The sequence below is a fragment of the Prionailurus viverrinus genome, chromosome B2, assembly GCF_022837055.1.
Source record: "Prionailurus viverrinus isolate Anna chromosome B2, UM_Priviv_1.0, whole genome shotgun sequence".
NCBI classification, from domain to species: Eukaryota; Metazoa; Chordata; class Mammalia; order Carnivora; family Felidae; genus Prionailurus; species Prionailurus viverrinus.
In genome coordinates, this window is record NC_062565.1 from 24,472,271 (window position 1) to 24,544,359 (window position 72,089).

A 72,089-nucleotide genomic window follows, 5' to 3' on the forward strand; every position below is an offset into this window, starting at 1 on the left:
GAAGATGAATACAACCTGGTGGTCACTGGAATGTCTCCATCAGGCATCTGCTGTGGTACACTCTCCTTATATGGTCTCACTGGAACCCCATATGTTATGGTAGCTTCTCTGCTGGTGGCTGGGTTCAGGAGAAGGGCTAAAGTTGAGAGGGAAGCACTGTATTGAAGACAGGTGCAGATGACCTTGCTTTATTTTGATTAAATAGATATAAAACTGAGGGGTCCAGAGGAAGAGCCCCAGGGAAACCAGAGCTTATGTTCTAGAAAACACCTTCACCTCTCAAGTGAGACAAAGATGGGATTTTCAATAAATCTACTTTAATAAGTAAATTACATTAACTCTTCCAAGTGTGGATCCCCAAGGATAGATCTTTTCTCCTTGCATGGCCAGGCATGTAGGTTTAATTTTGTGTATATGTAAGAGGATGCCAAGGACAAGGGAGAGAGCTGATCTGTGAGTGCTTCAAGCTGGGAAGCATTGAAATGGAAGGTGGAAAACAGTAGCAAGAGGATATGGGCAATGCCTATGACTCTGGGCAAGTCCCTTGGTTTCTAGTTTCTGCACGTATAACATGAGAGGGTTGAACTAGAACATGCAGTGCATTGAGGTAGCCCTGGTCCTCTCATCAGAGACTGCACTGGTGCCTTTCGTCACAGGGACTTGTCACACATCCAGACCTGGAGGTGCTCATAGCTGCTTATGACTAATCAAGCAGGAGCCAGGAGGGGCATGCTGGACAGAGAGTCCTGTGAAGTCAAGTCCCCAGTGTCACCCAACAGTGTCTCATACAGAACAGAAACTGCATGAGTGAGTGAGCGAGTGAATGCACACTATTGATTTCATCAGGCAACCTAGTTTCCAGAGCTGGAAGTCAGTCTGGAGTGGGGGTAGCTGGGCTACTGCTTACTGAACACATGGTGTGCTACCCTCCTGCCTGATGTCTGCTTCCATTCCTGTTCTCCCACAGTGCATCCTGTACCCAGCAGCCCACAGGATGCTTGGACAAGTAAACCAAGTTCACATCACACCCTACTTAAAATCCTCCAGTGTCTTCCCATCTCACCTAACATGACCCTCAATCTCCTTACCTGGTCTGTGTTGCAACCACACTGGCCTCTCTTCAGTTCCTGAACACTGAGCCTGCCCATTCCGGAGGCATTGACCTTGCTACTTCCATGTTCTGGAGCCCTCTTTTACCATTTCTTGTCATCCAGGCTCACCTCCTCAGGGAGGCCTTCGCAGATCAACTGATCTAAAGTGGTCTCCCTATTCCCCAGGATTCTTTGTCGTGTATAGCTGAGGGGGCTTTACCAATAAGGAAAGGGGGAAGGCTGGAAAGAACCTAGAAATTAGAAATATAAATTAGAGTATACAATCATGAAAGTGTGTGCATGTATAGACACAAATTTAGATATAGAAATTTTTATAGATGTATGCATGTGTGAGTGTGTGTGTGTGTGTGTATACATGCATATTTATGTGCATACATATATTTCCAACCTCTGTCAGTTAAAAGGGTCTAGAAGCAATGACACCCTGGTAAGAACAGGCACAACTAACACTCAGAGCTTGGAGAAATGGAGCTGACTCTAGGGTAGGAAAAGTACGAGATGAACCTGGAATATCTTTTTGTGCCAGAAAGTAAGGAAACACCCAAGAATGACAGTAACATGTCAGAAAGACACAAGAACCAGCTTGAAGGGGCTCCCACTGGCCAATTTTAAAGTAATTTAAGGATCAAAATAAGTAATTGGATTACAACCCATTGTATGAGAGAGGAATCAATGAATCCATATTGAAAAAATAAGGAAATGAATAAATAAACAAATGGGAATAAGGGAAACCTCTTCCTTATAGTAGAACGCTAATTAATAAATGTAGGAGGAGTAATGAAAATAAGTAATGACCATTAGACAACAATAATAGTAGTAGTTGATACATGTGTATGTCACTGGTGAGTGGAGGGTTAATGAGAAATGGGGTATTGGGAAAACATTGGACTATCTCCCCACAAAATATCAAATTCAAGAGGGAAAGTGGCAGACAGCTTGACTAGGTGATCAAGGTAACACCACCACTGGTGGACAGGTGGGCATCATGAGCCTTCTGATGTGACATGCATGGCATCATGCTGGTGGTATCCCTGCTTGTAGAGGATCAGCTCATTGAATGAAAGGCCTGTGCTCTTGAAGACAGTCAAGGACACTAGAGGCAGGCAGAGACAGAGGCTGTTCCAGATGGAAGGAGACTAATGGGATGGACAGTTCAATACAACTCATGCTCTGTGGGGGAGTGTCCGTGGCAAAGGAAAAGAGACACTGTTGAGACAGTTGGTGAAACTTGAACAAGGCCTGCAGATTGGATGGCTAGGCTGTGTCAGTGTGGATTTCCTGACTTGGAGAGTTGGTGGTATAGGAGAGTGTTCTTGTTTTCAGGATGTACATAGAATATTTACGGGTGATGGGGCATGATTTCAGAAAGACTATCTATATATCCAGTCTGATACATAACTAAACATATACAGATATGTAATTAAGTATATTGATCTGCATGATAGACTATGATCACTTTCTTATCATATGAGTTTAATTAACTGCCATTTAAAGAGCAGAAAAAACCTGAGAAATAAGCATGCATTTTCTATTATAAATACATACTCCAAGGGACATTTAAAAGGACCTAAGATGACATAGGGCATTGCCCTGCACAAAACTAGGACTTGGGTTTTGTGCTATCACAGGAACCGCCACTGCCTGTCTCTGAATAGTGCTCTACAAAGACTATTTTCCATCAGATAGAATCTCTCTTCATAGAACAGCCTGGGTGAATTTTCAAGGTTGGTGCAAAGTCACAGCAGGACCAGTGAAGGAAGGAAGAAAAATGAAGAAACATTCGTTCATATAAGAGCCAAATCAATGTGAAGAATTTTCCAGTTTGTTGCTCCAAGTGCTAAAACATTCCAGGGAGATGGAATTTGACCCATTGCTTAACTGGGAACAGTGTGGGCAGGGATGAGGATCTGGTTTTTATAAAAGGACAACTTCAGTCCCTTAAGACCTAAGATGTAGCCTGAACACTTAACAGAGTGTGTCTGAAACAAGGCATAAATAGCATTATGTAGCTTTTTAAGTTTCTCCATACAGAAATATTCATTTTTTTCTATTTCATTCAAGTTGCCTTCATAAACTTCCACCATCCCATAAGTGAAAATTCACCCCTGGGATTCCTCTTTTTTTTCCCCCCATCACTTTCCATCCATGCCTTTCACTCCAAAAATTGTTGCTTTAATCTAGGAATATGGATTTATAATAATCTTAGGGAGAAACTGAGAAAGGATTTATCATTACAAGGGATATTAGATCTGGAGAACACGCTCAAACACACATATTTCAAGAATAGATAGAACCATGGATTCAGGTAAAGAAACTCCTGGAATATGAAAATTCTAACACATTGATGATTAATGGGACTAAAATATCTTTATTTGTGTATTTGGTTCCATTTTGTTTTTATGCTTATGTGGCCCTTTGTATCTCAACTACACCTAATTTTTGTCATCCTGTTGGACTTCATATATCCCTCTAGTTTGCCTTAAATCCTATTCGTGCATGTAATGCCCACATCAGCAACCAATATGTGAGCAATCCTTAGTCACATTTTATTGACTTCAGTCATCAATAGATATACTGTAGTATCAAAATCACTTACACAAGCCATCTGTGGGCCATACTCTAAATCTTCTCAGAAGTCCTATCTTGTTAAAAGTCTGATTCATACAAACCAGATGGCCAACAATAAGGAAATGGCCTAGTAAATTATGGTACATCAACATCATGGAATATTATGCCGCCACTAACACTGTAATTTATGTAGTCTATTTTGAAACACAGAACAGTGTAATATCTTGTGGAAAAAATAATACATAAGAGGTACGTATACTCTGATTGTAGCTATGCTAAATATTTATGTACTGGAGGTAAATATAATATGAAAAATGGTGGGGATATGCATTAAGTATTCTTAAAATTATTTAATTTTGATAATAAATTATCTTTAAATTAAAAAAAGAAACTCAATTTGTGAAGTTTCCCCAGGAAAGTGTAACCCATAAGGTTGATCCTGAGATTTACTGCTTAAGCATGGAATGGCATTTACTCAGAATGCTGCACAAGAAAGCTAGGGAGTTTTCTTTCTCCCTGTTTGTAATATTTGAAGTCTGCAAATAGACTTAAGTATGTCTTATCTACCCAGAACCGTGTGATGTCACTGGATAAAGTAGTGCGAGAAACAGTAGGCAAAATGTTTTCATGAAATTCATTCACTCAAGGAATAGGAATGTTTATCAGGATACTCATCATGTCCCAGACTGTGTGCAATACCATGAGAGGTACAGTCCCACCCCTCATGGAGTATATATCCTAACCAGGAAGACACACTAATCCCAGGTAGGTTTGTCATGTTCATATAGCAGGTTTGTTTGTTTCATAAAAAAAAGACATTTCGTTTTCAAGAGTTTGTTAGTCATTTGACATGCTTTACTGTCCAGCATCCGTGACTCCAAAGCTCCCCTACTTGATGAGGTCTTGGTGGAGGGTAAATTCAGAGGCCTCCCGGTATAGAAGCTATCCTTCATGCTGGGATGCATCTGTAAGTGTGAACATGAGCCCTCAGTTTGGCCAATCAGACATGTTTATCTGGGACTTTGACTCTTGAGGGAAGACTGGGAGAAAGGGTTGGGTCATTCTCAAGAAGGCCTGGCTACCTGCCTTTATAGGGAGACTATTGCTTGTCTTAGGATTTCAGAGATGCCTTGTTTCTACTGGCTCCCAAGTTTGGTCCTTCACTCTCTTATTGATTCTATGAGCCACATTCATATTCTTCTCCCCTTCCCACCAACCCCCTTTTCCAACCACTAAGTTCCTCTTTGCTTATCAGAGCTGTTTTCCACTGTGTGCAGTCAAGAACTCTGACACAAAGATAAATGTCATCTGCTTGGTTTAGCATAGTGGTTAGGAATAAGGCAAATTCTGCTTCAATCACTTGAAACTCAGGACAAGTTGTTAAAGCTCTGAATGACTCCATTTCCTCATCTGGTATTAGGGAGGGCGGTACCTGCTTTCTTAATGAAGGCTAAATGACAAAATGCAGAGCCTGGCAGAGTATCTGGCTCATTTCAAGGTCTAAAAAGGTTTTCTTATTCTTTTCTTCCTGTCTGTCATTTTTCCTCAAATAAATACTTGATGATCTGCTGGTAGACTTTTAAAACCAAACCAAGGAAATAAGAATCTGTAGTTCTTTGCTCCCTAATTTCCAGTTTTCTCTCCTGTAATAAATTTTCAGGATAGTCACTGGCATGACATTTATATTTCTAGAACTGGATAACTGGATTCAGTAACTTAAAATCAACAGACAGTTTGCTAATGGAATAATATATGTATTTGCTGACCAGAGTAAAAAGTGGAGTAATACATTTTTGTTAAGAATATTAAAAACCAAAACTGAGTAACCCTTTCAAGTTCATGGCAGCTAAAAAAGGGGAGATACAGGGAATGTAATCCATTGTTAGAAATGAGAATAATATGGGAAGTATACAACAAAAACAAAAACCAGCCAAAATCTCAAGGCAAACACACTGGCCTCAGATCCTAGTACCAGAGCAATAGGACCAGCAAGAGCAGGGGCCTGAGATTCATTGTTCCCAGGACTTACAGATTTGATTTCCCACCTCAGTAAGTGCCTCACTGAGGGAGCAGTGCATGCAGCTTGTTTAGGAAAGACATTTAGATTTGGTTTTTTAAGTAGCAAATGATACTCACTTTGTCTTTAAGCCTGTGGAGGCAGGTCAGAGCCATATATAATCAGTCTGAATCAGCATAATTCACCAGGGTGCAATTACTCCTTAGTTCATTTCACGACATAGGACTGAGCAAGGAACTGAGACCCTCTAAGATGCATTATTAATTCTTCTACAGACCTGGTCAGGCAAAGGTGGGGGGAGGGGTTCCTAAAAATTATAATGTTATTGCTTTGGAGACAGGAGCTTAGTTCACAAAAATTGGGACATGATGGCTAAGACTTATGTTGGAGCCAACATCTCATTCCACCCCACACCTTACAGCTAGTGTTTGTAACATATTTTCTACCCACTAACTGAAACGTTATGAATAATTCAAGCTCACAAGATAATTTTATGTAGTAAGTAAACAATCGTGCTGATTTCCATTTTTCACTTTTTTACCTAGACCCAGTGAAATGTTCTCAAGATAGAAAAAGAACATTAGAGCAGTGCATATCTACTCTAAATGTAGTCGGTATTCAAACATCAAGGATAATTGCTAAACAAAGAAATCAACGAAGCAAGTCAGCCCAAAACGTACTGCTCTTTAAAACAATCATTATTATCTCTCCTGGTTTCCATGGGTTAAGAATTTGGGAATGGTCCATCTGGGACGTTTTGGCTCTCATGAAGTTTGCCATCGGGTTTTCCAGGTCCACAGTCAACTTGATCCACTCTCCGGGTGGCTTGTGTACAGTGATGGCCACTTGGTACTGGCTATTAGCTGGGGGGGTCTTTGTTCCTCTCCACAGTGTGGTGATCACACACGTTGTGTCACAATGCTTGGTGGCTGGTTTTCCCCAGAGCCAGCAGGTCAAGAGTCTAGGTTGATGGCCCTCAAGTGGGGGCAGTATTGCCCCCTCACCCTGGGGACATTCAGCAGCGTCTAGAGACATTTTATTTTATTTTTATTTTTTGGATGAGCACAAGGTGCTACTGGCATCTAATGGGTAGATACCAGAGATGCCACTAAACATCTTACAATGCACAGAAAGCCCACCCACGATAAAGAATTCTCTGGCCCCAAATGTTAATAGTGCTACTATTGAAAAACTCTGGTTACAGGTGGAAGCTGATATGTCCTTTATGACCTAGCCTCAGAAGTTACACTTTTGTCATATTCTGTTGGCACTCAGGGCCAGTCCTGATTCTGTGTGGGAGGGGACAATGTAAGGGTGTGAATACTGGTAGGCAAGGATTATTGGGGGCATGTTGGAATTTAGTTAATACAGCACTCAAGTCTTAAAAGTGGTGATCTTTGTGTATGAGTGACTCCCTCCCCCCTTTTAGTTGTTTCTATTTTCTGGACTAAGAATGTACATTTTATAATAATATATACATATAACTTTTATATAATTCAAAATAAACATCAAGAACAATGTATTAGATCCCTTTAACACTGCCTACTGCTTTGTGAGATATTGTCCACTGAAAATCACTGGGTAGCTGGCCTCAAATAAGTTACAATATATCATTGAAAGATTTTTTGTTGTTGTTTTTTGTTTTGTTTTATTTACTTTTGAGAGAGAGAGAGAGACAGAGATAGAGACAGAGTGTGAGTAGGGGAGGGGCAGAGAAAGAGGGAGACACAGAATCCAAAGCAGGCTCCAGGTTCCAAGCTGTCAGCACAGAGCCTCACGCAGGGCTCAAATCCACAAATTGCGAGATCATGACCTGAGCCAAAGTAGCACGCTTAACCAACTTAACCAACTGAGCCACCCAGGCACCTGGCAGGATGTTTTTAATAAGAGGATCAGACAGCAGCCATGAGAAGTTAGGATTCCAGTTGTCCCCTTTTTGGTGAGAAGATAGAGTCATTTCTTCTGAACATCTAGAGACTACTGCCTTTTAGAAGTGGGGTTCGACAACCAGAGCTTTCTTTGGTATATGCATTTTTTTTCTAAGTCCTATTTCCCTATTTCAACCCTTCAAGTAAGTTCAAACCACCAAGAAACACTGTTATATAAAAACTTTAGGTGTCTGTCCATTTTTATCTCAGAAGGTTATTATTCAGATTGCCTTCTGACTTGGAGGATAAATTCCCTTCCTCCAGTGCAAAGCTGGCTGGTCATACACTGGTGATGCACTGGTTCTTAAGTCTTCTTACCTCTTCTGGGGACTAGAATCCAGTCATCTTCCACTTTCCTGCTATCTTCAACTTCTCTCTCAGTATTTGTTCTTTCATTTCGACACTTAAATCTTTCCATTCTTTGAAATAAAAAAAGGTGTATGATATCCTCCTTCTTCACGTCTTCTACCACTAGCTCTGTTCAGAGTCTTCCTTTCCCTTTCTTTAAAACTCATTTGCTTCACTTATGGCCTTCACTTCTTCACTGCCAACCTTCTGGTCCTCCCCAAGACCCACAGGCTGCTAAAGCCAGAGGTGTTGTGCTCGAATTTGCACAGTGTTTCTCAAAGACTGGGGACCACTCATTTGCTTTAGAATCCCCCTGGAGGTATACTCAGCTGAATCTCTCGGGGTGGGGATCTTGCAGGACCTTATAGTTTTGTTTTATTTTTTAAGTTTATTCATTTATTTTGAGAGAGAGGGAGAGAGATGGGAGGAGAGAAAGACAGAATCCCAAGCAGGCTCCACACCATCAGTGCAGAGCCCAACATAGGGCTCGATCCCATAAATTATGAGATCATGACCTGAATGAAATCAAGAGTCGGACACTCAACTGACTGAGCCACCAAGGAGGCCCAGGACTTTATAGTTTTAAGGAACCCTTGTTAATCATGTTCACCAAAGTTCAGGAGTCACAGCTCATCCTTTAACACTGGCCTTATAGATGAGATACCCTTCCTTCCCATAACTGTATTTTGGTGCCTCTTTCAAAGGCAGAGCTGGCTCTGACTTGTAACAAATTCTTATGATGTGAAATCATATACAATGAGACAGGAAAAATAGAGAATACAAACAAACATTTTTTTTTTGTCTTAGAGAAAAATGTTAAAGTTTGATCTCATTTCCTTTTTTTTTTTTTTTTTTTTTTTTGCTAGCTACTTACAATGGAGATTGAGATTTGTTTTGGCTTCTTTAGACTTCCAGTATGAAGGAGGAGGTGGATATTGAATCTCTACCAAATGACACAGATCAGAATGACCCACCTAATATTTGGCACAAGGGAGGGTAGCACAGGAAGGAAATAATGGTGCAAAGATGGAAGGAATGGAAGATCAAAGGATCACTTCATACCCTACAGCATCAGATTTTTTTTTATCAGTGACATTAAGTGGCTGACATGGTTAGAAATGTGCTGTCTTGAAAATTACAACTTCCTTGAAGAGACAAAACTAAACTATTGTGTCAAGCAAAACCAATGCCCTTGTCTTCTGGTTAAATATTTGCCTTTCTTAAATCTGTAGGTTGTAGATTGGTGGCTGGTAGAACCCAGGGATGCACTTGTGGTGGAGACTCAGAGGAGGTAGCAAAGGCTGATTGAGCATGAGGTCAGCATCAGGAGAAAAACACAGATTCCTGGGGCCACTATTCTCCAGGAAGGAATGTTTGGAACTCTGGCAGGACTGGCTGCCATGTCTTCATCTGAGTCCCCTGTGACTTTGAGTGGGTAGGGTCCTGCATGCAGAACACTGGTGGTTCTGTGCTGCTTCTCCTCCCTGAAAATAGCCTTTTCCAGCTTGTCTCCTTGTCAGTCAGGCCCCAGCACTCTCCCCATAGCCTGGACCTCTGGTGACTGGAGAGTGAGGAAAAATTCCCATCTTGCAGCCCCAATCAGATAAGAACATCCTGTTTGGAGGAGGGTGTTGCTTTGCACTGGCTTTCAGAAGCAGTCCTGGGCTCTTGGTTCCTAGGCATCCATAGAAACATGGAAGGAATTTATCTCGTGTCACCTTATCTGGCCCAGGTGAAAACTCGAAGCTGCCCACATACCGCCTCGTTGAACACATTTATTCAACGCCACATAAAGGCCTTGTTTGAATGCCCTGTCAGCCTTCTGATGGGTGCTATAAAATGGCCCAGAGGACTTCATGTCCTTATTTCCTTTTGTTTGAAGTCTGCTTCATGTTGGAGAGACAGGAGTAAATCTGCCTTTACACTTATAGGTGCCTGGAAAAGGCGACTGGATTGATATAGAGAGCGTAGAGATGTTATAAATGAGGAATGTGCAGTTGATTATGCCATTAGCAGGAAGGAATGGAGTGATGCCATTACTGAGCAGGGAGGTGCTCTGGCCTCTGCAGGTGGATGGGATCAAGTCTTGGCCCCACACTTGGCTTCTAATGGGCTCTTGGGAAAAGCAAAGGAGGTGTGGCTTGGGGGGAGTGGGCTTAAATCCTCTAAAAAAAATTAGAACAATATAAGTGCACAAAGGGAGCTTGGTGGGGACAAGGAAACAGTTTTATAATTTTTAAAAAGTTTCCTCCCCTCTCCTGCTTTCTATGCCCCAATTGAAATTAAATATTTTCTTCCAATAAAATCCATTGAATTCAGAAGAATGCCCATTTCACAGTAATTATGGAGGGTTCTAGAGCCCTCTGCAAGTTTGAAAAGGCTGTGCCCCAAGATTAGGGCACTACAAATGGTGTTTTAAGGTCCTAGAGAGAAGCTTAACCCCATAATTACTTGATTTGAAGACAGACTTTGTTACTTTCTCTCTTCTAAAAAATTCAGTGTTTAGATTAGTATATCTCCAACTTTTTAAAAAGTAGGATTTTAGTCCTTCTAAAAAGAGTTCTAGGTCTCTTTCCCAGGATATACAAATGCACATCTATATTACCACAAATGAATGAATTGGAGGTATGGCCACCATACAGAGAAAGCCTAATTCAAAGCAATTGCAAAAAAATAAAAGAGGCCTCTATTTTCTTTACTTTGGCCTGTCATTACTGAGGATGATAATTTTTAAAATCTAGAACACTGAAATATTGCACATTCTAAATCCGCATATCTTTGAAGATACCTATGGAGTACACATATATTTTTTATAAGAATGAAAGAGAAATTGAGATAAAATATTTTGTAGGATGCTTTTGAGGACAACATGGGGAAAATGCTTCAATATAATGGTAAATTTAAAAAACATATTACAAAATTGCATATACAGCTTCATTATTAAAATGTATCTCAAGTTTACACATGGCTGAGATAAAATGAAATAAAGAAAAAATGTAAAAACAATAACAGTGGTCTTCTCTGAGTAGTACAACTATGACTGATTTGTTTTCTTTTTTATATTTAAAAAATTCTGTGTAATATGCATGTGTTACATTTATAATATAACAAATAAAACCCAATAAATGTCATTTAAATATCACAAACAAGTTTTAGAGAAGGCAAATGAATCTAAGTTAAACAATACTCCAGGACAGTGAGGTTAGGATTTTTTTTGTCCTTAATACCTATTGCTTCATTAATTTCCCTTGCTCTGTGAATTGACCTAATTCACACTCCAGCAGTGCCCCCTGCTTCTCTCTGTCCTGTGTGGGGCAGCAGGTCCCTGGCAGACTTTAGGTTATTCAAGCTTCATAAACCCACAAATGAGCATGCCCCATTTGTAACTGCACAGATGTTAGACACGGCCCATTAGAAGTGAGACAATGCCATAGCAATTTAACCCAGGGAAGACTAAAGAAAGCGTAAAAAACCATATGCTTCTCTAGAATAACAAAGAACATCTGTCTTTAAACTCACAGAGCTGGGTATGACATCTCTAAAAACAAAGCCCTTTGCCACCCTTTTTGGGACATACTTGTTTCTTCTAGCCAGGATCCTTTTTCCAGTGCTGGGCTAGAGCCCCCTTTCTGACTATATCCACAGCTCTGGAAAATATCTCTATATGGTCAATCTACCATCTGTTGGTGTCAGGTAGTGAGGTCACCCAGACTCTGTGAAGTCAGCCTTCTCAGAACTAGTAGGAAGGTTCAGGGCAGAGGTGTAACTAGCAGTGGGGGACACAAGGACTTAAATACAAACTTGAGGGCAGGTATGGGGCTAAGGGTATCCTGGGAGACCACTTTGGGTTTCTGAAACAAGTGACTGAAAAACATGTATTTAGTAGCTGCATGGGAGAGAGCTGTCTGTAAGAGATTAAGTCTTTCCTCTGCCATCACCTGTTCTCATTCTTCTTTATAGCTAGACAGTTGACATTCACTGAGCTCTGTTTTCTTACTCAGCATGCTAGTATGTTTACCTGCTGATCCAGGAGGTCACTCTCCTTTGCAAAGGGTGACTTCATTTCTGTCTTCTCTGTAAAGTCTCAGAGAAGAGATTTAGTAAGTATTGAAAGCACAGTGTATTTCAAACTATGGCTTGAGTCACATTAGTGGGTCAAGAAATTCATCTCATGGGTTGGAGCCAGCATTTGAAAGCAAAAAGGAGAAACAGAATAGAACAGGAATGAATTGAACTGAATTGAAAATATCAGAGTATATTGCATATAGTGAGGGTGAATATGATTTCCTAGAAATTGTATAAAAATTTTGGGTGTTTATGCACATACATATATATGTGTGTGCTGTTTGCATACTTGGTTAGGATGTAAGATGTATTTAAGGGTCATAGCCAGACAAGTTTGGAAGTCAGTGGTTTAGGTAGATGTTGCTTATATAGGGTTGTGGTATAAGAAAAAATATATATTTGGTCTTTGTTCCTGGAACACACAGTTCCTAAGACCCTTGGAATTTCCTGAGTGATAAAAGTGTATGCTATTTATAATGAGCCCCTTAGACTATGCCTGAGTTTATATAATGAGGTAGTCTCCTACACAACTTTAGGACGGAGGCTGGCAGCCAGAGGAATCAACCATGTGATTAGAGGGTTGAAACTTTCTTCTCTACTCTCTGCCCTTTGGGGAGAGAAGAAGGGCTGAAGATTTTCAATTACCAATGGCCAGGGAATTAATCAATCATGCCTATGCAATGAAACATCTATAAAACCCCCTAAGCAATGGGGTTTGGGGGAACTTCCAGGTTGGTGAACACATTGAGTCAAATTTCGTGCCTTAAAACAACAATATTTAACAGCTGTTTTATTACTTCTTATGATTCTGCAGATCTACTGGCCTTACGTGGGTGGATTTTCTGTATATGCTATCTGTAAGGGCTGAAGTCATTTGGGGCCTCATCTAGGCTAGAATATCTAAGATGGGTCACTCATATGGCTGGCAGTTGGTGATGACTATAGGCTGGATATTCAGTTTGGAGTACCAACTTAAGTGCCTCCACCTGGCCTCTGCATGTGGATTGGCTTCTCACAGTATGGTAGCTATTCTTAGGAGAGTATGTCTTGGGAGCAAGTATTTTGAGAGGCGGAAGAGAAAGTGTCAGACCATCCATCCACAGGAACAACATTGCTTCCCCTATATTGCACTAGTCAAAGCAGACAAAGGGCTCACCTAAGGAGGTAGGGAAATAAACTTCACTTTTTGATGGAGAAGGTACAAGGTCACATTGCAGAAGAGTGTATAAGATGAGAGATATTGTGACTCTCTTTGAAATGGAAACAGACCATTTATATCTAACTAAAGAGACCTTCCCAACAGTCAGGTTAAGGCTAACAGCTAAGGGCAGCTCCCATCTCCTCCAGCTTCCTGAGGTAGAAGAGCTATTTCAGGAAGATTTGGCAGCTGGTGAATATTGGGCAAATTCCATCTTCCACCCCAGCCCCAAACCTCACCTCTGGGCTGTGGAAAATCTTACTGGATAGTGGTGGCAGTTAGCCAATGGCACCAGTTCCTACCTTCCCCATATACAGCTCCTGCTTGGTAAGGAGGATCCAGATGGTGCAGTAGATGAAGAGTTCCCCATCTCCTCACCTCCCTAACTCCTCATCCAAAGCACAGAGATCCTGCCCAGGAAAAAGTTGGAGCAAGCCTTAAGACTGGTAATACCTTGACCCTATTAAGGGGCTATACTTTCACTGGATCAGACTGTGGAGCAATTTGTGTTCCAAGTCATCAGTGAAAACAATGAAGCAATTAACCAGCAATTAGTAAAGGCTAATAATTTTGTATGATGCACAGAGACAGACTAGCCAGAAGCTTAATGAGACGATCAAGGAAAGAGACAGTCAGGTCTGTCAGACAGTCAGCTAAATCTGCCTTCATCCCTGGTGATCAGGAATTCTGTGTGTATGCCCAAGGCTGAGTCCTCCAAAGAGTAAATGGAGACAGAAATTCTGAGCTACTGGACACTGGCTGAAAGTGGGGCAACCTATAAGCTCCCTGAACAGTGAGCAGTCTCCAAACCACATCCAGATCCAATGGTAACAAGTGAAAATCATTGGTTTAGGGGCTTAACTACAACCTCTGACCAAGGGGTGACTGGGAGGAAACTAGGCTTAAAGATAAAATTGAGAGGGAAAAGTTTGAGTAGTGATGTGAGATGTTTCACAGTGCAGGGAAAATAGATTTCACTGAACTAGCCCATCAAACTCACTAAACAAACAACAGCAACTATCCTCAGAAGGGAGAAAATCAGTATCTTTAGCTGCTATAATGTATTATCTAAAATGTCCAGTTTTCAACAGAAAATAGGATATGCAAAGAAACAGGAAAGTGAGACCCATGCACAGGAGAAAAGTAGGCAAAAAAAGTTGCTTTTAAGGGGTCTAGTTGTTGGACATAGGAGACAGAAACTTCAAAGCAGCTATTATAAATATGTTCAAAAAATTAAAGGAGTCCATGTTTAAAGAACTAAAGGAAGGTGTGATAATGGTGTCTCAACAATTAGAAAATATAAAAAAAAGATAAATTACAAAATAGAACCAAATGGAAATTCTAGAGTTGAAAATATAATGACTGAAATGAAAATTTCACTGGAGGGACTTAACCACAGATTTGAGCTGGCAGAAGAAAGAATAAGCAAACTGGAAGATAGATGGAGATTATACAGTAGGAAGAAAAAGAGAAAAAAATGAAAAAAAAAATAAATTGAGCCTCAGAGAAATGTGGGACATCTTCAAGTACATCAACATATGCATACTGGGTATACCAGAAGGAGAGGATAGTGAGAAAGGAACTGAGAAAAGTATTAAAAGACATAATGGCTAGTAATGTCCCAAATTTGCTGAAAAAAATTCTTCTATACATCCAAGGAGCTCAATTAATTCTCAGTAGGATTAAAGAACAAAGCCACACCCAGACACATCATACTTAAAATGTTGAAAGACAGCAATAAACAGACAATCTTAAAAGCCACAAGAGAAAAATGACTCAACATATGCAAGGGAAACTTAATAACATTGACTGAACCCTCAATAAACTGACTTATCAAAATAACAGTGGCCAAAGGCCATATTCAATATAATGGAAAAACCAACCAACCAACCAACCTGTGAATCAAGAAGCTTATGTTCAGCAAAACTATCTTTTAAAAAATAAAGTTGAAATTAAGGTATTACCAGATAAACTAAAAACTGAAAAATTTCATTGCTTTGAAAAGAAGAAAAAATTGGAGGACACATACTTCTCTATTTCAAAACTATCTAAAAGCAACAGTAGTCAAGACAGTGTAGTATTGGCATAATGATAGACACATAGATGAATGGGATGGAACTGAGAGTCTAGATATAAGGGGAAAGAATAGCCTTTCCTTTCCTTTCCTTTCCTTTCCTTTCCTTTCCTTTCCTTTCCCTTTCTTTTTTCTTTTCTTTTCTTCTCTTTTCTTTTCTTTTCTTTTCTATAATTTATCGTCAAATTGGTTTCCATACAACACCCAGTACTCATCCCAACAGGTGCCCTTCTCAATACCCATCACTCACCCTCCTCTCCTTCCCACCCCCCATCAACCCTCAGTTTGTTCTCAGTTTTTAAGAGTCTCTTGTGTTTTAGCTCCCTCCCTCTCTAACCTTTTTTTTTCTTTCCTTCCCCTCCCCCATGGTCTTCTGTTACATTTCTCAGGCTCCACATAAGAGTGAAAACATATGGTATCTTTCTCTGTATGACTTATTTCACTTAGCATAACACTTTCCAGTTCCATCCACGTTGCTACAAAAGGCCATATTTCATTCTTTCTCCTTGCCATGTAGTATTCCATTGTGTATATAAACCACAATTTCTTTATCCATTCATCAGTTTATGGACATTTAGGCCCTTTCCATAATTTGGCTATTGTTGAAAGTGCTGCTATAAACATTGGGGTACAAGTGCCCCTATGCATCAGCACTCCTGTATCCCTTGGGTAAATTCCTAGCAGTGCTATTCCTGGGTCATAGGGTAGATCTATTTTTAATTTTTTGAGGAACCTCCACACTGTTTTCCAGAGCAGCTGCACCAGTTTGCATTCCCACCAACAGTGCAAGAGGATTCCCGTTTCTCCACATCCTCCCCAGCATCTATAGTCTCCTGATTTGTTCGTTTTAGCCACTCTGACTGACATGAGGTGGTATCTGAGTGTGGTTTTGATTTGTATTTCCCTGATGAGGAGCGACGTTGAGCATCTTTTCATGTGCCTGTTGGCCACCTGGTTGTCTTCTTTAAAGAAGTGTCTATTCATGTCTTCTGTAAACCTAACCAAAGATGTAAAAGATCTGTATGCTAAAAACTATAGGAAGCTTATGAAGGAAATTGAAAAAGATACAAAGAAATGGAAAAACATTCCATGCTCATGAATTGGAAGAATAAATGTTGTTAAAATGTCATACTGCCCAAAGCAATCTACACATTCAATGCAGTCCCAATCAAAATTGCACCAGCATTCTTCTGGAAGCTAGAACGAGCAATCCTAAAATTTGTATGGAATCACAAAAGACATCAAATAGCCAAAGTAATTTTGAAGAAGAAAACCAAAACAGGAGGCATCACAATCCCAGACTTTAGCCTCTACTACAAAGCTGTGATAATCAAGATAGTATGGTATTGGCAAAAAAAAAACAAAAACAAAAACAAAAAAACAGACACATAGACATTGTGGAATAGAATAGGGACTCCAGAACTGGATCCACAAATGTATGGCCAACTAATCTTTGACAAAGCAAGAAAGAAAATCCAATGGAAAAAAGTCTCTTTAACAAATGGTGCTGGGAGAACTGGACAGCAACATGCAGAAGAATGAAATTAGACCCCTTTCTTACACTATTCACAAAAATAAACTCAAAATGGATGAAGGACCTGAATGTGAGACAAGAAACCACCAAAACCCTAGAGGAGAAAGCAGGAAAAAACCTCTCTGACCTCAGCTTCAGCAATTTCTTACTTGACACATCTCCAAAGGCAAGGGAATTAAAAGCAAAAATGAACTATTGGGACCTCATGAAGATAAAAAGCTTCTGCACTGCAAAGGAAACAATCAACAAAACTAAAAGGCAACAGACAGAATGGGAAAAGATATTTGCAAATGACATATTGGATAAAGGGCTAGTATCCAAAATCTATAAAGAACTCACCAAACTCCACACCTGAAAAACAAATAATCCAGTGAAGAATAGCCTGTTCAACAAATGGTTCTGGGACTGGATAGCCACATGCAAAATAATAAATTTGTGCCCTTACCTCACATCATATATAAAAATTAACTTAAAATGGGTCAAAAAACATAAATGTAAGAGGTAAAACTATAAAACTCTTAAAGGAAAACAGGAGTAAATTTTTATAAGCCTGGGTTAGGCAATAGTTTTTTAGATATGATGCCAAAGGAACCAGCAAAAAAAATTTTTAAAAATAGATAAATTGAACTACGGTAAAGTTAAAACTTTTGTGCTCAAATAATATTATCAAGAGTATACAATGACAACTCACATAATGGAAAATATATTTACAAATCTTATACCTGACACAGCACTTGTATTATTGCTGTGTAAAGAAGTCTTAAGACTCAATAATAAAAAGACAAGTAAGCCTATTAAAAACGGGCCAAGGATCTGAATAGAAAATTTCCCAAGGAAAATATACAAGTGGTTAATAAGCATAAGAAAAGATGTTCACATCAAAAGCCATCAGGCAAATGCAAATCATACCCACAACCAGACATCATTTCACAACTAAGACACCATTTCACAACTAAAAGGACGGCTTTAATAAAAAAGATGGATAATAATAAGTGTTGGTGAGGATATGGAGAATTAAAAACCCTCATACATTACTGATGGGAACATAAAATGGTGCAGGTATTTTGGAAAACAGACTGGAAGTTCTTCAGCAGTTTACACATATAGTCACCAAGAGATCCAGTAATTCTGCTCCTAGGTATATATCCAAGAAAAATGAAAACAAATGCCCACACAAAATCATGTACACAAATGTTCACAGTAACATTATTCATAAAATCCAAAAAATGAAAACAACACAAATGCCCATCAACTAAAAAATGGATAAAGGAAATGTTATATATCCATATGTTGAAATGTTATTTGACCGTAAAAGGGAATGAAGTACTGATACATGCTACCACATGGGTAAATCTTGAAAATATTATGCTAAGTGACAGAAGTCAGACACAAAAGGCCACATAGTATATAATTCCATTGATATGATATGTCCAGAATAGGCAAATCTATAGAAACAGAAGATAATTAGTACATGCTTAGGGCTGGGGAAGAGGGAGATTATTAGTACAGGGTTTGCTTTTGGAGTGATGAAAATGTTCCAAAATTATATTATGGTAACATTTGCACAGCTGTGTGAATATACTAAAAATCACTGAATTGTGTACTTTAAATGAATATATTTTATGGTGTGTAAAAATATGTCTCCATTAATATACACCTATTAGTTATGTATGGCTCAGGATCTCTCATGTGATCAGTCACATTGTTGGCCTGGGCTTCAGTCATCTGAAAGTTTGACTGGGTCTGGAAGATCTGACTCTAAGTTGGATGCTTTGTTTTTGTTGGCTGTTGGCAGAAAGCCTTGGTTCCTTATTTTGTGCCAGGTGCACCTGTCTCTATGGCTGCCTAAGTGTCACAAAGTGACAGTTGGTTTCCCCCAGAGTGAGTTATTCAAAAAAGCAAGGTAGAAATGTATAATGTCTTTTATACCTAGTCTTAAGTGTCATTTTAAATATTTTAAAACACGCTGTCATTTTAACAAAATCCTACTGGTTACACAAGAGCATGAAACCAAAAGGAAAACAAACACTGGGGACTCTGTTGGAGACTGGCTCCCACAAGTGAGGATTAAAAACCCTTTGCCTCCTTAGTTACCTCAGCTTCTCTAGCTCATTAGCCATAACTACTACTCAACACTGCTCTAATGAAATACTCAGTATCTTGTGATCTCTGAGGCCTGTGAAGGAGCATTTCAGGTTTCTGCTGGAAATTCAAATAAATACACATGCACACACTACATACACACGCGCACACGCACACCATACACATGCATATACATACATACATACACATAAATATAAATATATGCTATTTCTCAAAAAATTTATAAATTTCCAGCATTGAATTGTTTTTTCTTCATCTGATTTTTCTTTTTCATTTTAATATCATTTATTATTATATTTAGTTGGCAAAAATATATGAATCCATAAGAAAATGCTTTTCCTTGCTGCAATCCTTCAGTTAGGAATGCAGAAATACCTTTCCTTTATTCTGAGAAATAATGAAAAACACAAATGAGACCCTGACCCTGATACCCCTGTGATGGCTTTCAAATTAATATACCTGCTTGGCACTTTCTTGTGTTGAGCTAGTTTAAGTTCTGTCCTGTTCATCTATTAATACTTTCCTAAGTAACTCAATTAATTAGGGTGTTTGAGGAAAATGGGAGATCTTGTGATGATCCCCAAGAGATCATCTGTACACAGGCTTTCTCCCATGTGATTTTATAGGGATATATTCAAGGTTGAGTGTTCTTCACACTGATCAGTATTAAAGCATTTTTGCTCTCATTACATGAGGATTGTCTTGTCTATCCCCAAAAGCATGTGAAAATAAATCAAGTGCTTTCTAGTTAGCAAAGGGAAGAAACACAGCAGTGCCAAACTCTGCTATCACTGTTGTTTAACTTTGAGAAAATTACTTAAACCCTCTCTGTTCCTCATCTGTAAAGTGGGAATAACAGCACCTGTGTCATAAGATCCTTATAAAAATTAAATTAGTTAATATAGCTGAAGTGCTTAGAACAAGTTCTAGTATAATAGCATATACTAAATGCTAGCTCGTAGTATGGATAGTCTTCTACAAGGTTTTTCAAGCTGAAGAATAGCCTGTTGGCTAATAATGTATACACCAATAATAATAGATGCTGAAATGCAGCACTTTGGTCAAAATACAGATTTCATCTTAGAGGTGCTACAATGACAAGTGTGTCCCCATGGTGTTAGCTTGGGGTCAGCAGCAGAGCAGAAGGGAGATGGGTTGTGTCTTGTGTTCTGTGGAGCCATTAGTACCACTCAAGGAGGTAACAACTTCCCCTTGAATTCATTTGGAGGGGAACCTCAAAAATAATGCAACCTGTCTACTTCAGTCTCGAAGTCCATCCAGAAAGAATTGGGCCAAATTATGTCTTTGCATGTACATTTGTCATTATGGTTAGACTATCCTGAAATAAATTTCATTTCCATCCAAGTAAAGTAAACAGTTTTTGTGGTCTAGCCACTCTGGGGAGACAGGAATCATAAAGACTTGACCCCTCGGCTTAAGGAGTTTACAAAGGAATACATGGAAATGAGGGAGGAAAGCATAGCACAATATACAACATTTGACAAGTACAAAGTAATATAGACAATAAGGTGAGGGGGACTTACATCTGGGTGAAAACTTTCCAGTGAGGGGACTAGGAAATCAGATGACCTGACAAAAGGAGAGGTTTCTTCCTTTGAGAAGAAGTTCTCTTTTGCCAGGCAAAGCAGAGCATCTTGAACATACAGAGTAAGTGTCAGACAAGAAGATGTAGAAAGCCTCATCTCAGTCACTCCTCCATGGAGGGTCTCAGATGGCTTTCCTGGATTTTGCGTGACCACCCCTACATTTGAGCTTCTGCTAAATGTATTAAATGGAATATTCAAGAAATCAAACTTGGGGACTATGGAACAATGACTTTAACCTTTTGATAGAAAGTGAGCTCTAGCTGCCAAAGTTTCAATCATGTAGTAGGGTAAAATGCAGAAAATTTTAAATATTCAAGCTCTAAAACCAAATACTCCTCAAACATCTTTCATCATCAAACAATGGGAGGATGTACTTCATCAAAAAGAGGAAGTAAATCAAGAACAAAAACAAGAAGGCCCAAGATATAGGAAACATGGAATTTAACATATAAGGCAAGTGGAGGGTATTTCCATGATAATGGTGCAGGGAGGTTCCAGAATGTCAGCCATGAACCACAAGAGAAACCAATCTAGACTGGAACACATCAGAAGACACCAGTAGATCTCTTTTCAAGAAGCTTAAATTATTAAAATTCTCAATGCTTCCTAATATTGAAGGGTAAGAGTACTTCTGGTTTCTGGTTTATGCATATAAAGAACTTAGAAGTCTCCATTCCATCTCAACAAACAAATGAAAAGTCAAATAAACTGAACAATCAACAACTGTCATCAGAACCATCAGAGAAAGAGAAGTAGGGTCACAGAACAGACTGCTGCCCTGGAACCAGAGAGACAGACAAATAAAAATTACAGCTTACCACAGCAGAAACCCATGAGCAGAAACCTCTGTAGGAACCAGTACCAGGATGCAGTAACCTTGTTGGAATACAGAAGCCTGAACTATAATTGACAATTGCTTCAGGCTCACTGTAGTCAACTCTTGCGATGTAAGAACTCCAGGGGACTCCATGCTTTTGTTTTACCTTTAGGAGGTCAATCAGATTCCCACAGTAAATATCAGAGAAAAATTTATTCCTGCTTCTGCAAGGGGAGGGGCAGGAAGCCATTCTGAATGTCCTAGAGAACTCTGTCCTTTTTAACAAGGTCTGACCTCAGAAGTAACTAGTTAACTAGAGCCTAATCTGCTGGGGTATTATCATAGCCTAAGTGACTTGAAAGAAAGTACCCAATTCCAGCTAACTTTTGCCATCCTGTTTCACTTAAGGGTGGAGGGGGAAAAATTGGGAAACACTTCTGATGTTCACAGTCCAGTAACACAGGCTCACTAAAAGACTTTTACCTGTTATATCATGTCTAGATATCAAGAAAAATTACAAGACATACCAAAAGGCAGAAAAAATACAATTTGAAAATACAGAGGAAGCATCAGAACCAGATATGGCAGGCTGTTAGAATGATCAGAACTGGGAATTTAAATATGCTAAAGACTCGGGGCACCTGGGTGGCTCAGTCAGTTGAGAGTCCGACTTCAGCTCAGGTCATGATCTCACAGCTCGTGAGTTTGAGCCCCACATTGGACTCTGTGCTGACAGCTCAGAGCCTGGAGCCTGCTTCGGATTCTGTGTCTCCCTCTCTCTCTGTCCCTAACCCACTCGCATTCTGTCTCTGTCTCTCTCAAAAATAAATAAACATTATAAATAAATAAATATGCTAAAGACTCTGATAAAGTAAGCAGCATGGGAGAACAAATGACCAATGTAAGCAGAGAGATGGAAATCTTAAGACCCAAAAAGAAATGCTAAATATCAAGAGCACTGTAACAACAATGAAGAATGCCTTTGATGGGCTTGCAAACAGACTGGACACGGCTGAGGAAAGGATCTCTGATCTTGAAGACATCTCAATAGAAACCTCCCAAACTTAAAAGCAAAGGGAACAAAGACAGAAAAAAAAAAAGAATAAAATAGCCAAGGGCTGTGGGACAACTACAAAAGGTGTAACATGTGCACAATGGAAATACCATAAGGAGAAGAAAGAGTAAAAGGAACAGAAGAAATATTTGAAACAATAATTACTGAGAATTTCTCCAAATTGATGTCAGACATGAAGCCACAGATCTAGCAAGCTCAGAGAATACCAAGAAGGATAAACATCTATATATACACATATATGTCCCCAGCCTTCAAAATACAGAAAATCAAAGACAAAGAAAATTCAAAATACAGACAATCAAAGATAAAGAAATTTCAAAATACAGAAAATCAAAGACAAAGAAAATCAAAATACAGAAAATCAAAGACAAAGAAAAAAAATCCCAAAACAAGCCAAAGGGAAAAAAAAACACTATCTATAGAGGAAAAAAGACAAGAATTGCATCTGACTTCTCATAAACCATGAAGTTGAGAAAAGAGTAGAGTGAAATATTTAAAGTATTGAGAGAAAAAACCCACACTAACCTACAATTTTTTAATCTGCAAAATTCTCTTTCAAAAATGAAGGAGAAATAGATTTTATCAGACAAACAAAAATCGAGGGATCTTTTTTTTTGCCAGTAGACCTGCCTTGTTAAAAGAAATGTTAAAAGAAGTTCTTTAGAGAGAAGTAAAATGCTATAGGACAGAAAATCAGATCTACATAAAAAAAAGGAAGAGTTTTGAAGAAAGAATAGATGAAGGTAAAATTAAGTATTTTATTTTTCTTATTCTTAATTGACCTAACAGAAAATATTTTTTTTCAAAATAATAACCATGCATTTGAAAATGTTTGCTTATGTGTGTATATATATTATATATATATATATATATATATATATATATATATATGCTTACATGTGCTTATATAGAAGTTAATACAGGGGACTGGAGAGGGGAATTGGGATTACTTTGTTATTATAAGGTACCTACACTAGCTGTGAAGTGATATAATGTTATCTGAAAATGGGCTTGTATTGGCTGTAAATGTATATTGCAATCTCTGGGCAACCACTAAGAAAAGTCTTTTTTTTTTTTTAAGTATAACTGATAAGCCAAGAAAGGAGAGAAAATGGAATAATATTACATGTTCAGTTAAAACCATAAAAATCAAGAAAACAGTGGAAGGCAAAAATAGGGGCAAAAAATAGAAAATAATAAAAAATATGTAGACATTCAACCAACTATATAAAAAATCAGGTTGAACATCAGTGGTCCAAATGCAACAATTAAAAGACAGATTGTCAGAGTGGATAAAAAAAAAATATGACCCACCTATAGATTGTCTACAAGATACCCATTTTAAATATAGATACAAATAGATTTAAGGTCAATGGTTGGAGAAAAAAACATACCATTCTAATCAAAAGAAAGCAGGAGTAGATACATCAATTTCAGACAGAGCAGATTCCAAAGCAAGAAACATTATCAGGGATAAAGAATGGCATTAAATAATGATAAAATGTCAGTTCTTCAAGAAGACACAACAATCCTTAACATGTATGTTTCTAACAAAAGAGCATCAAATTAGATGAGGCAAAAACTGAGAGAACTTCAGAGATAGATTACTCCATTATCACAGTTGGAATTCTGCTTCTATAGTATAGTCATCACGCTTACCTCACTATCATGGTTGGAGACTTCTACAACCCTCTATCAGAAATGGACAGATCCAGAAGGCAGAAATTCAGTAAGGACATAGCTGAACTCAAGACTACATCTCCCATTCAACACAACACCAGAAAAACAAATAATCCAATTTAAAAATGGGCAGAAGACATGAACAGACATTTTTTCAAAAAAGACATAGAGATGGCCAACAGACCCATGAAAAGATGCACAACATAGCTCATTATCAGGGAAATGCAAATCAAAACCACAAAAAGATACCACCTCATACCTGTCAGAATGGCTAACATCAACAACATGAGAAACAACATGTATTAGTGAGGATGTGGAGAAAGGGGAACCCTAGTGCACTGTTGGTGGAAATGCAAACAGGTGCAGTCAGTGTGGAAAACAATATGGAGGTTCCTCAAAAAAAATTAGAATTAACATATGATCTAATAATTCCACTACTGGGTATTTATCTAAAGAATATGAAAATACTAGTTCATGGGGCACCTGGGTGACTCAGTGGGTTAAGAGTCCGACTTTGGCTTACGTCATGATCTCATGGTTCATGGATTCAAGCCCTGTGTCAGGCTCTGTGTTGACAGCTCAGATCCTAGAGCCTGCTTCAGGTTCTGTGTCTCCCTCTCTCTCTGTCCCTCCCCCACTGGTCCTCTCTATCTCTCTCTCTCTCTCTCAAAAATAAATAAACATTAAAAAAATTTTTTTTAGGGAGGCGGAATTAGTAACTATAGCTTCAGGGTCTGCTGGGAACAAGGTGGCCACAGACAGTTCCATTGGAAAAATAAAGAGGAGAAAACAGGGAAGATGGTGGCATAGGAGGACACTGGACCCATCTCGCCCTGCTGATCACTTAGATTCCACCCATATCTGTCTAATAACCCAGAAAACTGCCAGAAGACTAGCAGAACAGACTCTCTGGAGCCTAGTGCAGACAAGAGGCCCATGGAAGAGGGTAGGAAGGGCGGAGAGGTGGTGAGCGCTACACGGACTGGTGGGAGGGAACCGGGGTGGTGGAGGGGCATCCCCCCTTCCCCAACAAGGTGGAATCCCTGAGTCTGGCTTGCAAAAGCGGAGGGGCCAGACTGTGTAAGTTCTGACAGCCAGTGGGACTTAACATCTGGAATGTTAGAAGTCAACAGCTCTGCTCAGAGAGAGGGAGGGTGAGAGGACACTGGGAGGGAGAGGTGTTGAGCCCTGGAAGACAGAGCTCAGCTCAGAGGAACAAAGGCACTGGCCAGCACCATCTCCCTCTCCCATCCCCCAGCCGGAATCCCAAAGGAAACCAGTTCCTGTCACCAAACTTGCTTGCACTGCACAAAAACCCAACGCTGTGCTTCTGTGGATCCATCCCTCTGACCGGTCTGCCTGCCTCCCTCCCGGTGCTGCAGGGCCCCTCCTGAAGTGGACCACCAATGGCAAAGTGAGCTAAGCCTGTCCCTCCTGCCCCTGTGCACCTTGTGGATCCACCCTGGCTAATATGCCAGATCCCATCAAAGCAGCACCACAAGCCTGGCAGTGTGCAAGTAGCCCAGACAGGGCCCACACCACTCCACAGTGAGTCCTGCCCCTGGGAGAGGGGAAGATAAGGTACACACCAGTCTGACTGTGGCCCCAGCGTGGGCTGGGACAGACATCAGGTCTGACTGCAGCCCCGCCCACAAACACAAGTTACTCCAGACAGCACAGGGGAAGTGCCCTGCAGTTCTGAGCCACCCCAGGGACTATCCAAAATGATGAAACGGAAGAATTCTCTTCAAAAGAAACTCCAGGCAGTAGCAACAGCTAACAAATTGATCAAAAATGATTTAAGCAATATAACAGAACAAGAATTAAGAATAATAGTCATAAAATTAATCACTGGGCTTGAAAAAAAGTATACAGGACAGCAGAGAATCTATTGCTACAGAGATCAAGGAATGAAGAAAGAGTGATGAGGAGCTAAAAAATGATATAAATGATGTGCAAAATAAAATGGAGGCGACCACAGCTCGGATTGAAGAGGCAGAGGAGAGAAGGTGAATTAGAAGATAAAATTATGGAAAAAGAGCATTGTTCTCGAAACTAGAACAAGCAATCCTAAAATTCGTATGGAATCACAAAAGGCCCCAAATAGCCAAAGTAATTTTGAAGAAGAAGACCAAAGCAGGAGGCATCACAATCCCAGACTTTAGCCTCTACTACAAAGCTGTAATCATCAAGACAGCATGGTATTGGCACAAAAACAGACACATAGACCAATGGAATAGAATAGAAACCCCAGAATTAGACCCACAAACGTATGGCCAACTAATCTTTGACAAAGCAGGAAAGAACATCCAATGGAAAAAAGACAGTCTCTTTAACAAATGGTGCTGGGAGAACTGGACAGAAACATTCAGAAGATTGAAACTAGACCACTTTCTCACATCATTCACAAAAATAAACTCAAAATTGGTAAAGGACCTGAATGTGAGACAGGAAACCATCAAAACCCTAGAGGAGAAAGCAGGAAAAGACCTCTCTGACCTCAGCCGTAGCAATTTCTTACTTGACACATCCCAAAGGCAAGGGAATTAAAAGCAAAAATGAACTACTGGGACCTTATGAAGATAAAAAGCTTCTGCACAGCAAAGGAAACAACCAACAAAACTAAAAGGCAACCAATGGAATGGGAAAAGATATTTGCAAATGACATATCGGACAAAGGGCTAGTATCTAAAATCTATAAAGAGCTCACCAAACTCCACACCTGAAAAACAAATAACCCAGTGAAGAAATGGGCAGAAAACATGAACAGACACTTCTCTAAAGAAGACATCCGGATGGCCAACAGGCACATAAAAAGATGCTCAACGTCGCTCCTCATCAGGGAAATACAAATCAAAACCACACTCAGATACCACCTCACGCCAGTCAGAGTGGCTAAAACGAACAAATCAGGAGACTACAGATGCTGGGGAGGATGTGGAGAAATGGGAACCCTCTTGCACTGTTGGTGGGAATGCAAACCGGTGCAGCCGCTCTGGAAAACAGTATGGAGGTTCCTCAAAAAATTAAAAATAGATCTACCCTATGGCCTAGGAATAGCACTGCTAGGAATTTATCCAAGGGATACAGGAGTGCTGATGCATAGGGGCACTTGCACCCCAATGTTTATAGCAGCACTCTCAACAATAGCCAACTTATGGAAAGAGCCTAAATGTCCATCAACTGATGAATGGATAAAGAAGTTGTGGTTTATATACGTAATGGAATACTACTTGGCAAGGAGAAAGAATGAAATCTGACCATTTGTAGCAACATGGATAGAACTGGAGAGTGTTATGCTAAGTGAAATAAGTCATACGGAGAAAGATACCATATGTTTTCACTCTTATGTGGATCCCGAGAAACGTAACAGAAGTCCATGGGGGAGGAAAAGGAAAGAAAAAAAAAAGGATAGAGAAGGAGGGAGCCAAAACACAAGAGACTCTTAAAAACTGAGAACAAACTGAGGGTTGATGGGGGGTGGGATGGAGGGGAGGCTGAGTGATGGGTATTGAGGAGAGCACCTGTTGGGATGAGCACTGGGTGTTGTATGGAAACCAATTTGACAATAAATTTCATATTTAAAAAAATAGTAAAAAAACAAAAAAAAATTTTAGAAAGAATATGAAAAAACTAGTTCAAAAAGATATATGCAGCCCTATGTTTATTGCATCATTATTTACAATAGTCAAATTATGGAAACAACCTAAGTGTCCATCAATAGATGAATGGATAAAGAAGATATGGTAATATGTATGTAGATAGATAGATAGATAGATATAGATAGATATAGATATTAGTCACGAAAAAGAATGAAATCTTGCCATTTGACAACATGGATGGAGCTAGAGAGTGTAATGCTAAGTAAAATAAGTCAGAGAAAGAAAAATACCATAATGAGTTCATTCGTATGTGGAATCTTAGAAACAAATGAGCAATTAAAATAGACAAACCAAAAAACATAATCTTAACTACAGAGCACAAACTGATGGTTACCAGAGGGCAGGTGGGTAGGTGGATGGATGAAATAGTTAAAGGGGATTAAAGAGTACACTTATCATGATGAGCATTGAGTAATGTTAGAATTGTTAAACCATTATATTGTACACCTGAAACTAATATAACACTGTATCTTAACTATACTGAAATTAAAAAATAAATAATCTTTTCTTCAAAATAAAAAAAAAAAGACTACATCTCCCAGCTTTCCTTGCAGCAAATTGTGCCAAAGAACCAAGCTCTGGCAAAAGGGATCTAAATCAAAGTATTATTTGTCAGTTTACATGTATCCTTAAGAGACAGTCATTTTATGCCTTTGGGCTTTCCTTCTCCCCTTACCTTCTTTCTGTTTCCTGGTATGTGTATGTGGTTGTTGGAGTTGGAGCTTCCATCTTGGATTATGAGGTATCTGCGGGTATGGAGACCACTTTGGTAAAAGAACAGATGGAAGTAGCATGGGTCCTTGATTGATGCTATGCAAATTTATCTCTAGATTTGTACAGGAAAAGAAATAAGCTTGCTTAAGCCACTGTGAACTTTGTGGGTTTTGTCATGCATGGAAGGATTAAGTAACTAAGTGAGTCTAAGTAACACCAAACCATTACAGATGCAAGGGTTGGACTGTGGCCAGGATATCAATGTTCAAATTAAAGCTGGATTAGAAAATGTAGCTTGGACCTGCAAGCGAAGATGTGGGGTCCTACTATTAGCACCCTCTAAGTCTAGGTCTTGAGTTAAGATGTTAGAAGTGCAGACTGTAGAGGGGCGCCTGAGTGACATGATCGATTAAGTGACCAACTTTGGCTCAGGTCATGATCTCGCCATCCATGGGTTTGAGCCCCAAGCCAGGCTCTGTGCTCACAGCTCAGAGCCTGGAGCCTGCTTTGGATTCTGTCTTCCTCTCTCTATGTCCCTCGCCACTCATTCTCTCTCTTTCTCAAAGATAAATCACTATTAAAAAAAAAGTGCAGACTATAGAACAGACATCTAGCCGGCTACAGGTTTTTAAAATCTTACTGTGCATATGAATCACCTGGTGATCCTGTTGGAACACACATTCTGATTCAGTAGGTGTGGGGTAGGACCTGAGATTCTGCTTTCTGATAAGCTGCCAAGGGCTAGCACTGCCACTCCAAGGACCACACTTAGGGTAGTACCATTTCACACACACACACACACACACACACACACACACACACACACCACCACCACCAAGTAAATCAGAGTCCAGAGATAAGGCCCTCAGCCTGTCCTGAGCTCTGACCCAGGTGTACGTATGGTCTGGAATCTCAGGGAAGGAGTTAGTAAGAGGTAGAGAGAAGGCAACCCTAACACATTCCTTCTCAAAACTGACTGAACGTTGAATCCTGGGGAGCTTCAAAACATGCTAATGTCTACGTCCCACTGAGATCCTGACTCTGGATGTGACCTGGGAATTGGAAGGTTTAAAAGCTTCCCCAATGATCCTAATAGTCCCAATGATGGGACCCACAGCCCAGAGGGCCAACATTCTGGCAGAAGTTCTTGTTTGTGGGTTGAGTCAACAACTCTGAGAAAAGAAGGGTCCCTCCTACCCTCCAAGCTGGGACTGGGGTAAAGTGAGTGAGGCATCTCCCTTGGGCATTAAGGCAAATGTTGGAGGTGGGGAGTGGAAACACCCAAAAACTCTGTAATGAAGATAAATATTTTAATGCAATATTTAAAGATTTTTTTTAATATTTATTTTTGAGAGAGAGGGAGAGAGACAGAGTGTGAGCTGGAGAGGTGCAGAGAGAGAGGGAGACAGAATCTGAAGCAGGCTCTGGGCTCTGAGCTGTCAGCACAGAGTCCGATGTGGGGCTAGAACCCACTAACTGGGAGATCATGACCTGAGCTGAAGTCTGACCCTCAACCAACTGAGCCACCCAGGCGCCCCTAATGCAATATTTTAAATAATCAACATTAACACAAGGAAATCCACACTGAATCAAGTATCAAAACTTAAAGGCAAATAAAGACAGAATCTTTAACAGCACTGTGCAGAGCCATATTGGAGCTTGAGGCAAAAGGCAAACAGAAATCCTGATCTCTAGGCTATACTAACCAACTCCCAACCCCTGGGGCTAAACAATCTAGCTAAGGATCACTCAGAAGGGGTCTGCTCTCCCAGTTTGTGAGCCACTGCCCCCTCCCAACTCCCCTGATCTTGGTTAAAGTTGTGGGCAGGTCAACCTTTTGTCCTCACATGGTTCTGAAATGGGTCATAGTGGTTCTTTAAATAAATTAACCAAGACCAAAGAATAACAGACATTTACTGAGTTCTAAGTGCTTTACAAATACTTACTTATTTAATCTCCAAAGAGATCTTATGACATAAGAGCTATTGTTACCCTACTTACAGTAGAGGAAACTGAGGCACAGAGGTTCAATTAATTTGTCCCAAATTATACAGCAGGTAAAGAAGTTAAATTGGGAATCAAACACAGGCAGTTTGGCTCCAAAGTCCATGCCCATGAGTACTTCCTTAAATACCGTGACCCAGGTCAAAAATGCGCCCCTTACTCTCACTTGTGTCCCACGGTATGCCCAGTCATGGTTCCAATATAGCTCAACGCGGCCATATCATGAATTCACACAGTAACATTAAAAATCGCCCCCAACCCCCTGAAAAACAACCAAACCAAAAGTAACCATCAGCAACAGAATGACAACACTTGAATCACCAGAACTTTTGGCTCTTTATTAAATTTCGGGAAAGAAATGAAGGTCACCAAATTAAGTTGGAATTTCCAGGGTACAGAAAACCGTTTCCTCTGCTGGCTGTCGCTGCCTTGGTGTGGGCAGGAGGTCACCAGGGGGCGGCCAAGGCTCCATATGCAGGACAAGGTGGGGGTGGGACATGACAGGGAGCCTCAGAGGAGCGGGAAGGTGGTCATCGGATTGTGTACTTGTCCCACTTCTTTTCAGGGTCGTAGGGTTCCCAGCGGCTCGCGGGGAAGATGTGCTTGTTCTTCTCGTACCAGCTCCGCAGCACCACCTTGCCCGCGTGTGACTCATCCTTTTCCATGGTGGCGTCGCTCAGCAGCCGCACGTCATCGTGCACGTCGAAGTTGAAGAGCGGCCCACTCTTGCCCCGGGCCTTGGTGACGATGAAGTCGTAGAAGGTGTGGTAGTGGGGCAGGATCAGGTCCTCCTTGATGTACATGAGCTGCTCCACGCCCGCCGACCGCAGCTCACGGAAGTCCTTTCGCAGCCCCTGCAGGGCCTTCTTCAGGAATTGCTGCACGGTGCCACCCTTGTGGATGCGCACGGTGCGCCGGTGCCCGGAGCCGTCCCAGTAGCTGAACGTGACCTCCATCTCCTCGCGCTTCACCTTGTCGCGCCTGGCCTCCCACTCCTGCCGCAGCTGCTCCCGCAGCCGGTTCTCCTCCTCCTCGCGGTCGCGGTCAGGCAGGAAGCTCGTGTCCACATCTGGATTCTTCCCCAGGTTCTTCTTCTTGCTCAGCCCCGCCGACGTGGGCTGCTCCCTAGCCGCCACCTCCTCATCCACGTTGCCCTCGTCGCCCTCGTCGAGCGTGAAGGACAGGCTGCAGATCTTTCGCTTCTGCTCCTGCTTACGCTCCTTCTCCCGCAGTGCCTCCAGCTGCAGCCGCCGCGCCTCCAGCTGCTCCCTCTTGGCCAGCTGCATCTCCCGCTCCTTAAGCAGGGCCTCCTGCTTGGCCTTCATGTCGTTCAGGGTCACCAGGCCCACCGTGCTCGACTTCAGCTCGGCCTCCACGGCGTCGTAATGAGCCGAGAATTTCTTGTCCACCTTCGACTTGATGAGGGTCTCCTCGGCGATCCGCTGCTTCAGCACCTCCATCTGCTCCTTCTGCTTTTCCCGCTTCTTGATCAGGTGCATGGCCCGGCCGGCCTCCCGCATCGTGCCCTTGTACTGCGCCATGCTGGCAGCTGGGCACGCCCACTCCCGCTTCCAGTTCCTGTCTGATGCCTGGGAATTTCCGGGCTAGCTCATGGATTCTGCTGCAATGAAAAACACTTGAGTTAGAAAGGGGCCAATAACAATGGTTTGATTAATGTTTCAGAGCGGTGCATTCTACTAGAATTTTCTGGAATGACGGAAGTGTTCTGTAGCTGTGCTGACCGATGTGTAACCATGTGAGGCTATTGTGCCCTCGAAATGTGGCTAGTGCCATCAAGACAATGACTTTTATTTTAATTAATTTAAATTTAAATAGCCATATGTGACTAATAGCTCCCATGTTGGACATTGCAAAGCTGGGTTTTGAGAGCTGTACATGGAGAGGGTTGGTTTACAGAGCAAATTTTCACCCGTCCAGGTACCCTTATCTGTCTGGGTACCCCCGTCGAGCAAGAGTTGGGGAACCAAGAAAGCAGGCCTGTAATGGGCCTGGGACTGGATTTGGGTGTAGTGACCACAGGAAAGCAGAGTCTGAGAGGAAAATGTCCAGGTTGGCCCTGGAGGAGAAGGCACCTGTCCTCGCAATCAGATACACCACTCTTCTTGAGGTAAGTGAGTGAGGGGAGAAGGGTCAGACAAAAGCATCTTTTAGTACTTTCCTAGAGGGTGGTAATGTTAGCTAAGATCCTATTAATATGTTAGAAGTGAGGCAGGACCGTATTAGTTGTTGTCCCTTGAGAATAATTTCTGCAGTGAGTATTTGTTGAGTCCACCTTATGCCCAGTACTAAAGTGTGCAGAAGCAGTGTAGGTATGGCCCTGCTTGCTGTGGAAAACAAGGCATCTAGGGATGCTTCTTGGTGTTTCAGCCAATGTGGAATGAAGCCTCCCCCTAATTTTATTGGACTCAACTTGAATCAACTTGAATCAACCATCTTCCCTCAAGACCAGTCCATCCTGCCTCATGCACTACAGCTCCGTCATCCTCTGGAGCCTCACCCCCACAAACTCAAGACAAGGTCTCATCCAACCATCCCCACCCTCCCAACCTCTTCCACTCTGCCCTCTGGAAAGACGCTCCTCATCAACAAACTCTCCTAAATCCTCAGCCACCTCTGGGACCTTCCCTTTACCTTCTTGTCTCATGCTGGAAGCCTACTGTTCCCTGAGGAGACCATTTCTCCTAAAGTAGAGGACATCCACATCACATCCACATCCATGTCCTCTGACATCCACATCATCTCAAACTCTAAAAGTGGGATGTCTTTGCAGTTTCGAAAACATTTCTTCTACATTTTTAGAACTCTTAGCTTCCTTGAAGCTCATGCAACCCAGTGATACTACCCCAGCTGTTGCTGTCATCTCTGGAATTCCCTTTCCTCCAGAATCCTTGAGGTTTAGCACCTGGCTCAACTGCCGTCCTCCTCCATCCTCCATTCATCATAACCCTGGATGTCATCCACAGAACCTACCAGACACCTAGACCTTCTCACTTCTGATGGCCTCTTCCTTTGCCATGCCCTAGCTCTTATCACTATGAGCAAGTGCCCCATTTCCCAAATCTGAACTCTAGAACCTCCTTTCCTTTCAGTTTGCTTACTCTTGGAATAAATAACCTAACTCCAACTGTCCTCTGATAGTTCGAGACCTCTGATCCAAAGCACTTCTCCATCATACCCCCCTCTGCTTGCTCCTTCCTTACCCATCAGACATTGCATGGATTCGCATCTCTCATGCTTCTTTCCTTACTGTTATTCTTGCCTGGAAAAGCTCTAATCCTGGTTAAACATAGCCCCTGTCTTCATAACTCCTAAACGGCAGGGCTGAGGAAAACAGCACTGCTATTGTTGGCTAGCCTCACTTGAAGTTCATGACCTCAACCCTCCAATGGGGATTCAAAACTGCCTGGTAATTCTATCATGCTGCTTCAGGGAGTCTGCTGTCTTGCTCTCCAAGACAACTATTTTGTGCTTCCCTCTGTATCTCTCACACCTCCACTCTCTCCTACATCCCCCACCTTCCCTAGTTTGGCCAGTAAACATTTAGCAGCACACCACTGGATACAGTTCTGTCTTCTGATTCAAACACAGTTATTTGTGGATAATTGAATCCTACCCAAATTTCATAACACAAACACTGCATTTGGTCTACTTAAATCCCCCCAAATATGTGTTCTGTGAAAAAGGAGTTCTAAACTCAAATAAATATGGGAAAGTCAGAGTCAAAGAAAGTTTAAGAGTCTCTTTACTGTGAGTCTCTGATATGTTTCCACTGTGACTTTCCAAGGGGGCGTGTAATATTTCATGTTTCCCAAAAGTTTTTTGGATTATTCAACATTTCTTCCTCTACAGAGTATCTGTTTACTTTTCTCAAAACCAATGCCTCAAGGAACCACGTTTAGAAAAACTGGCTGTGAAATATATGCCAGACTTTCATCGCGTCCTTCTAAAAGCAGTGATGCCTGTGAGCACAACCTCAAGAAGAAACCTTTTCTTATATGATAATAAAATATGGCACCTATGTGCCAAGGAGAAAATATTGTGGTGTTACCACTCACCAAATTGGCCAAACAAGAATTCTAAGCATTTTCCTGGACTACTGTCCTTCACACATAACCAATTAAAAGAAAATATTTCATATGTTTTCTTTTCTCTCCTTTCCTACCACTAGCCTTAAGATAACAATTGTGCTTTTTTTTCCACCTGAAGCCTCCTCATCAGTGCCCTATCATCAGTATATTCTTTTCTTTTCTTTTCTTTTCTTTTCTTTTTCTTTGACTTTTTCGATGTTTATTTATTTTTGAGAGAGAGAGAGAGACAGAGGATGAGCAGGGGAGGTTCAGAGAGAGAGAGAAACACAGAATCTGAAGCAGGCTACATGCTCTGAGCTGTCAGCCCAGAGACCAACGCTGGGCTGGAACCCATGAACTGTGAGATCATGACCTGAGCCAAAGTCGGAGGCTTACCTGACTGAGCCACCCAGGTGCCCCAGTGTATTCTCATTCTTGTCTATCTTCTATAAATAATCCAGTGGTCCTCATAAAAAATACATCTGATAATGTCACTCCCTTTCTTGAAAATCTCCTCCAACTCTCTATTTTGAGATAAAACTGGAATGTTAAATTTTTTCCTACCAGGTCCCTAATCACCAAACCCATCCACCCATTTCTCAACACTCCACACCATACAGTGGCCACCTGGAACATTTTAGTGTTCTTAAGTACAAGATGCCCTTTCATAACTGTTTCCTTTGGACATACCCTTCTTAGAAGCCTGCTGTCCACTGTGCCAGCCTTCAAGATCATCTTCAGGGTCATCCCCTATAGAAAACCTCTAGCAGCCTCCAGTGACCCCACCCCTGCCACCCCCAGATATACAAAGTTACTGATACCCTCTTCTCTCCAGGATCCCTGTGTGATTACCTTTATTAGATATAACATAAATCAGATTGCTTGGCCACCTCCTTTTTCAATTAGATAATCCAACTAGCCACACTTTAATCCAATCAAATATAATATGACCACATCAACTGTAATTGCCCTTTTCCAATCTAATCAGAATCTAAATGTCAATATAGTCCCCAAACCTCATCTTTCCTCTTCCTGTTATCTAGCATCCATTGTCTTAACTCAATCACAGTCTTCAAATACCATAGCCAATCAGCCTCAGAATTAAGACAGTTAGTCTTAAATTCTTCGAAAAGGTTGACAAGAAAAACAGAAGGAAGCAGTTTTATCCTTAGAGTCTGAAGTCCTGATTTTAAGAACTCCCCCCACCCCACGGGTCCCAAGATGATAGTTGCTTGTGACCTCAATCCTCAATGAAAAGTACCCCAGCAAGCTAAAGTCTACTGTTTTCAACTCTTCCACTGTATCAACAATGACAATAACACAAATAGATGGAAGGGAGCAACAGTCTGCTCCAAGGAATCTGAAATGCTGATTAAATATGCAAATTTTAATTTAAAGAAAATGTCACCTCCTTCCCACTTAGTGACAAGGTAAAGCAAATATGCAAACCAATGGCGGCAATTTTTAAAAATCCCACAAAACTCAAAAGCTACTGCTTTAATTGTTTTAACAGAAAAAAAAGATAATCAGTTTCCATCACAAACAAAAAGAACAAATCAACAAAGGAATACCTTTTGTCATGATTGGTTTTCAGTTTACCTCTCGTCAGTCTTAATTCTGATTTAAAATGATCATCCAACAAGTGGCGTGTATAAGCTCATCTCCAGAGTCAGCCTTACCATGAAACTGGTTGGTGGACCAGCGTCTGTAAAGGGCAGCACTTCCCAATCAGCCCAAATTGGGTCTAGGAAGTACTTCCTTACAGCATCATCACTCAAGGATCCCTCCAGCATCCATCAGTGTATACTGTATTTGTTGTCCAACCAAAGCCACAGCACCTATCATTCAACCAGATGCCAAAAAAAAAAAAACAAACCTCCAAACAACCAGTGCCTGACCTCTACAGAATTCTGTCACCAGACCAGAAGTCCTTTGTAGGATATTTTAAATGAATATAAAAATGATTTTATTGCATGCTTTCTAATAGGGGGAGGGGGTTAAAAATGCCTTCCAATGTTTGCTTGGAAGAAATCCAATATTTGGGGATGTTGCAAGGTGGAGGGAAGAAGTTTCACGTGTTCAGAGAGAGGGAAATGCAAAATGTACTGGCTGGAAAGAGCTTGGAGAAACAAGCCACAACTTTAATATATGTTCACTAGAGAAAAGGAAGAAGGTGTCACAGATCTCAAAATAGATTCTGCACCATAAATGTCTCTGAGTTTTGTGAAACTAAATCTGCTCCTTAGTTTTTATCAAAGTAATACATATTCATGGTTTTAAAAGAAAAGTAATATTAAAAGGATTATTACTTTTTTTTAATGTTCATTCATTTTTGAGAGAGAGAGAGAGCAAGCAGTGGAGGGGCAGAGGGAGAGGGGGACAGAGGATCTGAAGCAGGCTCTGTGCTGACAGCAGAGGGCCCAATGTGGGGCTCAAACTCACGAACCACAGGATCATGACCTGAGCCAAAGTAAAAAGCTTAACCAGCTGATCCACCCAAGCACCCCTAAAAGGCTTATTTTTTTTTATTAAAATTTTTTTAATGTTTATTTTTGAGAGAGAGAGAGACAGACAGAGACAGAGACCGAGCACAAGTGGGGAAGGGGCAGAGAGAAAAGGAGACAGAATCTGAAGCAAGCTGTCAGGACAGAGCCTGACACAGGACTTGAACCCAGGAACTGTGAGATCATGACCTGAGCCAAAGTCGGATGCTTAACCAACTGAGGTGCCCAGGCACCCCTAGAATGATTATTTTAACAAACAAAATAAAATAAAACAAAAGCAAATCAAGCAGTGCCCAGTTTTATCGCTCTTTTCTCTAGAAGCAACTCCTTCCAATCCCATCAGATGTTTCTTCTCATATTTACTTTCTTATTCTTCAGTAATTCTTACATTGCTATTTTGTGGCTAATCAATTTTACTTTATCTATTGACTTCTTCATATGGTGGATTAAGATTTAATTTTTCCCTATAATAAATTGAAGTATCTGACCAACTCATGGAGGAAGACGGCATTATTATGGAAGTTGTTAATATTTAAACCAGATTTTAAAAATGCAAGGAATTAAATTATATGGTAATCTTAAATCTCAAACAAAATATTAACAAATTGAATCCAGCAGTTTATGAACACATGCATATGAAAGTAGGCCCTATTCAAAGATAGTTTGATACTAAAATATCTACCTATGTAATAACCATGGTAATAACATCTCCAATACCTGCAGATAAAACTAAATGAAAATTAGCAAATTAGACGTGGAAGGGAATTTCCTGAACTTGATAAAAGGCATTTTTGAGAAACCTATGGCAAATATCATATGTAATAATATACTTTTATGTTTTTTACAGTTTTTTTTGAAGATTTACTTTGAAGCAATCTCCACACACTCACGACCCCAAGATCAAGAGTCCCACGCTCCACCAACTGAGGCATCCAGGCACCCCTATGTTCCTTACAGTTTAATCAGCAATGGAATTGTGGTGAGTTTTGGCCTGTACCTCCATGGCTGCAGGCTGGGTGGAGGCAAACTGGGGTGAAGGGCAAATAGGAGATGAAGCTCTGATTCTCTTTTTTTTCAAAAGGTACACATCTTTTGTTTAAGATTGCAAAGTGTCACTTGAAACACAGCTTTTAGAAGTATCGCCAGAGAAGTGAAGGGACATGACAGATAACAGGGGTAAGGGAGGGGTGGCAAGGAGCTCATACCTACAGAAAAAATTCAGTGAAAAATAAAAAGTCAGTTGTCTACTCAGAAGGGAAAATAAACTAATCAGGATTGTGTCTTCTCCCACTGAACACTTAGAGGAAAAGTAGTAAAGGGAAGTGTTATTTTGTGTAGAAACATGTAGAAGGCATTACAATACTACACTGTCACTCACAGTTTTTCCAAGGATGTTTTTTTATTTTGAAAGTGCAGTGAGGGGAGCCTGGGTGGTGCAGTCGGTTAAGCGTCCGACTTCAGCCAGGTCACGATCTCGCGGTCCGTGAGTTCGAGCCCCGCGTCAGGCTCTGGGCTGATGGCTCGGAGCCTGGAGCCTGTTTCCGATTCTGTGTCTCCCCCTCTCTCTGCCCCTCCCCCGTTCATGCTCTGTCTCTCTCTGTCCCAAAAGTAAATAAACGTTGAAAAAAAAAATTAAAAAAAAAAAAGAAAGTGCAGTGAATGTGGCTTTTTACATTGACCTCAGAAGACAGCTCCAAATCAGAGGTAGGCCTAGTTCCATCACCAGCCATGTGGGTGTTAGAGCCAACTCTGGTCCTTGGTCAGTGTCCCCTCTTTCTTTTTATAATGTTGTCAATGAAGATTATTGGTATCTAAACACCACCCCACTCTTCTTGCTTTGCTGAAAATGGGTGGTTCAGATTATAGTGAAGAGACAATAGTGAGATTGGTTAATTCTCTCAAAACCTTTATTTTGGGGGTGCCTGCATGGCTCAGTTAGTTAAGTGTCCAACTTCAGCTCAGGTCATGATCTCACAGTTTATGAATTTGAACCCGCATCAGGCTCTCTGCTGTCTATGGCACAGAGCCTGCTTGGGATCCTCTGTTCCCTTCTCTCTCTCTGCCCCTCCCTGACTTGTCCTTTCTCTCTCTCTCAAAAATAAATATTTAAAAAATTAAAAAAAATGAAAAACCTTTTATTTTCTCCCAACTGGGAGTGATCATGGGATGAAGAATTCATCATTCAGAGCAGCACCTGTCACTTTGCGGGACCTTTGGCTGGAGCTCAAAGACAGCCATAATTGACACTGTTCCAAGCCAACACTGAACACCCACTAGTGCCATGGGGTCCAGCATGTTGGGGGACACTGGGTTTACAACAGGTTTAAACCTGTTCCTGGGGTTGCTTCTAAGATAGTTTAGAGGATTCATAGATAATGAAGCTAGTTGAGGGGAGATTACCCTGAGATACCCACTTCTTGGCACTGGAGGTGAATGGGGAATGATTGCTCAATAAATTCAGAAAATGAAACTTTGAGGTAAGAAAATATCTGAACCTAGTGTTGACTTTGGGTGAACAGGGAAAGACCACACCCTTAAGGAACGCTGAAGTAAATGCAAACCAGAAACCAAGAAATCTCACTTATGGTGTTAATATATTCATTAGATTATTTATGGTGTCCTTGACAACATCATTACAGCCGACAGAATGTACTGTTTAACTATGTGAACTTGTTTTCTTAATCAGTCATTTTCTGGAGAACTCCTTCATACCAGCCAAAGCTCCTGGATATCCACTCTGCTTCCCAGGGAACCACCACCCTGGAGCACCTTGGAGCTTTCTGTAAAATGCACTTACACTCCAAACGTGCTAACCACTTGGTGGGTTTAGATCTCATGGAAAGCCAGACTGGTTAATAATTTTCCTAAGGCCATTGTGATCTTCCAGGGTTCCAGCAGCCCCAGAGGAGTTTTGGTATCACCTGTGATCACCATTATGTAGTTCACTTGATCTATCACTATTAGGATTTAGTCCTTAAACAGCTTATAAACATGGAAGATACTACCCCATTAAAAGATGGTTGTGAAATACATAAACAGAACAATTCCTAACAATTCCTAATTCCTGTTAGGTTCCTAACAGGTCAGACTCTCCCCACCCTCCATTTTTGACCTCTCTGCTGACTTGTATTTTCTGTTTCCAGTAATAAACTAAACCACAAAAGAACCAACCTCATGGTATACATTCTTACCACCTATCACTTTAATTTGAGCTCTAATAAACAAAAAGACGTGAAATAGTTGCTTAAAATGTGTCTTAAGTTACAGTTTGAGATAGGCTTTTCCCAAAGGTTAACATTTTTTTTTTTTTAAATTTACACAAAATACAACTTGCTCTTTTTGGTGTGCCGTTATATGAGTTTTGACAAATACCTAATGCCTACAAATTTTCACAAATTTTAAATAACATTTTTCTTTTCCAGAGACACTAGTCAGGGCACATGTGATAGAAAATCTGTGTTATTAATTATAGTTGGCACGAGCTTCAGAAGTCCCCACTGGACTGATTTCCTGATGATAAAATGTGAGACACACAGCGTGCTAAGGTCCATAGAACATGGTTTTTGACTCTGTCCCTTGGGGTAGGGGAGGTGCACACATGAGCTGATTAGATCTTGGACTTTTTGGTCTTCACATATTGTGATACCATAGCCCTGGCCATAATGCCACATTTTGTTATTGAGTTAGCACTTAGAAGAAACTCTTGGCCCAAGACTTATTATTTAGAAGAAACTATTGACCCAAGCATTGTCCCAATGTCTTCGTTGATAGTTTAACCTTCTGTGGGGGCAGGGGTGGGGAGGGAAGGAGGATATTTTGTTGATAACTGTTGTTGCTTAACTACGGGAATATATGTGAGACACTGCTGAAGCCCTGCTATAAGGTACTCTTTCCAAAGTCGTTTTTAATTTTTTTTAACTTAAAAACTGTAAATTTGACTCCGTTTTTTGCTTATACAGTTCTCTGAGTTGTTTTATTTTTTTATTTAAAATTTTTTTAAAATTTATTTATTTACTTATTTATTTTGGAGAGAAAGAGAGCATGAGAGGGGAAGAGGGGCAGGAGAGAGAGAGAGAGAGAAAGAATCTCAAGCAGGCTCCACGCTGTCAGCACAGAGCCCGATGAAGGGCTTGATTTCAGAAACCGTGAGATCATGACCTGAGCCAAAATCAGGAGTCAGACTCTTTAACCTACTGAGCCACTTAGGCGCCCCTATTTTTTAAATTTTTAATTGAAGTATAGTTGACACATAATATTATATTAGTTTCAAGTGTACAACATACAGCTTCAACAATCATCTACTTTACAAAATACCAACCATGTTAAGTGTAAGTTACCATCACTGTACAAAGCCATTATAATTTTATGATTATTCTCTATGTTGTACTGTTCATCCCCATGACTATTTTATTTTATTTTTTTAATTTGCATATAGTAGGCACATGATGTTACATTAGTTTCAGGTATAGAATATAGTCAATGGTATTGTACTAGCCTTTGCATGTTGACGAGTGATACCTACATTGGTGGTGAGCATAGCATAGAGAAGTTGAATGTTGTGTACCAGTTCTCTTAGTTTTAACACACTTACGCAATCACTATTACAGTCAGGAACAGAAAACTATCACCTCAGAAAACTCCCTGTCCCATCCGTTTGTAGTTACACTCCCACCTCCATCTCTACCCCTTACAACCACTGATCTTCATTCTTACATTTTTGCCTTTTCCAAAATGTCACATAGATTCAGACAATATGTAAGCCTTGAGTCAGAGTTCTTTCATCCATTGTAATGCTTTTGAGATTCACCCATGTTGTTGTGTGTATCAATAGTTCATTACATTTTATTGTTGAGTAGTATTCCATCCTGTGGATGCACCACCATTTCTTTATCTATTAAGCCATTTGGATTAAAGGCATTTGGGCATTTGGGTTGCTTCCAGTTGTTATTATGAATGCAGCTGCTATAAATATTCATGTAGAGGTTTTTATGTGAACAAAAGTTTTCATTTCTCTAAGTATAGGATTGCCAGGTAGGTATTGTGTTCTTATTTATTTTTTAATTTTAGCTATTCTAATTAATAAGGGTATGTAAATGGTATGCCGTTAGGTTTTAATTTGCATTTCACAAAGCAGAAAATGGTGTTAAAATCATGTTTTCACATGTTTATTTGCCATTATGGATTTTCTTCAATAAAGTGTTCTTTGAAATCTTTTGCTTATTTTTTTTCCTTTTTGTCCCCCATGCTATATATTATATCCCCATGACCTATTTGTAGCTAGGAATTTGTACTTTTTAACTCTCTTCACCCATTTAGCCTCCTTCACACCCTCACCCCTCCATTCTCCACCTCTGGTAACCACCAGTCTGTTCTCTGTTTCCATGAGCTCACTGCTTTATTGTTTTGTTTTTTGTTTTAGATTCTACATATAAGTAAGATTATATGCTATTTCTTTCTCTACATGATGTATTTCACTTAACATAATGCCCTCAAGGTCCATCCATGTTGTAGCAAATAGCAATATTTCATTCTTTTTAATGACTGAATAAATTCCAGTATGTATATATATGTATATACATATACATATATGTAGAAAATGTGGTATTCAGTCATCCATCCATCAGTGGACACTTAGGTTGATTCTATATCTTGGCTATTATAAATAAGGCTGCAATGAGCACGGTGCACATACATCTTCTTAAGTCAATATTTTTGGTTTTTTTGGATAAATACATAGAAGTGGAATTGCTGTCTCATATAGTGGTTCTATTTTTAATTTTTGGAGGAAGCTACATACTGTTTTCTACAGTAGCTATACCAATTTACATTACCACCTCCAGTGTGCAGGGTTCCTTTTTGTCCACACCCTTGTCAACAGTTATTTCTTGTCTTTAGGTAATAGCCATTCTAACAGATGTGATGTGTTATCTTGGTAGTTTTGATTTGCATTTACCTGACATATAGTAATGTTAAACATCTTTTCATGTACCTGTTGTCCATCTTAATATATTCTTTGGGATAATGTCTATTCACATTCTCTGCCCATTTCTTTTTTTTTTCTTCTTTTATTTTTTTTATCATTTTATTTTTTATTTTTTAAAATTTACATCCAAATTAGTTAGCATAGCATGCAACAATGATTTCAGGAGTAGATTCCTTAGTGCCCCTTACCCATTTAGCCCATCCCCCCTCCCACAACCCCTCCAGTAACCCTCAGTTTGTTCTCCATATTTATGAGTCTCTTCTGTTTTGTCCCCCTCCCTGTTTTTACATTATTTTTGTTTCCCTTCCCTTATATTCATCTGTTTTGTCTCTTAAAGTCCTCATATGAGTGAAGTCATATGAGTTTTGTCTTTCTCTGACTGACTAATTTCACTAAGCATAATACCCTCCAGTTCCATCCACATAGCTGCAAATAGCAAGATTTCATTCTTTTTGATTACGAGTAATACTCCATTGTATATATATACCACATCTTCTTTATCCATTCATCCATTGATGGACATTTGGGCTCTTTCCATACTTTGGCTATTGTTGATAGTGCTGCTATAAACATGGGGGTGCATGTGTCCCTTTGAAACAACACACCTGTATCCCTTGGATAAATGTCTACTAGTGCAATTGCTGGGTCGTAGGATAGTTCTATTTTTAGTTTTTGAGGATCCTCCATACTGTTTTCCAGAGTGGGTTCACCAGCTTGCATTGCCACCAACAATGCAAAAAAGATCCTCTTTCTCCGCATCCTCACCAACATCTGTTGTTGCCTGAGTGGTTAATGTTAGCCATCCTGACAGGTATGAGGTGGTATCTCATTGTGGTTTTGATTTGTATTTCCCTGATGATGAGTGATGTTGAGCATTAGTTCATGTGTTGGTTGGCCATCTGGATGTCTTCTTTGAAGAAGTGTCTATTCATGTCTTTTGCCCATTTCTTCACTGGATTATTTGTTTTTGGGTGTTCAGTTTGAGAAGTTCTTTGTAGATTTTGGATACTGTTTATCCAATATATCGCTTGCAAATATCTTCTCCCATTCTGTCAGTTGCCTTCTAGTTTTGCTGATTGTTTCCTTCACTGTGCAGAAGCTTTTTATTTTGAGGAGGTCTCAGTAGTTCATTTTTGCTTTTGTTTCCCTTGCCTCTGGAGACGTGTTGAGTAAGAAGTTGCTGCGGCCAAGATCAAAGAGGTTTTTGCCTGCTTTCTCCTCAAGGATTTTGATGGCTTCCTGTCTTACATTGAGGTCTTTCATCCATTTTGAGTTTATTTTTGTGTATGGTGTAAGAAAGTGGTCCAGGTTCATTCTTCTGCATGTCGCTGTCCAGTTTTCCCAGCACCACTTGCTGACGAGACTGTCTTTATTCCATTGGATATTCTTTCCTGCTTTGTCAAAGATTAGTTGGCCATATGTTTGTGGGTCCATTTCTGGGTTCTCTATTCTGTTCTGTTGATCTGAGTGTCTGTTCTTGTGTCAGTACCATACTGTCTTGATGATTACAGCTTTGTAGTATAGCTTGAAGTCTGGGATTGTGATGCCTCCTGCTTTGGTTTTCTTTTTCAAGATTGCTTTGGCTATTTGGGGTCTTTTCTGGTTCCATACAAATTTTAGGATTATTTGTTTTAGCTCTGTGAAGAATGCTGGTGTTATTTTGATAGGGATTGCATTGAATATGTAGATTCCTTTGGGTAGTATCGACATTTTAACAATATTTGTTCTTCCTATCCAGGAGCATGGAATCTTTTTCCATTTTTTTGTGTCTTCTTCAATTTCTTTTATGAGCTTTCTATAGTTTTCAGCATATAGATTTTTCACATCTTTGGTTAGGTTTATTCCTAGGTACTTTATGGTTTTTTGTGCAATTGTAAATGGGATCGATTCCTTGACTTCTCTTTCTGTGGCTTCATTGTTCGTGTATAGGAATGCAACTGATTCCTGTGCATTGATTTTATATCCTGTAACTTTGCTGAATTCATTAATCAATTCTAGCATTTTTTGGTGGAATCTTTTGGGTTTTCCATATAGAGTGTCATGTCATCTTCAAAGAGGGAAAGTTTGACCTCCTCCGGGCCGATTTGGATGCCTTTATTTCTTTGTGTTGTCTGATTGCAGAGGCTAAGACTTCCAATACTATGTTGAATAACAGTCCTCTGCCCATTTCTTAATTGGTTTCTTTGTTTGCTATTGAATTATAGGAATTCTTTATATATTTTGGATATTAACCCCTTATCAGACATATGATTTGCAAATATTGTTTCCCATTCATTAGGTTGCCTTTTCATCTTGCTGATGGTTTTCTTTGCTGTGTAGAAGGTTTTTAGTTTGATGTAGCCCCACTTATTTATTTATTTATTTATTTTTAATTTATTTTTTTAATTTTTTTTTTACCAAATCCAAAATATTCTCACAAGACAAGTGTCAAGCTTACCACCTATGTTTTGTACTAGGGGTTTTATGGTATCAGATCTTACATTCAAATCTTTAATCCCTTTTTAGTTAATTTTTGTGTATGGTGTAAGATATTGGTCCAATTTCATTCTTTTACATGTGGCCATCCAGTTTTCCCAGCACCATTTATTGAAGAGACTGTTCTTCCCCTATCCTATATTCTTGGCTCTTTTGTTGTAAATTAACTGGCCATATATGCATGAGCTTATTTCTGGGTTCCCTACTCGGTTCCATTGGTCTATGTGTCTCTGTTTTTTATTTTTGTTTTGTTTTGTTTTGTTTGTTTGTTTTGCCAATACAGCTTTGAAATATAGTTTGAAATCAGGGAGTGAGATGCTTCCAGCTTTGTTCTTCTTTTTCAGGCTTGCTTTGGCTATTTTGGGTCTTTCACAGTTCCACTCAAATTTTAGGATTGTTTTATTTTTGTGAGAAATGCTATTGGAAGTTTGATAGGATTGCATTGAATTTGTTTGTTCCCAAATTTGCTTTGGGAAGCACGGATATTTTAACAATATTAATTCTTCCAATTATGAGCGCAGTATATCTTTTCATTTGTGTCTTCTTCAATTTCTTTCATCAGTATCTTATAGTTTTCAGTATGCAGATCTTTCACTTCCTTGGTGAAATTTATTTCTAAGTATTTTATTTTTTTGACAGAATTATAAATGGAATTGTTTTCTTAGTATCTTTTTTTGCTAGTTTATTATTTATGTATGGAAACACAACAGATTTTTTTTTGATTGTGTATCCTGAAACTCTACTGAATTTGCTTATTCTAATATTTTTAGTGGATTCTTTAGGATTTTCTACATATTATGTCATCTGCAAATAGTGACAGTTTTACTTCTTTCTTTTTGATTTGTGTGTCCTTTATTTCTTTTTCTTGCCTAATTGCTCTCATTTTTTAATTGAGTTGTTCTCTTACTATTGAGTATTAAGTTTTGTTGGGTTCTGGATACAAATTTTTTATCTCATATGTGATTTGTAGTAGTTTCTACAAGTGTAGATTCTCTTTTCATTTTTTTTTTTTAAAATTTTTTTTCAACATTTTTATTTATTTTTGGGACAGTGAGAGACAGAGCATGAACGGGGGAGGGGCAGAGAGAGAGGGAGACACAGAACCGGAAACAGGCTCCAGGCTCCGAGCCATCAGCCCAGAGCCTGACGCGGGGCTCGAACTCACGGACCGCAAGATCGTGACCTGGCTGAAGTCGGAGGCTTAACCGACTGCGCCACCCAGGCGCCCCTCTCTTTTCATTTTTAAGTGACTTTTGCAGAGCATAAGTTTTTTATTTTGATGAAGTCAAAATTGTCAGTTGTTCATTTATGAATCATGCTTTTGATGTCTTATTTAGGAGGTCTTTGCCCAATCTAAGGTCACAAAGATTTTATCCTAAGCTTTTTCCCAAAATTTCATAGTTTTACATTTTCCATTTAGATCTATGGTCTATTTTTTATTTTAAATTTTTACAGGAAACCCATTTTAATAATTTTTTTACCTGGTTGTGAAACCCATTTTATATATTTTTTCTTCCAAGTTTTTATTTAAATTCCTGTTAGTTAACATATAGTGTAATATTAGTTTCAGGTATACAATTTAGTGATTCAGCACTTACATACAACACCTGGTGCTCATCACAGCAAGTTCACTCTTTAATCCCAGTCACCTATTTTACCCTTCCTCCACCTCCTCCCCTCTGGTAACATAAGTTTGTTCTCTATAGTTAACAGTCTGTTTTTTGGTTTTATATCAGCATTATCAACAATAGCCAAATTATGGAAAGGACCCATATAGTCTAGTTTTTAGTTAATTTTTTTGTTTAAGATACAATGATTAGGTCAGTTAATTTGTATGCATATTGGCATCTAATTGTTCCAACACAATTTGTTAAAAGACTATTCTTTTTAATATTTTTTGTACCTTTGTCAAAAATCAATTAACTATATTGTGTGGGTCTATTTATGGACTCTGTTCTGTTCCATTGAACTATGTGTCTATTCCTTTGTTAATATCACACTATTTTAGAATACTGCAACTTTATAGCAAGTCTTAAAATTGCTTAATCCTTTTTCAAGAACTTTCTGGTATTCTAGTCCTTTTGCCTTTTTATATAAGTTGTAGAATCACCTAGTCTATATAAACAGTCTTTCTTGGATTTTTATTGGAATTGCATTAAATTTATAGATCAATTTGGGGGATATTTGCCATCTTAACTGTATTGTTGAGATGAACGTTGTATGGCTACATACATTGTGTGGCTCTCTATTTAGGTCTCCTTTCATTTCTTTCATTGGCACTTTGTAGTTTTTAGCACATAGATTCTGCATGTTAGCTTTATACTCAACTGCTTATCTTTTTTTTAGAGCTATTATAAATGTCATTTTAAAAAACTGATTTCAGGGGTGCCTGGGTGGCTCAGTCAGTTAAGTTTCCTACGTTGGCTCAAGTCATGATCTCATGGTTCGTGAGTTTGAGCCCCACGCCAGGCTCTGTGCTGACGGCTTCAGATTCTGTGTCTCCCTCTCTCTGTTCCTCCCCTGCTTGCACTCTGTCTCTCTCTCTCTCAAAAATAAATAAACATTAAAAAAAAACTGATTTCAAATTACTCATTGCCAATGTATATAAATAAAATTGATTTTTTTCTGTTGACCTTGTATCTTTCCATCTTGCTAAACTCATGTGCTAATTCTACAAGTTTTTTATAGATTCCTTGGGATTTCCATATAGACATCATGTTTCCTGAAACAACAGCTATGGTCTGAGGACAGAGACAATTTAATTTCTTCCTTTTCAGTCTGTATGTCATCTTTCTTTCTTTCTTTCTTTCATCTTTCTTTCTTTCTTTCTTTCTTCCTTCCTTCCTTTCTTTCTTTCCCCTTGTTGCATTGACTAGAATTTCCTGTATGATGCTGATTGTGCAGAATTGGGTGTTTTTCTTTAAACATTGGGCAAGATTTGTTAATATACCTCTTGGCCTAGATTTTTCTTTTTTGGCAAGATTTAAACTACAATCTATTTAACAGATATAGATAGAACTATTCAGGATGCCTATTTTTTTCTTAGGTGAGTCTTGATACTTTGTGGCCTTTGAGGACTTGGTCCATTGCATCTAAGCAGTCAAAGTTATGTACATAGTTTTGTATTATTCATTATCTTTTTGTTGTCTATAGAATTTATAGTGATTTACTTTTTTTAATTCTTTATATTGTATCTTTTCTGTTTTTTCTTTATGTCTGTCTAGAAGTTTACTGAATTTTATTGATCTATTTGAGAAACAAATTTTTTCTTTTATTTTCTCTTCTGTTACTCTTTTTAGTTTCACTAATTTCTGCTCTTATCTTTATTTTTTCCTTCCCTCTATTTGCTGACCTGCCCTTTTTCCTAAGGTAGAAGCTTAGATTACTTATTCAAAATCTTTCTTCTTTTTTGATTTAAGTATTTAAACCTATAAATTTCTCTCAAAGCACTGTGGTAACTGGATTCCTCAAATATTGATATGTTGTGTTTTCATTTTCATTCAATTCAAAATATTTTCTAGGGTCACCCAGGTGGCTCAGTCGGTTAGGCATCCGACTCTGGATTTTGGCTCAGGTCATGATCTCACAGTCATGAGTTGGAGCCCTGTGTTGGGCTCCATGCTAAACATGGGACCTGCTTAGGATTCCTCTCTCCCTCTCCTTCTGCCTCTCTCCTACTCACTCATACATGCATGTGTGCATGTCCACTCTCTAAAAAAAATCCCAAAAAACCCCCAAGAACTATTTTCTAATTTCTTTTGAGAGTCTTTGTGACTCATGGATTATTTATTTAGAAGTGTGTGTGTTTTCATTTACAAAGATTTGGAGATACTCTAGTCATCTTTTTGTTATTGATCTCTAGTTTAATTCTGTTGTCATCAGAAAACATAATTTGTGTGATTTTTATTCTCTTACACTTATGAGGATTTTCTCATAACCCAGAATATGGTCTATGTTAGTGAATGTCCCATGTACACTTGAAATGAATGTGTGTTCTTCTGTTGTTCCTTGGAGGTGTTCTAAAAGTGTCAATAGATCAGTTGGTTCAGTTCTATATCTTGCTGATTTTCTATTCTATACACTTGTTTTATCAATTCCTGAAAGAGAAGTATTGAAGGCTCCAATTATAATTGTGTGTTTTTCTACTTTTCCTTTCTGTTTTACCTATTTTTAAATAATGTATTTTAAAGTCCTGTTTTTAGGTACATATACACTTAGGATTGTTATGTCTTATTGGTAGGATGACCCATTTATCAAATGTCCCTCTTTGTCCCAGTAATGTTCCTTTCTTTAAAGTCTACTTTGTCTTATATTATTCTAGTAATTCTGGATTTCTTCTGATTAGTGTTTTCATGTAATTTCTTTTTCCATCTTTTTCTTTTAACTTATGTCAGTACATTTAAAGTGATTTTCTCATGGACAGCATATAGTTGATTCTTTTTCTTTAACCACTCTGGTGTTCCTTGTCTTTTTGGAGCCATTTGTATTTATTACTGAAGTGTTAAGATTTAGGTTTATCATTTTGTTATTTTTCTCCTGTTTCCACCTGTTTTCATTCCTCTGTTTTCCCTTTACTCCTTCTTTTAAATTATTTGATTACTTTTTAGTATTCAATTTCAGTTTATCTATTGAAGCTTTAACATATCTTTTTTTGAGGCTTTTACTATATCTTTTTTATGGATTTTTAGTGGTTATGCTGGGGGTTATGACATATATCCTTTATTTTTCAGTTTATTCGAATTAATACTTTGTTACTTTAAGAGGAATACAAAAACTTCGCCACTCTATATGTCCCTTTACTCTTCCCTGTAGTTATTGTGTACATTGCATCTACATGAATTGAAAACCCATTAGATAATGTTACAATTATTGCCTTCAACCATCACCCATAGTTTAAAGAATTCAGGAAAAGAACTCAATAGATTATATTTACCCAAATATTTTCCATTTCCATTTCTCTTCCTTCATTCCTAAAGTTAAAATTTTCCTTCTGGTGTCATTCCCTTTTATGTAAAGAACTTTCTTCATTCTTGGTTATAAGTGGCCAATTTATCACCTAGATTTTAAGAAAAAATCAGTGTGTAACTTTTCTGTAATGTGAATCTGTGGTGGAGACAGGATTTTTGCCTTTAGTATGTTGAAGGTGATTTTAGGGACTGCAGGTAACAGATGAGAGAGCTTCCCACAGGATGCTTCCTGCTGTCGTTGACTTCAATGCACACTTTCTTTCAGTAGACACAGACTCTTTGGCACATGTTGAGACACTTGCAACACAACCAGCTGTCAGTGATGTCAATGGTCAGCCTGCCTTGGTGCTTCTCCACACATTTCAGGAAATGTACAGGTAGCCATTCTGATACAAGGAAAGCCCATTCTCAGACAACTGTTCATAAGATGTGGTGGTTTATGAGTTTACTAAAATATAGCCATGCTTATTTTGTAACCAAAATTCACTAGCTGGAGTCTTTGCTGAGCCACTGCAATTGTCTAAAATCATTCCAGGGGTTAGGACTGGGTCTTGTTGTTTAATTGATGATGCAGCTTGTCCTGTCTACCTGGCAGGACTTCCTGTAAACGTTGTAAAGGATGCAGAAATCCCAGTGATAGATGAAATGTAAGAAGTAAAAACTTCTGTATGTCCTGACTTTCAGAGATTTCCATCGGACTACCATCCACAGGGACCGTATCCAAGAGTTTATTGTAAGTGAATGTTGCCAGAGGGTCTTCAGGAAACTGAGTGTTTTGCACTGATGTACTAATTCTTTGTTCAAGGGTGGCCAAGACCAATGGTCAGGGATCTAATGGGCAGGACCAGACTGACTGGATAAGGATGTATGGCTTAAAATTATTGCCAGTTTATGTGGTTCCTTGCTACTGCTGTAAGTTTTCATTTTTCCTGCAGCAGGGCCTGACAGGTTGTATATGCTGAATAAATGTTTCATAAATGGATGAATAAACAAATGTCACATTGTTTGACTGTATTACACTTAAGTACTCTTGTTATTAACAACTCTAGGCATTATAGTAAAAGTGTTCAGTCCTACAATTTCATTTCCAATTCACTATTTTGTGTGAGGATGTAAAAGATCACTCTTTATAAATCCCTGAAACTCTGAAACTCTGCTGCTGGAAATGTGGCAGCCAAAAATGTGGCATGGCAGAGTGAAAATCATGCTACGAGAGGAGGACTGGATTCTCCCGTCAGCTCTAAAGTTTGTCATGGCCTTGGAAGAATTAGGTAGCATTTAAGTTTTCAGTTTTTTCATCTAAAAAATTACACACTGATACTGTCCAATCCTTTTGAGTTATAAGGCCTAGGATTCAACCAAAGAACTTTCTCTAATTCATCTAAGTCAGTGACAAGGCATGGATTAAGAGAGCATAACGCTTATTTGTTTGTGTAATTCCTCCTTGTGCTTGTTATCTAGAACTCCAGACTCCAGGTTCTGGAGGTGGAGGTGTGGTAGGGTCCACTCCCTAAGGAATGTAAACTAAAAAAACCTCAAGGCAACCTGGCTATATTCCTACGTGATATCCCTCATGACCCTGTAACATGAGACCACTTAATCAGATTGCATGTTTGTGTGTTACCATATATGGGAGACAAAAGAAAGTTGAAAATATATACAAAACTGCCACTTGGTGTTCAGGGGTGTTGGGTGTGAACCCAACTGAGTCAGTGCTGGCACAAATAAAGTTGCTTCCTAGAAAGAAAAGTCTTGGTATCATGACTGTGTGAGAATCCTGCTACAGGGGAAGGGAGATGTCAACTCAGCCAAGGGCCTTACCTCATAGGATCGTACCAGGCTTTGGCTGTTCACAGCAGTGCTGACATGTTATCAAAATTAGTCCAAAGGCAACTCCAAAGAACCAGGAAGGGATGAGATCAGGTACAAGAAATTCCTGGTTTGGTAGCAGAGGAGATGGGACAGCCTCTGGCCTTCACAGCCAGAACCTGGAAAATGACTACTTCTCATAGTTTTCAAGGAGCCAATTCTGAACGCTGTAGGTGGGCATTTAGGAGAATGAACATAAAAAAACTAAATCCCATCCTTCACCCGGAGCTGATTGTGAAATTTCTTCATTCCTAGTTTCTTGGTTGGGAAAGCTCTGTTTTATTCGCTCATACCTCCCTGGGAAGCCATTCCCCATGCCCTCTCCAACCCACCAGTGCTGCTGTATGCACAACTTTGGGACAGTGGAGTGTAGCTCTTAATGCTGCCCCTCCTCTTGCCTTCCACTCTTTCTAAACATGATAGTCACTATCATCTGCCAGACGCTTCATCAGCATTCAAGGCTGATGACAAGAGGAATGCATTCAGCCATCAAGGTGGCCACATATTACCCAACCCAGATTTCTTTCTGATTCATGCTCATTTAATTATTTATTTTAAAATAAAAATATTTTTATACTACATACATTTTATAAAAACTACACAAAATGGTCCCTAGGTAATCTTATACTTGAGAGATAGCCATTATTGTTTTGTTTTGTTTTGTTTTAATGTTTATTTATTTTTGAAAGAGAGAGACAGAGGGTAAGCAGGGGCAGGGCAGAGAGAGAGGGAAACATAGCATCTGAAGCAGACTCTAGGCTCCAAGCTGTCAGCACAGAGCCCAACACGGGGCTTGAACACACGAGCTGTGAGATCATGACCTGAGCCCAACTGGAGCTTAACCGACTGAGCCACCCAGGTGCCCCTGAGAGATAACCATTATTAATAGTTGCCATTTACTTCTGGACCATAAATGTATATGTAAATATGTACTTTAATATAATGGGATCATTCTGTTTGATGAACTCAGCAATGTATTATACTTATTTCCATGTTAACACTTAAGAGCTTATTGGATCCCTTTTAATGGCGCCAATGTATTTCAGTATAGGAATGTATCATAACGTATTTTACCAGTTTTCTATTGCTTGACATTCAAGTTGTTTTCATTTGTTTAACTCTATAATGATTATTCTTATACCTAAATTTCTGTGAAAGAATTCTTATAGTGCCTGGTGCTTAATATGTGTTAGTTATCACAATTATTAGTAATATCTTTTAAAGATTACCCTTGACTTTCTTTGATCTTAAGTTTAGCATCTTTTCTTATGGTCTTTAAATTTCATGATGAAGCCTTTTACTTATCTTTCTATTGAGGCAGTTTCCTTTTATTGATTTATAAGAACTCTTTGTATATTGGGAGTTTATCTACTGTATAACATCCCCCCCAGGTTGTCTTTGCATTTTAACTTTGTTTATAGTAATTTTTCCCCTGAATTATAGAAGTTTTTGTAATTTTATGTAGCTAATTCTGACAGTCTTTTCTTTTATGACTTGTGAGTTTAATATATTTTTAAAAATTCAGTCAGTTTTATAGCATTGGTTTTTTTTTGGTTTTTTTTTTGTTTTTAAATTTGCTTCTTTCTATATATATAGTTATCCTAGCTGGGATCTATTTCTGAAATCACTATAAGGCAGTCATTTAAATTTCTTCCCAAAAGTTTGTACTAGATTAAAATGAAAACAGAAAAGGAATTTTTCTCAACCTGTTGCATGGACTATAGGTATTCTTGCTAACTAGTAATAATAAAAACAGTACAAACTAATGTTTTTATAGTGAGTTGCAAGTTATAAAGCTTATTTACATACTCTATGAGTTGGGAATTCTTTTATTCCTGGTAAGAGAAAAACCTGACTCAAACTGGCTTAAATAAAATATTTGACTCACTTATTTAAAAAAAAAAATGATTCACTTATCTGAAATGACCAAAGGTCATGTAGGCTTTGGATGTGGCTTGGTTCAGAAGTTCAGTAATCTCACCACAGCTCCTTTCTGTTTCATCTTTAGGTTTACCCTCACTAGGGCCACTAGATGATGTCTACAGATTTCTAGGAGTTATGTGCTGTCTCATTCATATTCAGGGCAAGGAGAGATTTTTTTTTTTTTTGATTACTCTTTCAGAAGAGTGAGGGAGTTTCTCTCCCAAATCTCATGTCTTGCTTTTTTCCAATCAACATTTCCAGGAAAATGACAAATAATCTCTTGGTATTTAGTCAATCAGAGCCTACCCTAGTGCAGGGCACAAAGGTGGGAGGTGTGAAACACAGGATGTGTTGGGAAATGGTGAATATTCATCCAAACGAAATTGGGATCACATACCCAAGAGGAAGGGAGAATATAAATTGAGCACTCAAATTAGCAAAAGTGTAGCACACATACCTTGTTCCTGTTTGGTACTTATAGGAACCCTAAGAAGGTAAGTAGTTACTAAAGTTCCTATTTTATAGATGGAGAGACTGAAAACTAGAAGAATTATATAATTTGCCTCGCTCATTCACCTAGTAAGTAGCAAAGCTTAAATCCAGATCTCATAACTCGAGATTCTCTGCTTTTCCCAGGACTCCGAATTACCTCCCTGTCTGCTTAAAACCACTGCTTAGAGGGTGCCTGGGTGGCTCAGTGGATCAAGCATCCAACTCTTGATTTCAGCTCAAGTCATGATCCCAGGGTCATGGGATCGAGCCCTGCATTGGGCTCCAAGTTTAGCATGGAGCCTACCTAAGATTCTCTCCCTCCCTCTCTCTCTGCCCCTCCCCTGCTCATGCTCTCTCTCTCTCAAAACAACAACAAACAAAACTGCTGCTTAGTATATGGGACTGAATCAGCTCTACAAGCTCAAGTTTTAAATTTTTTTTTTTCAACATTTATTTATTTTTGGGACAGAGAGAGACAGAGCATGAACGGGGGAGGGGCAGAAAGAGAGGGAGACACAGAATCGGAAACAGGCTCCAGGCTCTGAGCCATCAGCCCAGAGCCCGACGCGGGGCTCGAACTCACGGACCGCGAGATTGTGACCTGGCTGAAGTCGGACGCTTAACCGACTGCGCCACCCAGGCGCCCGTCAAGTTTTAAATTTAAAAGGTCAAAAGGAGATATTAGCTATTGGCCATATTGACGTTTCTAATGGGAGCAGAACATGATGTGAGGTTCCACCATGGTGGTTTCAAAAGAACCGGAAGTAAAGATCCTGTTCTAGTTCAGCCTAGGCATCCCCAAAGAAGAGCATGATACAAAGGCTTATGCATGGGCATGGGTGATTTATTTGGGGATGTGTTCACAGGGAGCAGGAGGGGAGTGTTAGAATGAGGTGGGAGAGTTAGAAGGAAAGCCAGTATAATCCAGGTAGCCATCTCTAGAGTGACTATTTGACCCCACAGGAACTTTGGGAAGCTCCATGAAATATATCACTGTGGGGTGGGGAGAAAAGGGAAAGCATTTACCCTACGGTACACATCCCCAGCGGTTGATGGTTGACCCATAAGATGTTAATAACCCTGCATTTCTTAGTTGTACATAAGTGAGTGCCCAGTAGTTTGGCTGGACACCCCAGTTTGCCACTGCATCAGAGAAGCCAGGGACAGGAAGAGAAAAGATGCACTCAAAACGTGCTTCAGCATAAAGCTGGTTGAATAGAACTGCTCACTGCATCAGCATCAGTGGCTGGAAGGAGGTGAGACCAGAGGATTTTAAGTGAGGCATTTTAAGTAGAGGTCTTCAATACATAATCCATTTTAAGCCAATAATACAAAACTTAAGTTAAAGAAGTGATACACAACAGGCCCAAATTGCTAGTTCCCTAGTTAACATCTGATAAGTTCATGCCTGAATTATTATAACTACCTCCTAAAAAGATTTCCTTAGTTTTCCCCTCACTCAACTACTGCTGCAATCTTCCTAAAATACAAAAAATAGTCTCCATTTTTGTCCTTACTTTACAGAATCATTCACTACCCTCCACTGGTTGCAGAATTATGTACAAAACCTTTGACTGACATTCAATATTCTTCACAATTGGTTTTACCGTAATTAAACAGCTGTCCTCCCCATAACTATCCCAGCTGGACTCAAGCTGGTCTAATTTCCTTACCGTTTTATAAATAGGCCGAGATTATTCTTCTCTGTGTCTTTGTTAATATTGTCCCTTCTAACTGACAGGGATGATGTGCAAAACATTTACCAACTGCTGTAGCAGTCACTGACCAATCAGAGTGGAGACTGAGCCAATCAGACCTGATGTCAGGTGTAACTGACAATATGGGTTGGCCAGCTGACTCAGCTCTGCCCTCAGCCTCCATTTTTCTTCCACCTATTGAAATCCTATCTTTCCCTCATTTTCCCTGAAGTTATCCTGGACTACACTTAACTTATGTTGGTCTTTCCTTCCTTGGGATTAATTACCACTTTGTGTCCTGAATATTCTTAAAGATGTGCTAATGATATAACAGTGTAAAACACCTGCACTTTTTGGGCAGCACATTCTTTATTGTCTCTTCGGATGGTAAAATTTCATGATGTTTTTGATACAGAGAATAGAAAGATATAATTCGTTCTTTCCTATAACATAGTTTACCAAAAGCATTTTTTTTTTATCATTGATACTTTAGAAAAATTTCTTTTAGCTTCAAAAATTCATGACCGATACACAAATTTTTAGGATTTCTGTTGAAGTGAGGAAATGAGGAAAAATTGTACTATATTTCCTTTACTTTGAGATAAGATTTCAAAGAGATATCAAGTGTCCTTGGAATGCTCTTTCAATTGCCAGTAGATATATTCTTGGAAGACATTGCAACACCAGAATGGCTAATGATATTTTAACCTGAGTGGTAGTTTTAAAAGTTTTTGTGGGACAGAGAGAGACAGAGCATGAACGGGGGAGGGGCAGAGGGAGAGGGAGTTAGAGAAGCCTAGAGAAGCAGAAGCAGGCTCTGCACTTCAACTCAGAGCCCCACCCAGGGCTCGAAATCACAAACTGAGATCAGATCTGAAATGAAGGTGGATGCTTAACCAACTGAACCACCCACGTGCCCCAACCTGAGTGATCGTTTTAAAACACAGCCCCCAGATTCTTTGATACTTACCCACTGAGAGATGGAGTCTATGTCTCCTCCCCTTGAATCTTGGTGGGCTTGTGATTTGGTTGTAACCAACAGAATAATACTTCTATATCTACCATTTTATTCTCAGGGATTCTTGCCTTTTTGTTTTTTAATTTTTTTAATGTTTATTTTTGAGACAGCGAGAGAGTGAGACAGAGTGTGAGCAGGGGAGGGGCAGAGGGAGAGAAGCAGACACAGAATCCAAAACAGACTCCAGGCTCTGAGCTGCTAGCACAGAGCCCAATGTGGTCCTAGAACCTGGGAATGAAGAGATCATGACCTGAGCCGAAGTCAGACGCTTAACTGACTGAGCCACCCTGGCACCCCAGGGTAGATTCTAGCCCTGATCTACCATACAAGAAGTTTGATTCTACTGTGGATGCCATCCTTTGAAGAAACCTAGGCCACATTAGATGCTGTAGTTCACAGCACAGCTGAGACCATAGCTGACCGCCAGCACCAACCAGCAGACCCTATTCCAGAGTCACTTCTACCATGGAGTGTCCTCAGATGAGGTTCCAGACATTGTGGAGCAGAGACAAGCTGTGCCCTGTCTAAATTTCTGTCCCTCAGAATCCATGAGCATAATAAGATGATTGTTTTATGACACTAAGTTTTAGAACAATAGTTGCACAACAGTAATGACCCAAACAACTATGGATAAAAGTTACTGTGATCCAGGTACACTCCTAATATTGTGGGGTCCCGGGCTTGAGTACAAATAGAGGTCTAAATGTTTAAATATTTAAAGGTTTTATACTAGAAATGTTAAATATTAGAAATCACACTAATACACTATTGAATATATATGTTTTCTTCTTCTTTGAAAAATATACCTTCATAGTGACTGGGAAAACTAGATTTGGATTTAGGATTCCCATTGAAGGCTGGTTCCTGTCTTTCTTCACCCACCTCAGACTCTATGCAACACCTTTCAGGGCCTCACACATATGTATGCTCATGTTCCATTCATACTCCCTGGAAACAGCCACCTCATAGCCCTTCTTCCCAGGGGAGCACACTCAGTGATGGTTGACCATCCATAAGAGGGTAGATTCAGATGAGACGCCAAAGCAAACCCCAGGTGTTAGCAGGAAATTGCAGGATCCAAGGTATGGTATAGAATCTGGGGCTTGGGCCCAGGGGCGGGTTTAATGACTTGGTCCTGCAGACTTCTCACCCTAGGGCCAGTCAAAGGTCAGAGTGGGGAAGTGTTGCTGTGGCCCATGGGCATTGTCCTCACCACACAAATACATCCCTCTTAACTCTAAATGTACCTTCAACTCAACTTCCCCTTGCTAGTTTCTCAAGCATCTCCTTGGCCAGTCCAGTGCCACCTGAGATGAGGGGAAATGTGACAGGGGAAGTCAGAATGGAAAGAGCAGTTCTTGTGGTAGAAATTTCTTACTTTGGAAAACACTAAATACATAGCCCCAGAGAAGGGGCCCAGGCAAGTACAGGGCTGAGAGAAGTAGAGCTCCATTAGCTTCATGGAAGTCCACCTCTATTTTCATTTCTTGGTTCATTCATACCTTCTGGGAAAACAAGATGTTCCTCATATATGGCCTTTGTGATTTAGGAAAGCATTTCAGCTGAGAGAGAGTTCAAAGTTAGTGACTCATGAGCTTCATTTGACCTGCAAATTGTTTTTATTTGGCCTGTGCAGTGTGTTAACTTTTTTTCCTGAGTAAGTGGTTAGCATTTTAAAACATTTAAAATCTATGGGTGCCTGGGTGGCTCAGTCGGTTGAACAACCGACTTTAGCTCAGGTCATGATCTCATGGTTTGTGAGTTTGAGCCCCGTGTCGGACCCTGTGCTGACAGCTCAGAGCCTGGAGCCTGCTTCCGATTCTGTGTCTCCCTCTTTCTCTGTCCCTCTCCCCCTCATGCTCTGTCCTTTTCTCTCAAAAATAAATAAATGTTAAAAAAAATTAAACCATTTAAAATCTAGATTTCTTGCCACTCCTGGAAGTTAGAACAATTTGGAAAACTGGGTCTGCGTTCCCACAGAATAAACAAGTGGCTGTCCCTCCAATAAGACACAGGCTCTCTAAGTCTCCAATGGCCTCCCCAGCTCTTAGGCCCATCTTCATCCTGCTCCAATTTCTGGGGCCATTTGCATAGGCAACGTATGGGTTTAGAGCAATAATGCACAGGCACGGCTCCTCACGGATTAAGACACTCAATGGTGACTAATGGTGCCCACAACAGATGGCAAAGGGCCTAACATTTGTTGAGTGAGTAAATGACCAGGAAAATGAAAGCCTACACTGTGTCTTAGTAAACAGTGCTGTGGGGATAGAAAGCAAAGCAATAATCCACTGCTTAGAATATTCTTTAAGGAGTAAGTCTAGTAGAGCTCTTATTATTTATTTTATATTATAATCCTGAGTATATGCTAATGTAGACAGTATGGTAAGAGAAGAAGCTTATAAAATATCTCACAGAAGTGGATGAGGAAGAAAAGACAAAACTGCAGCCCTATCGGTGAATTACTTCAGATTTGAAGTAATTAATGAAACTAAGCTTTATTGTGATTTTTTTTAAATTTTTTTTAACGTTTATTTATTTTTGAGACAGAGAGAGACAGAGCATGAATGGGGGAGGGCCAGAGAGAGAGGGAGACACAGAATCTGAAACAGGCTCCAGGCTCCAAGCTGTCAGCACAGAGCCCGATGCGGGGCTTGAACTCACGAACCGCAAATTCATGACCTGAGCCGAAGTCGGACGCTTAACCGACTGAGCCACCCAGGCGCCCCTTTATTGTGATTTTTTTATTTTTTATTTTTTTTTATTTTTGGGACAGAGAGAGACAGAGCATGAACGGGGGAGGGGCAGAGAGAGAGGGAGACACAGAATCGGAAACAGGCTCCAGGCTCCGAGCCATCAGCCCAGAGCCTGACGCGGGGCTCGAACTCACAGACCGCGAGATCGTGACCTGGCTGAAGTCGGATGCTTAACCGACTGCGCCACCCAGGCGCCCCCCCTTTATTGTGATTTAAAAAAAAATTTTGATGATAGGAATGTGAGAAGTCATGTATCCATCTTTCGTAGCCTTTTTAAAAAATAAACACAATGGGATTCCTCAAAAAATGAGACATAGAATGACCGTATGATCCAGCAATTCCACTTCTGAGTATATACTCAGAAGAATTCTGAAGAGATATTTGTACATCAGTGCTCACAGCTGCATTATCCATAATAACTAAAATGTGAAAGCAACCCAAGTGTCCATCAAGAGAGAAATTAATAAACAAAATGTGATATATGCATGCAGTCGGACATTATCCAGCCTTAAAAGGAAGGAGATTCTGACACATGCCAAGACAGGGATGAATCTTTAGGACATTATGCTCCATGAAATAGGCCAGTCACAAAAGGACAAATATTGGATGATCTCACTTATATGAGGTCCCTAGAGCAGTCAAATTCATAGAGCCAGAAAGTAGAGTGGGGGGTGTCAGGGGCTGGGGTGGGGGGATTTCGTATTTAATAGGGACAGAGTTTCAGTTTGGGAAGACATAAAAGTTCTGGAGTGGTGGTGATGATTGCACAGTGGTGGGAATGTACATAATGCACAGAACTGTAAATTTAAAAGTGATGAAGAGGGTAAATTTAATGTTATATGTTCAAATAAACACAAGAAATAAACACAAAACATATACTTATGATCTGCAACTTCTCATTTAAAGTCAAAATTAAATTCAGCCTGCTTCCTTTTGGAAGATGAGACATAGATGTCAGAATGGAGGAGTTGTGGGGGGAATAGGGAGCTGAAAGGCAGGGTTCACTGAGCTTGGTCACTTGGTCACTTGAAGGCGACTCACAGTCCCTCAGTTAAAGTAAGCTAGTGTCTGACTTCCACAGGCTTCCTGGCCAGTAAATCCCTCCTCCTCTTAGGTGCAGGGTGAATCAGAATTCAGTAGTCACAAGCTTTCTCAAAATCGCTATACTCCAAAGAAGATTTGAGAAAGCCAATTAAATGGGTACAAGCCTGGCCTCACCAACGTTTGCAAAAAATAGCATTATTCGGTCAAAGTCCCTTTGCAGCCCAGGAGGACCAGCTTGTGGAATCATAACTAGGAATAAAAGATTTCACTCCCTCTTCACATGCAACTCCTGCATTTGCTGAGGGGTCCGTTCTGGAACCGGTCAAGGATGCAGGCTCCAGCCTGGGACACAGAGGCTCCTGGAGTGCTAAGCAGGAATATTATTTGCATAAGGCATATTAACATTGTCTATGTACTAAGTTGTATACTTTCATGCCGCATCAATGTGGCTCCAGTAAACATAAATGGCAACTCTCATGATACCAAATGTTATTTTATTAAAATATACATGGAATTTCTGAGCTATGTACACGCATTTTAGAAACTGATGTTCTTATAATCTTACACCATGGCACGCATCCACCCACAGTGTTCAGGATCCTCCACATCAAGACAGACTCTGGGACGTGATCTTCGTCAAGTTACCTCTCGGTTCCTCAGTTTCCTCCTCTGCAATATGGCAACCACAACTGAATCCACCTTGTAGGGTTATTTACAAAGACGAAAAAAATTGAAGTAAAACCCTCAGAACGGAGCCTGAGGCTCACACAATATACATGCTGAATAAATTAAACACTACAGGATAAATGACCTGCAAGCAGGTTAGCACCTTCCAGGGAGCTGAGTACCTGAGTAACTCCTGCCTCTGACCCTCCCTAGACTGTCCTCAAATTTACAAGACATTGGTGTGTCAGTTTGAAACTCATAGGTAGACTTCTCTTTCCTACAACACGTTTATCTGAGGGCAGGGATGTGGAGGCACCACGGTGCAGACACAGAGGAGAAATGTTACCGGGAGAAGGGCAAACCATGATCACAGATTGTGTCTGCATTTGTAAAAGTCTTATTACCTACTCCCGGATTTACTTTTGTGAAGACCTTCCCCATCGCGCACACACCCGCCAAGTGCCATGCACGAGGTCCCCACTGCCACCTTGCCCGGGACCTTGCCCGCCTCTGGCACAGTGAGCGGCCAGCTTTGCAGATGAGATCACCACCGTCTGACCCAGGGAGCTGAGTACTTGGCTGGAAAACTCCAAATGAAGCCAGATGCTGTGCTTTCTTTCAAGACGGGAGAACATGGGTTCCAGTTTTGCAAGGAAAAAGCAACTTGGGACTTCATGTTTTGATTACACTTGGCTCCCACCTCCTCGAAGTCCAACGTTTGTGGAACAGGGAAATGAGCTCGGAGTCAAATGATAAAGCTGATATGATTCATGAGTCTGTCAGGAGGAAAGAAACAGGAAACGGAGGGGCCGGCTGCCGGGGCTGTGACATCATCACTTTGGCATCCTGTCCCGGTCCTGGAAAAATTCAGCTTGCACCGCCTTGAGGATTTTGAGACACAGGAGACAGAAGCTATTTGGTTGCTTGGCCAACTCCCAAGGACAATGAAGTCTTATCCATGAGAGCAAGTCAAGGGTGACAAGTCAGTATGTGGGCTCTGTCTCCAAGCACCACTAGGAGAAATGAAGGAAGCAACAAAACCCTTCAGTTAAAACACCAGTGGAAAAACACTTCTTCAAAGCAAACGTTGAAGAGCACAATGTGCTTTTATTGTGCCTGAGATTTTTTTTAAGATGGGTTTTGGAAACATAGTTTCTTCATGTTTATAAAGTTCCTCCTGAATAAAGGGCTACTCCAGGGCAAATGGTAATTTGACCTCACAGCCTGAGAACTGGCATCTTCTGGACACATTTTTTGATGTTATTTATTTATTTTGAGAGAGAGAGAGAGAGAGCAGAGGAGGGGCAGGGAGAGAGGGAGAGACAGAATCCAAGCAGGCTCCACACTGTCAGTGGAGAGTCCGACACGGGGTTCGAACCCATGAACCGTGAGATCATGACCTGAGCCGAAATCAGGAGTCTGATGCTTAACCCGCTGAGCCACCAGGCACCCCTGGGCATACTTCTTATGGAGGAGAGAAGGTGGGGTGCTGTCAGAGGAAGGAAGAAAAGCTGACGTGAGCCTTTGCCGTCTGACTTGGAGCAGATGGTATTTTTATCTCCATTCACAGAGGAGGAACAAGGTTCACAGGGTTCGTGCTTTGCCCAAAGTTAGACGGCTAGTGAAAGTTGATGTCAGAATTGAAGGCCAAACAGAAGGGGACTCTCGAGATACATGCTGTGCACATAAATCTGGCAGATAGATGGAGGAAATGCTGCTTTCTTCCTTCACAAGCCTGTGGGGCCCTAGAGTGTCTGTGTGAGCAAATAAACAGGCCTGGAGCAGGGGACAGTGAAGCCACTTGGTAACTGTGAGTCAGAGGCCAGAGCAGGAGTGTGAAAGCCACAGCCTGTAGGCCCCTGCCAGCCCTGCTTTTGTAAATGCTGTTCCACCAAAACACAGCCATATCCATTAGGTGACCTGCTTTCATGTTACAAAGGCAGAGTTGAGTGGTTGCTACAGAGACCACATGGCCCACAAAGGTAAAAATGTTTACTATCCGGCCCTCTACAGAAAAAGTTTACCAACCCCTGGCCTAAAACAAGAGAGCTGCAGGGAGAGGGAAGTCCCCTCTCGTGTCAGTGTCCCCCTGTTACAGACCCTAAGAGCTTTCTACTCTCTCACACTGTGGCCACCCTGCTGGCTCTTCTCCATGGCAGAACATGACACTTGACTGATGGCAGCGGGAAGGGAGGTCTGGCTAAATAATGCATCGTCTGGGCTGCGCTCTCAGTTTTCTGCCAGCCTCTGCTGGGCATTGCAGCTGGGCTAGGTTTTCACAAATCCTGTAGTACCACACTGTTCTGTAGTTCTCACTTCCTGAGTCTCTGAGCTAGGTGAGGGCCGGGTGAGGCTAACTCACTTTTGCATTCCTAGTACCTACGTTAAAATAAGGGCTCAAAAAATTGATTTTAATTAATAAAGAAGTGCACAAACAATGGGTTAACATTTTATTTTAATGTTTATTTATTTTTGAGAGACAGACACAGAATGCAAGTGGGAGAGGGGCAGAGAGCAAGTGAGACACAGAGTCCGAAGCAGGCTCCAGGCTTTGAGCTGTCAGCACAGAGCCCAATGCCGGGCTTGAACTAACGAACAGTGAGATCATGACCTGAGCCAAAGTCAGATGCTCAACTGACTGAGCAACCCAGGTGCCCCTGGGTTAACATTCTTTAATTAATAAATAAATGAGGACCTAATCCCATCTGATGAGACCCTTATCCCACAAAGACAGAACCTCATTCCAACAGTACTAGACCGAGGCATGAGGGTTTTGGGGAAACTACAAATGTACCCCTCCTTCGAGCCAATATATATATTTTTAAGTTTATTTACTTATTTTGAGAGAGAGAGTGTGTGAGCAGGGGAAGGGCAGAGAAAGATGGAGAGAGAATCCCAGACAGACTCTGTGCCATCAACAAGAGCTCAACATATGGCTCGGTCCCATGAACCAAGAGATCATGACCTGAGCCGAAATCAAGAGATGGACGCTGAACCAACTGAGCCACGCTGGCATCTCCAGGCCAATATTCTTTTAATGTTTATTCCGTGTTTATTTAGTGGGAAGAAACAGATTTTCTTTTTTTTTAAATGTTTATTTTTGAGAGAGAGAGAGAGAGAGACAGTGTGTGAGTGGGGGAGGGGCAGAGAGAGAGGGAGACACAGAATCTGAAGCAGGCTCCAGGCTCTGAGTTGTCAGCACAGAGGCAGGGCTCAAACCCACAAACTGTGAGATCATGACCTGAGCAGAAGTTGGACACTTAATAACTGAGCCACTCAGGTACCCCAGAAACAGATTTTCCTTGGGTAAAAATTGTAAATGTCTTTCTTTCCAGCAAGGGGTTTGTTAGATGCATTGCATATAACATAGCATCTAAACTTACTGTGCTCGGAATTGTCTTTCACTTTTTCTGTCACTTGTGACTGAATTACAATTAGTCATTCACACACGCAAAGAATTGAAATAACACAGAGTCTTATTCAAAACAGCTTTAAAAATTATTTTTCCTGGCTTTAATTACCCCAAAAACATTCCTCATTTTTCTGGGGTTTTGATTCTCTCTTGGGTTTTATTTTGAAATTTTCTGGACACAACAACTTCTTGAATACATACTAAACAGTCTAAAATTTATGCAATAAAACAAACCACTCAGTCCCAGGAAATATCCCCATAGTGTGCATTATTTGGTTTCAGTTGACCAGGTAGACAATTCAGCTGGCTGGTTTTGAGTTTGGCTATAGTCCCTTAACCAAGAAAGATAAGCATATTCAAGGGGTGTTGTCTTGCTTTCCACTTGAAGGAATCAGCCACTTTGGTGGGTATAAGGCTAATTTATATATAGCCATTTAGCTGAAGGGTCATACATGTAAACCTGAATTATTTGTGATTTATTCCAATAGGGTTTAGACACATCTACAGCCTGGTCCCTAGAGAAGTTGCCTGGATATCTCGCCTATACATCCAACTCATCATTTACTTCCATCACAAAGACAAAATTAATTTACAGCATTATTGTGGTAGATGGCCATGAAATAATAATGATGATAATGACAGCCACCACCAGAATATGAGTTCCATCAAGGCAGGCATGTTTGTCAGTTCTGTTCACTCTGCCTCCGTGCCAGCTCCCACGGCTGCATCTAACACTGCTTGTGGCAGAGGAAAGAAGGTCTGGCTAAGCAATGCATCAGGGTGCAATAAACAGGCATAAAATAAATACTAGCTGAAGGAATGAATTTGCGGAAAGATTACTGTGGGTCACGTTCTCTCTGTGTCGTTTGATTGAAACCCTCATGACACTATTGTGAGTCAAGCGTTGTTATGTCCATTTAACAGATGAGAAAATTGAGGTTCAAAGGTTAATTGACTTGCCCAAACATATACCACTGATAAAAGGGAGCATCGAATTGAACTCAGTCCTGTTTGACATCAAGATCTTTGCTCTTTCCACAGTCCTTGGGGGGTGATACAGTTTGTTCCATCAAAAACCAGTCATGATACTCTGACCAGCAAGGCACAGAGAACACTCATCAGAGTATTTGCTCACCAGAAAATATTCATGACCACAGGGAATAGGTTAAAGGCTATTTGTAGGGCAGCAGAAAGCCTTATCTGTTGCCAGCTGCAGATAAAGACCAGCCAGCAGCTCTAGAATGTCACTGGCAACAAGGCGTGGCTTTATTTGACTCTGCGTGGGCAGGTTTTGCAAGGTAGAGAGAGCACTAGGTCTGGAACTGCAGACAGCAGTCTACAAGCATGTTCTAAACCTTCTCTTAATTTGTCTAGTAAAATGCTGATTTTATGACAGATGGGGGCCCTGGCTCATGGCAGTGTGGGCTGGCAGGGAAAAGCATATACCATATGTAGTATAGTCCTGTGTCTGTGTGTCTGTGTTGTGAGTGCATTTTCCATGCCGCATGTCACGTGTACATTCCTGCAAGCTTGTGTGTCAAAGGCATACACCAAGTTCCCGACAGCAGTCAGCACTAGTTAGCTTGAAGCACCTCATCTTCATGCAGAGTTCAATCGCCACTAGCGTCAGAATCACTGGGGTGGGCTGGGGGCTTGCTCTAAGTGAAGATTCTCAGACTTGCTCCAGATCTAGTAAATCAGACCCTCTGGGGGTGGGTCCCAGGAATATGTGCTTTTCAACCTGGGTTTTTAACCAAGGTGGTCCTTATACATACTAAAAGACGAGAACCATCCTTCAAGGAACTGGGTAGGATGAGAATGTTCACCTTCTACTTTTAGACATATACAATATTGGATACTTTTGTAATTTAGCGGTATGAGGGAAGACAGGAGTGGAGGGAAAGCAGGAAAAAGTATGAGGAGGAAGCAGGGCTTAGGTACAGGAGCCCCATCTCCCAAATGGGATAGTCCCATTTAAAATCTTCTCCTTATCTTCTTTAGTCTACTTTTCCTTGCCATTCTCTCTCTCTCTCCCCCTCTCCCTCTCTCCCTACCTCTCTCTCCCCCACCCCTCTCCCCCCTCTCTCCATCTCCTTCAATATAGTCACCACCACCAAAGCAAACATTATCATGATACACCCCCTGCAAAACCAAAAGCAACCCCAGGCCAGTGTCTGGAAGGTCCCGGGTTCTGGAATTGTTTGTCTTGCTCAAGTGACAGACCTTAATATTTCGTGAGCAGCAGAGCAAAGCCAAACCTCACAAGAATTGTTTACAAAGTTGCCTTTTTAAAATGAACAAATAAATCTGCCATCTGGGATCTTCCTGTTGATGTGGAGTTTATTCCACATTCCCCCCTATCTAATGAAGGTTGTTTTGTTTTTAAAAATGCGTTTCTTTTACCCCAAACACAGAAAAAGTACATTCCAAAGAGGACCTGAAACTCTGAAATAGTTCATTTTTTTTCACATTTGGAGTCTTTCAAAGGAAGTCATTCAGGTCCTGGGCTCCCTGGCAGGGCAGAGCTAATATACCGAACTGATCACAGATAATGGAAGGGCCTGGCATTTACCAAGAGGGATCTCTTCCAATCTGGCTATTTCCCATTGGCAGACACTGACCCCAGCTATCAGCCCCTCTCAATTACTCTGTCCCTGGTTGTTTAGGCTCTTGCTTCTGTATCTATGAATAGGAGCTCCCATTTACTGAGTCTGTCACAGAGCCAAGTGCTTGGCATACGTTGCCTCTCACCAACCTACTGACTCCAAAAGATGGCCTGAAGACTCTGTCTCACCTGAAGAGGTGAGACAGAGAGGCTCAGAGCTGGGACCAAGGTCACACAGCTGTGCACAGCACATCTGTGTTCTAAGCCCTGAGCAGCACTTCACTCTGGCACATGGTTTGGCCATGACAGCCTGCTGCTCCTGGCAGCCTTCTGGCTGGTTCCAACTGTGTGTAAGGGGTGAATGTAGATCCTTTGCAGGGGAGGGGTCAGGCAGTGTTCACAGAAGTGGCAGTGGCTGGCTGTATGGGTGGCACCCCCTTCCCCAGGTGCCAGGAGCAATCCATCCTCAACCTCGGCTGCACAGTGCAGTGAACAAGGAATGTTCAAAAATCCCATCCTGGTCTACACCTCGGGCCAATTAAGTCAGAAATTCTGGGGATGCGGGCAAGGCACCCGTATTTTGTGAAGTTCTGCAAGCAATTCTAATACACAATGGGGCTGAGACTTCTGGTCATTGGCTGTGGCCCTACAGCACCCGGCACCACCTGGGGGCCAGTTAGAAAGGCAGACTCTCAGTAGGAATCTGCATGTTAACTGAGGGCACTGGGTGACTCACTTGGATGGTAAAGTTCCAGAAGCACGGCTTTGGATGGCTACTTCTAGTATGCCTCAACATTTGAGACTCACAGCATGCTCACACTGCCAGACCTGGAGAAGGATGGTGCCTTAAGCCCCTTAAGCAACACCTTGGGAAACTGAGGTATCAGAATGAGGGTGATGATTCCCTCCAAGGCTTCCCAGAGTTCCCACATCCGCAGGGATAGAAATGGGGGCTGAAGTGAAATCCTGCAAGTGTTGACAGCAGTACCATGGTTCTTTGGATTCAGTGAAAATAGATTACCATTGTGACAACAGGGGTTATTTTCTTGTGTCTTCATGATCTTTTGTCATGTAACAAAGCATTCCCCCATTTAGTAGCTTAAAATAATAACTGTTTGTTTAAATAACAACTACTTATTCTCACATAAATCACAACAATTTATTTGCTCAAATTCCACTATTTATTTGAACCATTGTGGTTCAGCCATTTGGGCTGGAATTGGCTGGGAGTTTCTTCTGATGGTCTCACTGGGGTCACTCTCACAGTGGTGGCCATTGGGTGGGTGGTCTGCAATGGCCTCAGGTCTGGCAGTCAGCTGCCATGTTGTCTGGGGAGCCTTAGTGCCACCGCATGCGGCTGGGTGAAAGTGGTTTTCCTATGGGGAGGCAGCAGCTGCAGATTCCATGGGAGCAGGAGTGCAGGGTCTAAGGTCTCTTACAGCCGCTCCTAGAAGTTGTGCAGTGTCACTTCCATCACTTTCTATTAATTAAAGCTGGTGGCAAGGCCAGGCCAGAATCAAGGGGCAGGGACACAAACTCCATCTCTTGATGGGAAGAGCTGCAAAGAATTTGTGGCTATTTTTAATCCACCCATTCAGCTCTTTGGCCACAATTATTTACATTGTCCCCACACCCGAAAAGCACTCACTCAGCCTGAGAGTCCCTGAAGGCTCACCCCACAGGGCACTGGGCTTAGAACCTATCATCTCGTGCTCTGGAGCAGGTCCAGATACACGTGAGCCTCCCTGGAGGCAGCTTGTCAGGTGCAGTTTCTTTTGATCTGGAGAGTTATGAGGTAAAAACTGAGTCCCCTACCCCTTACTACCCAATATATAATGGGGAAACAGGGCCCTCACATTAAAAGGGGGAGGGTTGGGGCACATGGCAGTTGGGTACACACAGAAGTTCTGTAGTCCAGCTGGGAGTGGGGGTTGGGCATGTTTGGTGTTTTGGGCCTAGTTCTGCTCCTTGGGAGTGGATCTGATGGCCAATGTTCTCTGGCCTTTTGGCTCAGCCCTCTGGACTCACTATAACTCACTGAGAAGTCCTTCCTTTTCCATAGCAAGGGTCCATGGTGGTAGCTTAGCCCCTCTCTCAGTCTGATTCCTGCCCATAGAAAGTTGGGCATCTAGAGATCTCTTGCGTTTGCCCCGTCTCAGCCATTGTCTGTTTGAGCTGTTGGTGCTTTTTCTAGTACAACTCTCTTAGAGACTCTGTGGGCTTCCAATGAATCCAATATTCCTTTAAAAAATTTTTTTTAATGTTTATTCATTTTTTGGGAGACAGAGAAAGCACGAGTGCGGGAGGGGCAGCAGGAGAGGAAGACACAGAATCCAAAGCAGGCTCCAGGATCTGAGCTGTCAACACAGAGCCTGACATGGGACTTGAATCCACGAACTATGAGATCGTGACCTGAGCCAAAGTCAGACACTTAACCGACTGGCCCACCTAGGTGCCCCCATGAATCTGATATTCTTGAGCCACACCTGTCCATGTGTCCTGAGACAGATCTGCTACTGGGTCAGGCTGCTCTGGGACAATGCCTTTTTGTTTGGCTGACTTTGATTTTCCCACCTTGTAAGTCCTGGGCCCTCCATATTCGCTGTGAATTCTGCTTGCAAACTCACAATTTCTTTCAGCTCACCTCACTTTTGCAGTATGTTTTTCTACTCAGCAAAAACACTCAACTGAATTTCAGCACTCTATGTAGAGATGTTCTTGCCCAGAGCTACAAGCTTATTAAATACATTTTCTATTTTCTAAGTTGCTACACATGACATTTCCCCCCATTGTTCCACCACTACATAACATGTGTTACCTCATTTTTTTTCCAGACTTGGTCTGGTCCCAAAGATGACACCATATACTTGTGGTTTTTATTATGCAGGTACCTCATTTCTGGTAATAATTTCACTATCTATTATCTATTAAGGCAGCATAACATGCCTGCCCAAAATTTAGTACCATAAAGTAACAGTTGCATACTTGCTTAAGATTTTGCCGTTTGGTCTGGGCTCAGCTAGGCTGTTCTTCTAGTCTTGTCTGGGGTCACTCATGTGGCTGTGGCCGTCTGGAGGGTCTACTCAGGCTGGTTAAAGATGGCCTCACTCCCACATCTGCTGGTTAGCTGGAGCTATTCATAGGCTCTTCAGAAGGAGAACCTGGGCTTCTTATAAGGACAGCAATATTCCAAGACAACACAAGTGGAGACTTCAACGCTTTTTGAGGTCTTATCTAGAAATTTCAAAAGTTCTCTTTCACTCTATCCTAGTGGTCAAATCAACCCACCCATCCAAGGGATGGAAAAGGAATTTGGGGGCCATTTTTACCCCTCAATCTCGGGAAAGAAATTATTTCTTAATAAATATAATTTGTCACACAAAAACTTTCAAATCATGGAGTCCATGAAAATAATAATTTTAAGTAAGTGTTTGGTAAGAAATGTTACAAACTACAGAGACTTAGGGAGTGGGGGGATGAGACTCCTCAGAAGAGGAAGGGGTAGGGTGTGAGAGAGGACAGGGTGTCAATATGGGAAGTTCTGAGATATTGAAACCCAGATTTTGAAATATTAAAAACCAATTCTACTGTGACTTTATAAAATCAAAAGTCTAATTTGTCCAGGATTTTGGAATGCAGAGGTGTGTATATTATTGTATATATCTAGGCACTCATTCACCCAATAAGCATTCATTAAACACAGGATAAAACATTAGTTCAAGACTCAAAACCAGGACTCACTCTTGTACAATTTCCTTGGCCATTCAGGACATCATCACAAAACCATCCAGATTTGTGCATGTGTGTGACCAAAATAGTGAAGTATGAAATAGCAGCATGTATCCTGACCCAGGCAAAATCACACCATCTCCCTGGGACGCGTGACCATGGAGCTCTGAGGTTCTATGATTCTGGGGAATGACCTTCAAATTTTGGTGTCAGCTTTAGTGATATCTGCCAGCTCTCCATGTCCACCGGTGGGGCTGCTGTGAGCCTGTCCTGAAGCCCATTTGACAGTACCTGCCGCACTTCCAGGAGCTGCCCCACCTGATGAGCACTTAGGACACCTTGGCTGGCTACTCGT

General features: G+C 40.6%; 1 protein-coding gene across 2 annotated transcripts; it reads right to left on the reverse strand.

Moving 5' to 3' along the window:
- Positions 1 to 30,830: 30,830 nt before the first annotated feature.
- FAM50B (family with sequence similarity 50 member B) lies at positions 30,831 to 56,560 on the reverse strand. Of its 2 annotated transcripts, none has more exons than XM_047859775.1 (2): positions 56,481 to 56,560; positions 30,831 to 32,127 (listed from the first exon to the last, which is right to left on the reverse strand). In XM_047859775.1, exon 2 carries the CDS (start codon positions 32,045 to 32,047, stop codon positions 31,037 to 31,039), a length of 1,011 nt encoding a protein of 336 aa, XP_047715731.1. In that variant the 5' UTR covers positions 32,048 to 32,127; positions 56,481 to 56,560; the 3' UTR covers positions 30,831 to 31,036. The 2 variants fall into 2 exon arrangements, with proteins under 2 accessions (XP_047715731.1, XP_047715732.1); XM_047859776.1 differs by having other exon boundaries at positions 30,831 to 32,124; positions 56,481 to 56,546.
- Between the last annotated feature and the right edge of the window lie 15,529 nt (positions 56,561 to 72,089).

What these genes read in the sequence shown, in the direction of transcription:
- FAM50B (XM_047859775.1), bottom strand. Translation starts at nt 32,047, where the DNA reads ATGGCGCAGTACAAGGGCACGATGCGGGAGGCCGGCCGGGCCATGCAC.